This window comes from Lampetra planeri, chromosome 24 (assembly GCF_965212315.1).
Source record: "Lampetra planeri chromosome 24, kcLamPlan1.2.h2, whole genome shotgun sequence".
In the NCBI taxonomy this organism is placed as follows: Eukaryota; Metazoa; Chordata; class Hyperoartia; order Petromyzontiformes; family Petromyzontidae; genus Lampetra; species Lampetra planeri.
Genome location: NC_136130.1, coordinates 6,067,378 through 6,139,466, shown reverse-complemented (window position 1 = coordinate 6,139,466; position 72,089 = coordinate 6,067,378). Strand labels below are relative to the sequence as shown.

At 45.4% G+C, this 72,089-nt stretch overlaps 1 protein-coding gene across 1 annotated transcript; it reads right to left on the bottom strand.

Annotated features, from left to right (window-relative positions):
- Positions 1-23,742: 23,742 nt before the first annotated feature.
- Positions 23,743-52,331, bottom strand: LOC144726854 (G-protein coupled receptor 54-like). The gene is made up of 5 exons (XM_078605809.1): positions 52,112-52,331; positions 38,683-38,807; positions 28,569-28,704; positions 24,956-25,194; positions 23,743-24,093 (listed from the first exon to the last, which is right to left on the bottom strand). Exons 1-5 carry the CDS (start codon positions 52,329-52,331, stop codon positions 23,743-23,745), a joined length of 1,071 nt encoding a protein of 356 aa, XP_078461935.1.
- Positions 52,332-72,089: the final 19,758 nt, after the last annotated feature.

Genomic DNA, 72,089 nt, shown 5'->3' with positions numbered 1-72,089 from the left:
AAACATAATAAAATAATTCTCACGACGTTTCGGCCACAACGCAAGCAGCCGTCTTCAGGTGGAATGGCACGCCCCGGGCTTGGAGCGACTATTTATGCTGGGATGGAGGGGCGAAGAGCGGCTTGACAAAATAATTTACATATCAAGAGGAATTTAGCATATTTATGGGAAATGCAGATATGCGATTAGAACTACTTGTGAAATGCGTAGGAGGTTTGGGGAGGGGATTAAAGTCATTATGCCCATGCATTATACAGGATTAGCGGTATCAAAGGGAGGGAGTAAGGTTAGAATTAATAAAGGAAGGAATATTAATAATATGCTTATAGACTATACATTGTAATATTACAATATGTTTTATTCTACCCACCCAACTGTATACCACACTGCTATATATTCACTATACAATCACGATACTATATATTACCTTATACATTGTATTAAACATTACACTTTAATACTATTAATTATTGTACAATATGCTATACACTATACCATTGCCCGTCGCGTGAAAGGTACTAGTAGTACGAATCGCATATCTGCATTTCCCATAAATATGCTAAATTCCTCTTGATATGCACTCCGCATGGAATGGATTCTTTGCTCCGCTGCAAGCTTCCTACCACCACTCTCCCATTGACATATTTCGTTGCTTCCTCTTAGAAGATGAATCCCTGCAGTCACGAAAGCTTTAAATCGAAATATATCGACTTAACGAAAGATTTTGATAGCATACACAGAGACAGTCTTTGGAAGATCCTACCGACATAGGGCACCCCGCTAAAACTCATCGAGCTGATCAAGAGTTTATATGAAGAATTTGAATGTGCCATCCTGGTAAACAACACTACCTCAGACTGGTTCCCCATCACATCAGGGCTATGCCAAGGATGCATCCTTTCACCAATTCTCTTCCTGGTTGCTATTGAATGGGTTATGAGATGCACCACAAGAGACTTCCCAAGGGGAATCCAGTGGACCCATTCTCAGTGCTCTAAGATCCTGATTTCGCAGATGACATAGCTCTGCTCTCTTCTAAACAAACTCATATGCTGGAGAAAACAACTCGGTTGAGAAAGTTTGCTGACCAACTAGGCCTGCAAATAAATGTAGAAAAGACCCAAGAAATTAAAATCCACACAGCAACAACAACAAATGCAACAATCAAGGGAAACCCACTGGAACAGGTTGATAGTTGTACATACCTTGGCGCTGTAATAAGCAAAGAAAACTCCACCTCACAAGACATCAAATCCAGGTTAAACAAGGCAAGACATACCTTCTTCCAACTGAGAAACATTTGGAAGTCTGGCCAATACAGTTTAAAGACAAAAGTATTAATATATAACAGCAATGTAAAATAAGTGCTACTGTGCAATAGTGAAAGTTGGAGAACCACCAAGATAGACATGAACTCCCTATCAACCTTCCACAACTATCTGAGGAAAATCTGTCGCATCTTCTGGCCAAATAAGATTTCAAACCGGGACCTGTACATCAAGACTAATTCAAGATGCATAATGCGGGACATAACAGAGAGAAGACTCAGGTGGCTGGGACATGTGCTGCGAATGGAACCCTGGTCCATAGCGAAAACTGCCCTACGGTGGACACCACAAGGGAAAAAACCACGGCACAGGCTGAAGACCACCTGGCGACGCACCGTTCAAAACCAACTAAAGACCATTGGGTCCCTGTCTTGGGGTGAAGCAGAGAAAGCTGCTAAAGACTGTCCGCCATGGCGTGGGCTTGTTGCTGCCTTATGCTCCACAGGGAGCAAAGAGGAGTAAGGCAAGGCTGAGTCATGGAAGCAAGCTTAGTGTCACTCGAAAGCCATGCGAAAGAGATGGCATCTTTAAGTAGGTATAGATTGAACGCTACTGAAAATGTGCAGCAGGATGATGGCATTCCAGACAGCAGAAGCAGCCACGGAGAAATGACACCTGCTAGCTATGTATAGAGAGGAGGTTGTGAGTCACACTGTGGAGAGTTCTACTTAGTGTGTTTGAGATATAAGGTATGTTTGCGTGTCATTGCATATGTAATGCCTAGGACTCACATATCCATACATCCATCCATCAGTGTCATTTTCCAGGATCGATTGTCATTTAATGTATGCCCGCATTCACTATTTTCACAACTCGCTCGTAATTTTCCCTGCGCTAAGCCTCAGGATGAAATAATAACGTACAGTCCTTGGTTAATTTTTTATTTTATTGTATTTTATGCCATGTTAGCCACAGATGTGTTTGAATAGACAATATATGAAGATATCCTTATCAATTTACTATCATTTTGGAAATTATCTAACCATATTCTTAGGTTTTTTCGGTAAAGTCACGTAGGTAAAACATCAAAATTAATGAAAATAAAATAAAATAAAACAAAAAATCACGACGTTTCAGAGGCAACACAAGTCTCCGTCATCAGGTGGGACCGTCACAGCCGAATTAGCTGCATCACTTGATGTTTTACCTACGTGACTTTACCGAAAAAACCTAAGAATATGATTCCTTGCAGTCACGAAAGCTTCAAATCTATAATTATCTAACCATACGCTTTCATTCGGCTATACGAATGGGAGAGGGGGGCAGAACCAGTTTGCCACTCACATTATCCATGGCTGAAAATATATTTGAGGTCAATGGGTTCATAGCCCAGTGCGCTAACCATTGTGCCACCTCTGAAAGCAATGGATGATCAATTGCACATTCACAAACGCCTTGGGGAAGATGACGTGCAGTTTATATCGATTTGTGCATGCACCCAGATTACCCTGAGGTTGTCTATCACGAAGGAGGAAGTGTTCTTGTATTTAGCTCATTATTAACACTTGTCTTCTAACCGATACAAATATTGGTGCTATATATCGATGGCAATGGCTCATAAAATATAGGCTGCTTGAGCTGATGCTACCGTGGTGTAATGATTAGCACAGCGAACTCGCAATTCAGAGGTCACCGGTTCAATCCGATCTGCGGGTGGGGAAATTGTAATCGATGGGAAAGTTTCTTTAATCCCCTGCGCCTCTGTCCACCCATCAGCGTAAATGGATGCTCCACAGTTAGTCGATCGACAGGTCATGTGCAATGATAATAAAGTGTGGGTACTTCCATATCTTTCAAGACGTCCGGCCAGCACAGAAGAAGAGGCCAAATACCCTCCAGAGGGGCTTGCTAGAGCTCCCTCAAGTAGAGGCCTTTCCATCAGTGATGATGTAAGCAAGTAGTTACAGGGCTGCATCTTTACATTTTCCTGTATTGAGTATAAATAGATTAGACTTGTACAGTGCTCTTCATCCATGGATCGCAGAGCGCTGTGCACAATATCCATATAAAGTATGCATAAGAGCCTGTTAATTACATTATTTTTGTAATCATTAAAATAGTAAAAGGATGGCAAAAACATGGAGATAAAAATTAGGTGAAAGTCTTCTTGAATAAGAATGTTTTAAGTCGAGACTTAAAAATCTCATTTGAAGTCGAATCCCTGATGTCTTTTGGCAAAGCGGTCCAGAGTTGAGGGTCTACACAGGCAAAAGCCCGGTTCCCCATAGAGCGGAGCCTTCACCTGGGAGTGTAAAGGAGATCCGGATCCGCAGACCTCAGAGGTCGCGATGGAGCATAGGGGGCAAATCAATTAATGGAGGTAATACGGTGCTAAATCATTTAGGGCCTTCAAGGTAAGGAGATTCATTGTAAACACCACCCTATACCTCACAAGAAGCCAATGCAGAGAAAATAAAGCGGGGGTACTTTGATCGCCAAAAGGGGTGTGTGTAAAAATTCTGTAAAAGTTATCATCTATCATAGTTGAATCTCAAGTAGTTTAACAAGTACTGTAGTAGGATTTTGCGACCAATATCTCCATAGAAATGAAAGCAAAGTTGTGAATGTGTGTCTGTTAAATGTTTTAGCGTACTTCCCGACATGCAACAAACTGGAAATTTGCATTGTGGGTACTTTCCAGACTGTACGCCATGCAAAAAATATAAAAATACACTTTTGGGGGGGGGGGGGGGAGCTCAATAATGCATCTATTTTTTGCACGGCAAGTGAGCTGTGACGTCAAATCTGTCATGTGACCTGCGCATGTGGAAGCGTAATGCATTGTAGTGTAGTGGTTAGCGCACCGCACTACGAACCCGGCGACCCAAGTTTGATTCCCGCTCACGGCCATCACCGGTCCTGGGCCTCCCCTAGGTCGACTCAGCCTCAAACGAGTAACTGGTGTGGTGTGTGAACATCGCCACTGGGGAGACAAAAGGCGACCAGGCGTGGTGAATCCAAGTCCCGTGCGAAGCCGTGTAGTAAAGCTAGTCCATAATAAAGGTTTGTTGGGTTAGATCACGTAAATATAAAAGTGTCGTTAAATCTACCACCACCCCGACGCAGCCAGTTAGTAAAGTTTATTATGTAAACAAACGTGCAAAATAGTAACTACTTCAGCACAACGGTGTTGTTGGAAAGTAAACCCACAATACTCACAATTGGAGTACCGTAACGTTTCGCTTGTGATTACAGGCGGTTGGATGATGGCGGGTTTAACGACACACTTATATTCATGCGATCTAACCAAAAAGACCTTTATTATGAATCTCGAATATTTGCTCTTTATTGGCCATCCAAAATCATCATCATCAGTGAATATGAAAGTGGAACTTAGTGGGGTCAATACAAAAAGAGAGAAAAGTTGGAGACTCCAGCCTAGAATTTCTCAAACCACTGATGCACTCAAACGTATTTTGAAGCCATTTCTGATTGTGAACTGTTCTTTATTGTGGGTGGTGACATGGCCCAGCAGTAGCGCGTTCGCCGCCTGTTGTAGAGGTTCAGAGTGGTTCATGGTGGCTCGTGGTTCGATTTCCAACAGCTGCCCTGATTATTACTGCAGGTATATGAACCATAAAATTCACACTGCTTGCTTGACAGTGACACAATTCGCAAGAGTGGGCCATCGTGTGCTGGTGTCATGGTTCAAATTTGACTAAAAAAAGCCTGGAAGGACCCTCCTGAAAAAATTAATGAGACTCAGATAAGCTTTTCTGTCTAAACAATCGTAATAATCTTGATTTGAAGCTTTCGTGACTGCAGGAATCCATACTCTTTGGTTTTTTCGGTAAAGTCGCGAATGGTATAAAAATAATAATAGATCACGACGTTTCGATGACAACACAAGCAACCATCATCAGGTGTGAAACAAACACAGCAGGAGGACTGCTGGCGTATTATAGGAGAAAGAGCTGCTGCAACAATAGTTTAAATAGGATTTTGGTGGGCCCAACCCAAGGGTAAGTGGGCGGAGCTAGAGAAGGAATTTGTACATACATTTTGATTTGAAGCTGTAAATGTAAGAGATTAGCATGTCAATGTGAGACGGCCCAGCCATCGGAGGCATGCCAATGATAAGATTAGTATATCAGTGTCAGAGAGCCGGGAAACAGGAACAAAAATTCTAAGAGCAAGAGGTGCACATGATGAGAGGGAGACAGAGAGAGAGACAGACACAGGGAGTCGGAAATAACAGCTTACATAGGCAGGTAGGATGGAAACATCACGGTCAGTTAAGACTTTACTTGGTTAATAACTTCCTTCCAACGATTGCTCAGTTTGTACTCATCTTATCGGTTCAAGTTATGTCTGTGTTTATGGCTTCATGAACAAATCTCTGATGATAGCCGGTGGGTTTGCAGAACACCTTTGTCTTGGAAAAATCTATTTCGTGAGCCCACAGCGTTAAAACAATGATCAGCAACGGCAGATGTATTGGTCCTACCGTGTTTCAGATCTGCCTTGTGTTCGCGAGCACGGTCCGAGACATATAATTTCGTTTCCCCAATGTAACTGCTGCCGCAGCCACAACTTAGTTTGTAGACACCTGGGTATTGCATGTCAGAAATCACATCCTTTACAGATGGGATCAAATCACGTATTTTGTGTACTGTGTTGAAACGAACCTGGATCTTGTGTTTGTTTAAGATTCTGGAAATATTTTTGGTAACCCCTGCTATGTATGGCAAAGTGATGGTTTTGATTGGATCCTCAGATGGTTGTCTCTCCATAGCTGGGGAGACAGCTTTGCGGATTGTACGGTCAGAATATCCATTCATCCTGAGGGCTTGGTGTACGTGCTCTAGCTCACTGGCTAGGTGATGCTGGTCGGATATTCAACGGGCCCGATGTTGTAGTGTTTTGATGTGGGAATTATTCTTGGCTTGATGGTGGTGGGAGTCAGGCTTTAGATAGGCATCCGTGTGGGTGGCCTTCCTGTAGACAGTATGTTAACGATCCATCAGGTTTCTTCTCGATCAAAACATCTAAGAATGGTAGCTTGCCATCATTTTCCAACAATAACAAGTATACACAACAATGGTAAATACAAAACTAAACACGTCCAGCACATTGCACCATGAACACAGGCCTCATACAGTTCAACATGTGTTGCAGATGACTCTCCTTGACCACAACTGCACTTGAGCTGTAATGGCAAACATGAAGTAAAGCTGCCTGATAATTCCGTTAATTGGCAATCCAGCATCAGAGGGTGAAAAGTTTGCCTGGGCTTGAAAGAGCAGTGTATTTGTGTGAGTGCACTTACAAATAACACAAACTACTCCTTTCTGAAAATATGGCCATCTCTACACACCTGGAAATTTACGAAGGGGATGTTGATTAGTATTCTTTGAGAAAAGTTTTTGTATGAACACATACCGAAAAACAGTTTATCTGGGCTTGAAAGAGCAGTATACTTGTGTCAGTGCAATTACACATGAAACAAACTGCTCTTTGCTGAAAATAGGGCCATCTCTACACCTGAAATTTTACAAAGTGGATGTCTGATTATTGTTCTTTGAAAAGAGTTTTTGTATGAACACATACCGAAAAACAACGGCAAACGTATTATTTTAATTCACATTTTTCAAAAACATGGTTTCATAAGCAATGGTAATTATGTTTGTTTTTACCAAAGCGTGCGCATTTTAAAAATTAGGCTGCATACATGTTTTGCGGTTGTGCCCTACAGCTGTGTTTTCGGGTAGTACTTTTTGTTATTTGGCACGATGTCTGATGTTTCACTGCCCATGCTGGGAGCTTCTTCGGGAACTGAATGATATCACTGGTTTACAATTTTTTAGACGTCGTCTGCTTCAGCAATGAAATGTGCTGGTTATTATGGATTTTGATGTGCTGAATTCAAATGTGACAATTAAACAACCAACTGGCTACTGTTCCCAATATATTTCAGTTTATTGTGTAGATAGTAGAGTTTTACTCATAAATTGTAAACCTATGTCTTTTAATGTGTTATGGTTACTTTACATGATAACATGTCACCTGTCCTGTTCATGTAACACTTAAAAAATCAGCAAAAGGGTTATATTAAAAAAATGTATTATGAAACAAAAGGAAAAAAACTATTATGTATATATAAGTACATAGTTTAGTCCTTATTCAGTGTCTACTTGGCGCTTCTTGGCTTGTCTCTTGTATTCATTAAATGGAGCATCTCTTGTAACTGTCCAGCGTTAGTCTGCAAGCATTGATGGGCACCATTTGCCCTGATAGCGTTTCTCCATTATTGCAATGTCCTAGTGAAATCGCTCACCATGCTTGTCACTAATTGCTCCCCAGTTCAGTGGGAAAAAAATCTAGATGAGAGTGCAAAAAACTTTATCTTTAGTGACATGTTGCAACCAAGGCTTTTGTATGCATTGAGGAGGTTTTCCACCAATTCTCTGTAGTTGTTGTTTCCGATAAAATGTGTTGTCACTAACTGGAAGGCGTTCCATGCCGTCTTTTCCTTGCCACGCAGTGCACTGTCAAATGCATCATCTCGAAGAAGTTCACGAATCTGAGGACCTTCCTTTATCTTAGCTTCACTTAACCTTGGACATTTTCCACGGAGGTACTTGAAAGCTGCTTGTGTTTTGTCCGTGGCTTTGACAAAGTTATTCATCAGACCCAGCTTGATGTGTAAGGGTGGTAACAAATTTTCCTTGATTCAACAAGTGGTGGATGCTGAACACTTTTTTTCCTAGGCTCTAATGACTTTCGGAGTGCCCAATCTATCTTGATGTAGTGGGAATCTCTTGCACGATTATCCCATTCGCAGAGAAAACAGCAGTACTTTCTGTACCCAGTCTGCAGACCAGGCAAGAGAGCAACAACCTTCAAATCGCCACAAAGCTGCCTCCGATGTTGGTCATAGTTTATGCACCTCAAAAGTTGTTTCATGTTGTCATGCGTTTCTTTCATATGGACTGCATGACCAACTGGAATTGATGTCAAAACATTGCCATTATATATCAAAACTTTTTTAACACGAATCTTCGATTAATCAATTAACAGTCTCCACTCATCTGGATTATGAACGATGTTGAAGTTTGCCATCACACTATCGATGTTGTTGCAGGCTAGAAGATCACCTTCAATAAAGAAGAATTGGACAAGATAATGTTTACGGTCACAGAACATGGAAACCCTAACATCACCTGCCAGGAGATTCCACTGCTACAGTCTGGAGCCCAACAGCTCTGCCTTACTCTTGGGTAGTACCAAATCCCTGACAAGGTCTTTCAGCTCACTTTGTGTTATGAGGTGTGGTTCAGAGGAGGAGAATGGGAGAAAATCTGGGTCATGTGACCTTGATGGTTCAGGAGAGAAGTTTCATCTACTTCCTCGTCGGAGAAGGACTGCCGGGAACCGGCAGTCCTTCTCCGTGGGGTACTGGGCGTATAGCTGATGGAATGTTTGGATAATGCACGGTCCACTTTTTATTCTTTGATACACCTTTCCCAACTGGAGGCGCCATGCAGAAGTAACATTTGCTGATATGATCTGTTGGCTCTCTCCAAATCATTGGCACTGCAAAAGGCATAGATTTCCTTTTCCTGTTCAACCACTAGCGAAGATTTGTTGCACAAGTATTGCAGCATATGTGTGGGGCCCACATCTTGTCCTGATCTCCAAATTTGCAACCAGAATAAAGGTGATAGGCTTTCTTAACCATAGTGGTTATACTGCACTTTTGTGATGCAAAGTTCACTTCACCACAAACATAGCAGAAGTGATCCGCTTTGTTCACACAAGTATGAGGCATCTATGCTCACTTTGGCTAAACAGAAATGTGTCCCATTGCAAAAGCAAATACTGACAAATTAACCTTATGGTGGTACCCCGGGGTACTATAATACCCCGGCTCTCGCATAATGTCCGTGATGCAGTCATTTTTAGTCTGTTGATGGTCGGCGATGCGGCAATCGACTCATCTCGACGAGCTGTACACGATGCACTATTCAAAGTAGGATTGTTTTATGCTGTTTGGCGTTTCGACATCGTGGAGTAGCACTGATTTCGGATTGATTGGTACCCCACTCGCGGAGTTAAGTACACCCCTGGAAAAAAATATGTCCCAGAAATAAAATATTAATTGTCTCGGCCATTTTGTATGATTTGGTACCCCAGGGTACCGCCATAAGGATCAAATTCGAGAGCACGACACTGTATGATTTATAGGGCTGATATAGGGCAATTTGTTCAGCAGAGGGATGTAAGCCAATTTATGATTGCATGATCCACGACTTCTAGGAATAACATGATGCAATTCATATCATGTATGATGCAATACCAGGTTCAGATTGCATCATTCATTGTTTTACTCAAAAAGCAAGTACTGTCCAAACCCAGTCATAGATTTATTCAAGGATGCAGTCAAATATGTATTTTAGTAATTTCTGGTTTAAATTGAGATCCCGTCCTTTTATAACTCACTTATCCTCTGCCATTCCCAAGTCAAGAGTCATATTTCCTGACCCAGTAGCATATCTTGAAAACTAGAGCCAATCAACAATTTTAAGCACCATTCTCAGTGACCCAGAATTAGTAAAGTTGGACTACATTTATTTCGGAATAATTTTGGCTGTAGATGAGTGTATTCAGAAATCGGGCCAAAAAACAAGCAGCACAACCCAAACACAAATGAAAGAGCATTGCATTTTAATGAAATCGCAATTCCTAAAGGCAACACGTTTACATTTCAAAATACATGTGATACCTTGGCAGACAGAACAATATTCAGGTTTACGAATGTGTTGTTGTTCCAATACTGCATTGGCAGTGATGCACGAGAAACAAACACTTCCCTAAATTGAAAACAAAACATACATTCTCCTTAGCTATTTTTGACAACACTAAATGTAACATATCTAAAACTCAGAATGTAATCTGTCACATAAAAACAATGGTTTCTAATTGTTTAAACACTAAACCGACGTTTTTTTTCGTTAGGTGAAGGATCATTGCGATTCTTTGTTATTTTCGTAAGATTTTAATAACATCTGTAGGAGCAAAGATGCTGCCAGGTAGGCACAGCCACGAGACATGATCTTTAGTCCTAGCCACTGTGTCTTTTTCTTTCGAAACATAGACAAATAAATGTATCCTGCTTTGGACAGTGTCTTGAGATGCGGTTGCATTTAGATGCTAAAAATGAATCGCAAATAATGGTTGTCGTTAATGAAAAGAAGGCTTTAACTTTTTGCAATCTTCTTTTTTATTATTCATAGTGACCCCTTTTCAAATGTGTTTTTTTGCCCATCATTAACCCCACCAAAGTTTTCTCCTTAACACTGCAATGCCGACTTTGAGATGAAAGGTAGGCTTTTGGTAATCTTCTTCTCTTCTATATATATAAAAGTCCAAAGTTGTGTGTGGGTTTGTGGTGGGGTTTGTGTGTGGGTTTGTGTGTGGTCCCACACTTGGCTCTCCAACGGTGGGGTTTAAGTAAAACAAAAAATAGCCAGGTACCACGCCGTAAACAAAAAATAGCCAGGTACCACGCCGTAAGCCCCACGGTGAGCAAGCGCTATTCCTTTTTCACATCTGTCAACTATAAATTAGTTTAATTAGCGATTTAGTGCACTACCCTTTGATTTATTTATTTGTGACACGTGCACGACCATACCAACTTATGCGCCTTTGGTGGTGGGGACGGCCCATGCCAAGTCGCACGCCTTCGATGGGAGTGGGGAATTAAAATAGTCAGGTACCACACCGTAAGCCCCACCGTGAGCAAGTGCTATTCCTTTTTCACATCCGTCAACTTTAAATTAGTTTAATTAGCGATTAAGTGTGATTTCTGCGTGCTTTCTTATTTATTTATGATGCATGCACGATCATACCAACTCACGCGCCTTTGGTGGGAAGAACGGCCCATGCCAAGTCGCAGGCCTTCGGTGGGAGTGAGAGGGACATTTTCTTTCACGTAAAAAATCCTATAAAAATACATTAAATGCTCAGGTAAATTCTTCACTGTCTCATGTCCCCCCCACCCCGATGCGTGTAGTTATTACTACTATACAGTCGGTAGATGCTACCACTCTAGGCCGTAGATATTACTGCAGAGCGGCCGGGGACATCGTGCCGGCGGGGGCGGGGTCAGGGGTAGCAGCCCAGCCCCAGCCTGCCAAGGTGCCATCTCGGTCGGCTGGACAATCTAGGCGAGGCCCGAGGCTCAGCACAGGACTAGGCCTTACCACGCCACTCTGTCAGGTGAGTATTTTGTGCTATAGAGTCGATAAATACTGCATGTACTACTGTAGTGATAGCAGGTACCACCACAGTCGGTATGCACTGCTGTAATCATAGCAGGTACCACCACAGTCGGTATGCACTGCTGTAATCATAGCAGGTACCACCACAGTATGCATTGCTGCAGTGAAAGCAGGTACCACCACAGTATGCACTGCTGTAATCATAGCAGGTAACACCAAAGTCAGTACGCACTGCTGTTACATTTTTAAGAGTAGTTTTGAAATATTTTTAAGACCCGGGTAACGCCAGGTACTTCCCGCTAGTCATCTATATTTAAAAAAAAAGAATAATCATCTATCTGCAGCAATCTAATTGGTGCCCGGTCACCTCCTTAGGCTCGGAGCGTGGGAGTTCTTTGAATCCGTAAAGCCCGGATACATTTGCACAATAATTAATTATCCTGGCTTGGACACGATTGGCCCTTGGTCAGAAAAAAAATGTTCCTGCATCTATAATAGCGAGGCATGGCGACGAGAGGCCTCACTGAATATATATTTTGGGAACGGTAGTACGTTTACACTATTTATTATTATTGAGATACATAGTCTACATTAGGAAGGTACTTTTTTGTGAATATGCAGCCAAGTAGCTCGGTGGTAGAGTGAGCGGCTCGCGATAAAAATGTTGCGAGTTCGAATCCTGGTCAGGGCTTCAGGAAACTCTTCACTTCCTCTGGGGTTATTAAATTAGTACAACGTTGTGGGGAAGGTAACAGTGGTTGTCTTATGGATAGACTCTTCCCCGTCATCGGAAAACAATGTACACTGCTGGCTTAGGGCTGTAAACAGGTGATGAGCAATGCCTCAATGCTCATTTGAGCAGCAAATCTCATGTAATTTTTACTTAGAATTTTGGTCGTTAACTGCACATACCAATACTATATATGCTTGCTAAATATGGAAATTGCACTTTCACTGGTGAACGTATTCACGAAACAGCTTAAGATGTGCATCCCTGCTTAAGCAAATAATCCACTGGGTGAAGTCAAAATGGACAACATTGAAATGCTCCTTTACAGGCACAGTGATCTGCCTGTTTGTTAAGCATGTTAACACACCCAATTACCATCATGTCCCGGCATCTGAGTGTAATAGATGCAGCGAACGAGGAGAAACTGCAATCCTATTGCCAGACGTTTCTCTCTAAATCCATACTAGGCGTTGTTATGAATGAATTGGAAGTTGATTGCATTGTGCACATCTTTGCATGTCATAATGTAATCCCCAAGTGTATATGTTTTCACGGCAAAAATAACTTGGCCAAATGGCAGTGCGCCACTAAACCAGAGAGCTGCTGCGACTACCCTGGGCGAGAGGCCGACCGTGCGACGACGCCTCTTGCTCTGCCCACTGAACAAGGAAGGCCCCTTGCACTGTGTGAGACCTTGCAACGGGCAACCGACAAGCACTGACGTGCGCTCGCCACTCGGAAGGGCTTTTGACTTTGGTGGATGCACACACGAAAATGGGAAGGAAAGCAATAGAGTGCATCCTGCACCCATCGATTATTTTCATGAATTCAAATGCCCCTTCAGCTGCATGTGAGTGGCCCTAAGCAGGTGGACGGACACAAAGAAGACAGCAAAAAACAAATTCGACAGTTTTTTCCCCCATCTGTTAATAATAATAATATACAAGAATAAGAGTGAAAGTAATTTCGAACCATTTTTTTAAAACCATGTTGAGACAAATATAAAAGAGTAATATATTCACATTGAATGCAGGTGCAAAAACGGTAAGCAACGAAGCATTAAACATATCAATTGAAATTAGAATCATTAAGCATGCATCAGTCAATAGAATATATATGTCAAAGGGTTTGACTTTGCACACATGTACATTTCATTAAGTCCACCAACAATACATATTATTTACATTGACCAATACTCAAGATGTATTAACTGTCAACAAAGTTCATAAAGGGAAAGAGTATAAGCCCACAACACAACATTAATGATATTCTTAAAGCACATTGAGTTGATATAAACATTATTAAAACAAACAATGAGCCTCACTTAAATATGGTAATCTTCTACTCCGCAAATAGCATTAAATTCAAAAATAGGAAAAGAACATGTGGGGCATTGGTTCACTTCGCAGAGAGGGTCATGGCAATATTTAGCCTAAATAGGCAAAGAACATGTGGGGCATTGGTTCACTTCGCAGAGAGGGTCATGGCAATATTTAGCCTAAAAAAAGAATTAACGCTGCAAGAAGTATGGTATGCAGCACTTGCCACAGGCAGCCGATTTATTAACATTCTAAATTTGTGTAAAAAATATATATATTAAAAATGCTCTAATAGACTATTCACATCAGAATAAAAATCATAAAGCACAGCTTCCTGAATAAAATGTCACTTTATCGCTGTGTTATACACCTTGAATCTCAATGTCAGCCCTTACAGCCATATTTCAAACACATTCAAGGTATATCATCATTCAGTGCCACGCATTAAGTGCCATATACGACCAACCAGGTATGGCACATTCATTTTCATACGCATTTCACATCTAATGCTTGAAAGGTTACAGCCATTGGATACAATACTTCTTGCATTTAATATCAGTTATCAAGTCGATGCCAAATTCCATGCAACATTTTCATGGCCAGAAGAAAGCAGATCCAAGCTGTAACAGCCCATTTCTGCCTTGTGCTCTGACGCTTTAAGAGCTGCACAGCATTGTGGACAAGCCAAATGCTGCTTCTTGCCCCCAGCCTTCAATCAAATGAATATATTTACAAGGTTAAATGCGGGCTTGGGTGAGATTCAACAAGCTAAACGCTTTTACTTATTTAATACCATTACTTCAGGTCCGTGTCTTAATGTATCATCACCAAACTAGCTGGCTCAGCATGGGATGCTGCCACCACCACCCTCCGCACCTCAGCACTAGTACAGTACTCTCATTCTCAGCAGCAGAATAATGTGCACCATGCACATCATCACTAGTACACTACGATCCACCCAGCTTCCCTGGCTCCCTATCTTCGCAAACATCACCCCCCCCCCCCCCCCTACATATCCAGAGGCAATAACCCAGACAGTAACCCATAAAATTATTGAAAAAGTCCACAATGCCCCATTCCTGCTGCTCCACGAGGACCTCTTCGACTTCAACACAAATCTCATCTGGACACAAGAATGTGAGTCACTGGACCTGGCAAATAAGTACTTCGTTACTTCCCCCACACAACAACAGCCCCCCGATTACAACCTCCCCAGGAAGGAGTGGTCTACCCTCAACAAGTTCAGGACTGGTCACAGCCTATGCCTCGCGAACCTCCACCGATGGGGCATAAGAGCAAGGCCCCTATGTTCCTGTGGGGTGGAGAAAACCCACGCACCACATCCAAGAAGTCTTCGCAATCCACAAACTCAGCGGAGGCCTCAACTGACCCTCAATTCAGCAGGACAGGAAGTAACCGCTTGGCTTTGAGACTTTGCATTCGCTAAATAAATAAATAAATACCAGTCGTGGTGAATCCATTGCTGGATAAAGGCCTCCCAAAATCTGTCACTACCGCCTCTCAAAATCCTGAAATAGAATAATCCACTTGGCACCTGCACACGACTCATTTCATCACTCCATTTCCTCAGTCGATGTCCTCTCAGATACGTTCCATTCCTTCACTGCCACTCCATTATTTTTCTTGCCTGCCATGCTCTAATCGCTTCTAACGACTAGTCCTGCCCAAGCAAAATAATGTTTCTTAACAGTTTGAATGACGTCACTAACCTGCACATGTTATTTAAATTTAACTTCTCTAAATGTAATTACAAAGCAAGTTTTGTGCACTTTACAATGTTTTGTTCAATGTTTTATTTATTTATTACTAAACCACGTGTCACTTGGCATTATATGGTTTAACATCACACGACTCGAGATCTTGAAACCCATACTCTCAGCATGGATGTTATGAAGAGCGTGAGTCACATAGCCACCTCCATGAATTCACAATTTCAAATATATCAGCGCACTCCTTTGAACTATAGCAATGTAAACACTGGTAACATGGCCACCCACATGTAATATATATATTGTAGCCCTTGAAAATCCTCTTCGGACTCGTGGCCTTCCATTCAATGTAAAAGACGCTACAAACAGGCAGGTGTTAATATATGAAATCAAGCCAACTGCGAATGCTATGCAGTTTTTCATTAGCTGGGTGTTACACAATCCACAATAGACTTGACCGTTCACAGTACGGTACGTAGCCACCCACAATCAGAAGTTTTTTTTTATCTCATAAGGTGCATTTCTTTACTATTGTGTCATTGACTGATTATGCTTTATTTAACACAGTACCCCAATAGGCAAACACATATAAACGGCCTTTAATGCATATTAATATAACTTATATTTATGTATTCATATGATCCTATTTTACGTATATACTTCATATAAAATGTATGTGATTGTGTCGGGGGATGACGTGATTCAGGATCAGAATTTGTATTCATCCTGGAGAAATCCGATGAGCTATGAAGCTTTGTTTAACTAATGAACATATTGGCGGCACAACGGTGATGTGCAGTATCAAAAAAGCCAATTTTTCACAATTTATAATTTTCCAGCAATTCGGTACCCCAGTGAAAAGCAGATATATGATGGGGTGCATCAAAATCAGTCCTCGATGTCGAAGCAGTTCAAAGACGAGTGTCGAGTTCAAATTTGTATTTGAAGACTGTTTCATGAAGGCCGGTATGTTATGCTGCACTAGTGTATCGCAAATAAGTCCATATGTCCTGTAGGAGCAGTTCAGAGAGTTACAATAAACAAAACAAAAAACGGTATAGGCGTGCAAAGTATATGCAAGGTAAGCAAATCACTGAAAATAAATAAAATAGAAAAAGTATATAATTTAAAATTGCATTTTAAGACATAGTTTTACAATGGACTGACTGTGGCCATATTTTTTTATTTTGTTATTTAACTAAAAAATGTTTGGTTATGGAAACAAATAACACTTGCAGAATGTCAACCCTTGAGCTGACCACACATTTTTGAATCGGTACTCTTTAGCCATTAAATATCACTTCATCAATATCAAAACCTAGAGGCTGTGAGTGGTATCAGCTCGACTGTACGTGGACAAAATTATGGTTCTTGAACCACTGTATACATGATTAATTATATCTTTGCTCTGAACATTATATGCGTGGTGGGTTTTATTCAGATACTCCCATTTCCTCTCACACGCATTATAATGCACGAGGATCCTCTCCTGAAAAAACCTTGACACTCACTCAGCCAAACATTTCTCCCAGCAACAGTAAATACTAAATATTACTGAATTTTAAATTGACCATTTCCATTTCGAGTCTGGTGATATGGCATTTTGTGGTTTTATTTGTCAAGTAAAGAGCTTTGGAATGTCGTGGCATTCAAGTTCTCACTCAACACATTCTAATCCTCATCCTTGTCTACAACTTGAATTGTGAATGTCGTGCAGATGGCCAACAGATGTGATTTTGTGTATTTGTGGAACACATCACATGTAGCTTTACTTAAGATAGTGTCCATGACCCTCATTATCAATAGGTTAGCTATGCATCAAGTGTACATCTATGATAATATTATCCTTTATTTACCCAGGAAAGCTTCACCGAGTCTAAAGCCTTTGTCAAGAAGGTCCCACTACATTGGGATGTTTGGCCAAATCCATAAGTTAGAATTTGGCTTCATATGCAAGGGAACAGGGGTGCTGGGGAAAACCCCACCAATCACACAAGAAGCTAACAAGAAAAGCTCCACAAAAATATATTTGTAATATTCTATGGCTGCACTGCTATCTCTTGACTGTATCTTTGTTGTATATTAAGCCTGCTCACTCTGTGTCTTGAACAAGGTGAAAGTGATGGCGCGTGTCTTACAGAGTAGAGTGACAGAAGATTCAATAAGTGAATTGAGATTGGTCAGAGATGCGTCGAGACTTTGGAATAGTTTTATTATCTATCAATTCTACTCATTATTTTAACGAGGTCTATAAAATTGGGAAATGCTGTGAAAATAAAACCGCGACTGAATGTTCATGAATAGTTGCTTTGTGCTTAGTTATTTCAGCAGCAGATGATTACACCCTATCAGATGCGCTGTATGTGTTATGATATTTGCATTATGCTTTTATAAAATGTTCCACCACTACTCCATAAGAAAGTGTGTCACATTTAAATGGGAAAATTCACAAATATCAATTACACTGGTCAACAATAAAAAAGTTTTTTTCTGGCCAGGACTTTTGCAGCTGATTTAGACTAATTTCAGGGTGCTGATTCCAAATCTGATCTCAGATTTGCTCTATCACATCATTTTTATGCTACCGGCATACCCCATTTTCATTGATTTTACCCGAAATTAACTCTGTCACGTATGATTGCAAGTTGTTGCGAGTCAGTGACTCCTTTAGTGTTAAAATATGGTGCTGTATTTTTAGGATAGTGTGTTTATAATATCATTTTATGTAGATATCCACATTTATTTAATATTTTTCTTCTGCAGTTTTTATTGAAAATGCAATATTTGATATCTCAAAAACCTGATGTGATAGACAGAAACTGATGCCAGATTTGGAATCAGCATCCCAAAATTACCTTAAAACCGTTGGAATACCTTATGCCAGAAAAAGTGTGTTGACCAGTGTTATTGAGAGCAAATGCATCCCTGGCATTTATTTTAAATTACACTGTGTTTACAATTTAAACAAAAGAGATAAAAAGATGCTTCAACATATCCGAGGTATGCTCAATCTACTAGCACAAGTTTGAATATTTATCTCTATGAATTAAGGAAATTGCTCTGTAGAAAAGCAAGCTGGAAAATGCTTGTCATTTCTGTAACCCAATCATTTTTCGGAATTTTGATAGATTTTTTAATTAAATCACGTAATGGTTTTCCAAATCTTTGTTATTAGGAAGTCTTTCTACCACCTGACACAGCCAAACAAATATATTTTAATAGATAAAAAAACAGCAATGAATATTGTTTATAAAATCTATTTATGAAAATGTTCAGCTTCCCGTTCAGTTAAAGGACAATCCTCACAATACATTTAATACATTTTCTATTCAATACATTTTTGTTTTCTGGGTTCTATTGAGAATTCCGCTTAAAATATCCCGTGAGATTATTTTTAAAAAGCATGAAATATAAATGAATGCACATATGCACGCACAACAGAGAGGTCTATATTTGTGCACACACATATCTCTGCAGTGTAGGTCACAATGATATGTGACATGCCCCTGTCAACTGCCGAATTGCGTTTAAAATTCCCTGTACAAGGAATATTTTTCGCTGACGAGTGCAAGGCTAAAGTTAAGGTGTTCAGAAAGTGCGAGGACGAGAGGACCTGCAAACAGAGTATTCTCACTAAATGCTCGCATACGTGGGTAAGATTGGGTTTGGAATTTGCACTGTGATGCCAGCACATAATAACCTAATGGCAGTGAATGCATCTGGTAAATTTGACTAGTTTTCAAAATTGCTAATGATGGGAACGTGTTGAGTAGATACAAAGCTGGCAACTTCATAGAAACTGGCTCAACGACAGGTACACTGACCATACATCTCATCGCAATGTTCACATCATAAGTGAAAAAAATTACTTGACATCACTTTTGTCAAATCACTAATGGACGAAGACCTATCCACGCTGTGTCCGTTGTGGAGGTTGTTTGACCATTGTTGACCATGCCAATCAGTGGCGTATGAACACTTTACTTTGTGCGATCAGAGGCTAATGAGACTAGAATTCTTCAAATAAGGTTTTTTTCTCCCCTTTTGAATATAACAATTATTGAGGCATCATTCCATGATTGTTAACAATGATTTCCCTTTGATATAGCGTAATTTGCTCGGCGGTGTTTCAGAGTGCCTCACACGCAATGTGTTATCATTGAGGTATTTCCTGTGCTTAAACGTTTAGTAAAATAAGTCTGCTAATTTTATCCAAGCTGTTCCCGCTTGTTTGATAATGTCCAGTCATTCCATCTGGTATCGGAGCTTTCCTATTTTTTCATACGGTGTGTGAAGAGCAGTGGCTACCTCTTTATAACAGTATGAAGAGTGGTAGCTACTTTTATAACAGCAGAGATATTTGGACCACTCCCTCGTCACATGAACAAAATATGTGTTTCATAGTGTACGCGATATTTTTTGCTATTAATATCTGCATATCATTCCTCCTCGAGTTTGTATTCTATTCTCTTTCTATCATGTGTTGTGGTTCCACCTGAGTTTCCCTGGGGGGTACCATTTGTGATTTTCCCAATTATCAAGTGCATTGCTGCCGTTTCATGTTGTCAATGCTTGTTATAACATCCGTAATCGTGTTTCTGTTCGGTTCTCTTAATTTATTTACCCATTATTTTCATAACTGTTTTCACATAATCATTTGAATTAAGACCCATTTAAGGCAACAAAGTCAAATCCCCCACCGAATAACAATGTTCGTATGGTTATCACCACTTAAATATGAAAAACTCAACACCTTCAAGAACACTGCCTTAAAATTACACATTTGAAAGGGGGCATTTCGGGTAAATGGCCCTTTGAGTATTTTTTCACCTGTACCTGTCCACAATTGCCAATGCAGCAAGCATCACCAAATCATACCTTTGAATAATTAGATAGCTCACATTGCAATGGACAGTGCATTGAGAACGGGGTGCAAACTACTATCCAAAAAAACACAGAAGGAGATATTTGTAAAGGGATGGAAATGCCAAAACAATACATGTGTACGTTATTGAAATCCAAGCACAACAGAGAAAAATACTGGGTGTTCTGATCAAAATGTCAACCCACCACACCTGGAAACACTTCTGCAGCCTACGTTGGAGATGCTGGATTATTATTTGAAGGGTATCACATAATCTCGAGGTAGCTCAATTGCCTCCTGTATTGTTCACAAAAATTGGCAATTGTGATATAGTTCTTCGACATCGCAATTAACTTTAAAGGGCACGGTACTTTTGCACACCTTCTGGGCTCATTCAAAGATGGCCAGGTAGATGTACACGTTCTTAGGTAAAAAAATATGTATACTGGATTGTCAATGGAAAATGTGTATATATGAAGTGTGTATATTGCATTTTTTTATCACGACTTAATAATTGGTTGTATTTACATAGTGCTAGCTTTGCCATAGAAACCTTCTAGCAGATGTGGGTTTTTTTCTTGCAGCTTTTTAAAAAAACGTAAATATATATTGGTCTGGAAAGCCAATAGGCTGATTAAGATTATTTTTGTTCATATGTGGAAACGCAGAATGGAGTTCTGCTTGTAAAGATATGCTTCTGTCTCAAATGCTCTGCAGTAATGCATGATGAGTTTATGTATGGGATATATTTATAAAATTCCGGAATGTAAAATGTTTTTGAGAGGCTTTTCTGCGTAGCAACAATCAGCTTTATATGAAAAATAAGAATATATTTTACCCTTTCTGCCAACAAAACATGTGTTATGATGTTCAAACACCAAATAGAAACCTTTTGCAAGGAATCAAGTCCGCATTAACCACACGTACAGTATATGTGGTGAACATGCGAACAAACATGCTCTGATAATTATCAGAGCATGTTTGTATTGTCTATGAAACTGATTGGCCTACAACAGAGACATCCTTTTTTAAATCCTTTATATTAAGTTCACTTGCTTGCTTGCTTGCGCACTTACGACCGTGCAAATCTTTCGGTCGTTTTTTAACCCACTTCCCGTGATCCAATCGAGCTGACATTTTGCACACAGACTCGTTGTGCGTGACAATTTCTTTTCGTGAAATTTTTTTCAAAATTTTTACACTTTTTAGGTAAAAAAAATATATTTAATTACCAATTGCTTAATGGTGGCAGGCAATCATCTGACCCATAGGTGGCAGCCATCTCAAGCCAGAGGATGAGAGGACTCTAGCCGCCAGTTTCAAAGACCAATGTGGGCTGGGTTGTGGCCCATTGAACACGCATATAAAGGATTTATAGTGAAAAACTTTGTTTTTACGGGTTAATTTTTTATCACCTAGTCTCACCAGTGTCAGACCAGAGAACTCCAAAAGGTGAACATTACAAAGAAAAATGCACGTAACAGCACATTTATAACGCGGGGTGACCAGCTATATCATGGGGCTTTTGATACTTACAAAAAGGCCCCATTATAATCAGCCTTATTCAAACACTGATTGAAAATCAAGTTCATGATGATGCAGTAAAATATGAAAAGTGAAGTCACGTAGATAGAAAATTTTACTAATAAATCACGACGTTTCGATAGCAACACAGGCCATCGTCTTCAGGTGAAACAACACAGCAGGCAGACTGCTGAGGAGGAAATGTAGCGAGAATAGCTACTGCAACCAAAGGTTATATATTCGCTACATTTCTTGCTACATTTCCTCCTCAGCAGTCCGCCTCCTGTGTTGTTTCACCTGAAGACGATGACTTGTGTTGCTATCGAAACATCGTGATTCATTAGTTATTTATTCTATCGACGTGACTTTACCGAAAGAACCAAAGAGTATGAATTCCTGCAGTCACGAAAGCTTCAAATCAAGATATGAAAAGTGTACAAGCATTGGGGATGTATTGTACCCACGGAGTGAACAAACACTTAATGATTGGTTCGCACGTGGCTTTGTATAGATAAATAAGCCCCATATTTTGTCGCTAAATGAACCGCAGGCATCGTTTGGTCTGTATCATCGCACCCACTGATTGAACAAACGCCGATTGATTGGTACACACACGTGGCTCTGTATGGCTGGACGGAAGTGGTACATAAAATAATGGGGGCGGGCCGCGCGCGGACTCACCGCTCACACATCCTGCTGCTGTGCGGCCCGATTCCTAACAGGCCACGGACCGGTACCGGTCCACGGCCTGGGGTTTGGGGAACCCTGCGTTACAATATACATGTCCCGATTATGGACTGTGATTTGATTAAATTAATCACGTGCATCTTGTATTTTTTGTTCACATCTACTCACCCAATCCAAAATGCATTTATGCAAGGGGTATAAAAGACTCGTAAATTTGTATCCTATTTAAGAGCCAAATATACGTGAACATTTTTATCCGTTCTGTCGATTTTATGACATACTTCTTCTGGAATAAATGGAACTAAATACAATGAAAATTACATTAAAAACTGGTATTATTTGCGTTGTATGCGAATGCTGTTCTGTGTCTCTCTGTTTTGTCAAAATCGTTGCTCTGAGCTCGATTGCATAAGTCCGTCTTTTCCCTGTCCATGCACTGTTGCTGGCAATGTGAGCATCATAACACTTAGTGTTGCACTTATCGTTACAGAATATCTGGTCACATCCACAATTGTTTTTTCCGTGTGCATCGATGAACTGTGCATTATGCACCCATTACGTCCACAGGACGGTGACACTGCCATTCACCGCTGACAGGCTACCCTGATCATCGCTAGGGTGCATTAACTATAACCATACACAGTCTGCTTCACTGTGGACGTTCATTATCCCACTGACATGATTTAAGAAGGCCCATTGTGTGCCAGCGTAATGGTCCAAATTATAAAAATATCCGCAAACTACTCAATTGGGATAACACACAGCAACGTCCACCCCCCCCCCCCCACCAATTGTGTGAAAATTCTGCAGACTTTGTGATAGCCTTGCGCTAGAAGAATGGTACGAACACCAAATACACTAAAATTATAATTAAATACCAAGAATGTATGTTTGCATGTGCTTTGGGGCATGAGCGTACATGTGTACATGCTCGTGATCACCAGGACATATTTAATTAATTCTTAGTTTAGTTACCAAAGCATTACTCAATCTGTTAAAATTAAACGTTTATGAACATTGCAATTTTTGGTTTAATATAAAACCTAATAACTGGGAAATTACTACATTCAAGTGCAGCACGATAGCTCCCTGCCCTTTATTTTCTATGCGTGATCTCGAATTTTTTTCCCATCATCTCCGTTATTTTGGAGGCCCTTGACTTGTTTTAATTGGCCCCACGTATAAAGCATGCCAGCCAATTTCTAAGCCCTGTGTACCAGCATCGATATTGCTCGGCTGCCAGCGTCCCCAGAACCGTTGCAACAAAACATTTGCGCAACGTTCCGCGTTCACTGGGACCTTGTGCGTGCATGCACGTGCGTGTGCAAGGCCCACGCTCACGCCCCTCTGCGGTTCATGTTGTTCATCTCGGTGTAGGCAGCGTCGGGCGCCGGCGCGACGCGTGCCTTGAACAGGCACGGGAACGCCTTCTTGAAGGTCTTACGGAAACTGTCGCCCATGAAGCAGTAGACGAACGGATTGATGGACGAGTTGGCGTACGACATGCAGTTTGCCCACGTCTTGAGCTTGTACGTGGTGTAGCTGAAGGCGAAGTACGGGTAGAAGCTCTGGAAGAGGATGAAGAGCTGGATGGGCCCCCAGCAGAGCATGAAGACCAGCACGACCACCACAACCATACGAGTCACCTTTGCCCTCGTCGCCTCGTTCCGCTCTGTGAGCATCTGCAGCTGCACCGCCGCAGAAAAGAACCGAACCGCGTTGCCACTGAAACACAGCCGGACTGCCCACTAAGTTGTGTAAACTGGTGAGTGGTGAGGGGTCAGGTGAGTTGATGACTGGTGTCAGGTGAGTTGGTGAGTGTTAGGTGAGATGGTCAGAGGTGAGTGTGAGGTGAGTTGATGACTGGTGAGTGGTGAGGGTCAGGAGAGTAGTGAGTGGTGAATGATGATGGCCGAGCGAGTGTCATAGGTCACGCTTTCCACAAGTAAGAATGGAATATTTACTTGCATCAACAATTTAGATGGCTAATGTTTGCCAGAATAACATTTCAGACTTAACCTTAGGATATGTATGGTGTTATAATAATCTTGGGTATTACAACATGTAATGGGTGTTTTTGTCCTGTCTCTACTCCACATGAAACACATTAAATACGATGTGGGGTGGAGTGGCAGCGACCTGATTCCAAGCCAAGGTTATAAATATCAGTGAGCAAGGGTATGGCTCATCCTCGATGCCCACGGAAAGGGAGTTTCGCAACACTTGTGAGATCCACCAACCTGAGCCCCGACAGTGCTGCATTAGTTGTGCATCGCCACCACCACCTAATCCTGTACAGTAACATCCCAAGTTATGGTTCAAAACAACCCTCCTTCACCGATATGGCATGGTGAAGGCCGTTATTTAGCCACGTATTGACAAAGGGCTTTACGGTATTATTCCAGTCGGCATCTCGCACCCCGACCTGATGCATCATTCGTAACTACACTTGTTCAGAAATTGTCACCACTGAACCACTAAACGCAATTGCCCTTTGCTAACGCGAACGTCCCCTGTGTCCGCTGCTGCCTACCAGATGCCCTCAATCACCTGCACGTTGTCATCCTGAGGCTCCACCGCGGGACGTCCGATCTTCTTGATCATAATGCTGTAGCACACGGAGATGGTGACGAGTGGCAGCATGTAGACCAGCACGAAGCTGTACAGCACGAAGGCGTGCTCGTGGGGCACAGAGGGGAAGGCGTCAAAGCAGTACGTCTTGGGCCCGTACCACTCCTTCGTGTCCGTCTTGTGGTACAGGGCCATGGGCAGAGACATCACAAGCGAACCTGTCGAAGGACAGACAGCAGCAGGGCGTGGGTTGGGGAAGTGACCTGGCCAAGTGGTAGCGCCGCCGGCACCTCTTATTGCAGAGACCTTGAGTTCAGCCAATTCCAGCAACAATTTGCCAGAATTATCAACTTCCTGATGAAGCTGGTTGTTACTACAGTATTAGCAAAACGCCGTAGCCCATTTGTTAAATCTAACGAGTAGGGCCGTCCATGGGGTTGTGGGGCCTGCAGAAAATCGGAATGTGTGGGCCCTCTTACGCTGTCAAACTAAACCGTAAGTAATACATCTAACACCACGACGTCGAAGTATGCCCCCCCCCCCCAATGCGGGGCCCGGGGCGGTCGCCCTAATTCGCATTACCCTAGAGACGGCTCTGGTTGTTAGACTGCTCTCCAACACACCGGTGTGCTGAAGCAGTAATACATTGGCACGTTTTTTAATGTGACTATTAATTGGCTGTGTCAGGTGGAGGAGGGCTTACGATGCACATTTTACCTACATGATCAAAAATCAATTATGAATCAGTGATGGTAAGTTTTAAATACCAAATTACCCATCGGATTTATCACAGTTCTAGAGTGTTGCATTTCAACAATTGTAAACAATTATGTATATTTGGAGAAGTGATGTCACATTCACTGCTTTGTTTTTATGCAGCATTAAGATTCACGAGGATGAGTCTCTTACATGCTCGTGTCGAAAGTGATAGGTACATTGATTGACAATGCTCATCTCCAGTGGACAAAATTCCACATTGCTTTTTTATTGTGGAATTGTGGAAGAATGAAATAACAAGAAGACCAGCAGAGAATAACGACTCTGGTGGAGAAGATAGAGTAGAAAAATCTGCAATGAAGATGATTCTGGACATAATACTAAATTGGGCAATGCATATTATCTAAAGGAATGGATGAAATTCGGAGGTTTCCAGTTTATTTGTTTAACCAGGTGAGAACCCAAGAGGACCAGGATGAGTATAATTTTCGAGAGTAACCTGGGTCACTGAATTGACAATTGATAAGCAAATAATATGCAGTACAGCAATATAATATAAAGTAAAACTGCCCTTAGTGGAGGAGTTTAAGTATATCGGGGTCTCTTTCATAAGAGAGAGATGGGTCGGCGGATCGGTGCGGCGCCCGCAGTGTTGCGGACACTGGGCAATTCCATGGTCATGAAGCGGGAGCTGAGTTTTCGAACAAAGCTCGCGGTTTACAGGTCGATCTACGTTCCCACCCTCACCTATGGTCATGAGCTTGGGTAATGACCGAAAGGATGAGATCGCGGGTACAAGGGGCCGAAATGAGGTTTCTCCGCAGGGTTGCCGGACTCAATCTCCGTGATCGGGTGAATAGCTCGGTAATCCGGGAGAGCCTCAGAGGCGAGCTGCTGCTCCTCCGGATTGAGAGGAGCTAATTGAGGTGGTTCAGGCACCTGGTAAGGCTGCCCCTCCGGTGGACCCCCCCTGGAACTCTACCAGGCACGTCCCACTGGGCGAAGATCCCGGGGCCGGCCCAGGACGTGCTGGCAGGACTATGTCGCTCGGCTGGCCTGGGAATTCCCAAGGAAGAGCTAGAGTCTGTCGCCAGGGAAAAGGAGGTCTGGACTGCCCTACTCAACATGCTGCCGCCGCAAACCTCACCAGAACGAGCGGACTGATAAAGTTTAGGAAATAATGTACAGGAATGCAGCAAATACAAATCAGAGCACGTGAGGAAACAAACACTGACGATAAGGTAGAGAACCAGATGGACAGACTTAGCAAAAAAATATGTGGAAAAAAACCCACTGATGTTATCCAAAGCAATGTCACTGATGCAATACGTGAGTCAGCGGGAGGCAGTCAATCAAGCCTTACTTCGTTGTTGAAAGCACGGATCATAACTGTAGTAGAAAGGCATGATGATGATGAAGGTAGACTCTCTAGTGCACAATGATGAAACGATGCGGCCAAGCACCCCTTGAGACCACTGCATTTGTTTCCGAGCCAAAGTTCAGGTTCAAGGCCACTGTCATTCCTGTAGCAGAACGGTGACTCAGTGGGGAATTAATCTTAGCCTGGGATTTTTAATCAAGTAATACACAAACTGCATGATTTCAATGTAAAAAATGGCAATTGCAGGCCATGGATAAAACCAATTCCAAATGTGTTATGTTCATCCAAAAGAGCACAATTACAAATACGTACATTTAAATCTCTGCTGGTCACATGACAATGACGCAGTGTAAAGGATAGGAACATATAGTGGGAGCTATATGGGCTTATTGTCACTCATATCTTATATATGAATATGAATACCTATCACATGACACCTGCCGAAATAATACAAAAATGTGGGGCAATGATTAATATAAATGCCGTAATAGTTAACAATCATGAGACCATTCAACATTACTTATAATATGTATGTTGGAAGCTTTTTAAAATAAAATTCTCATGCAATTTTTACACTATGCCCATAAGGTCATCACTTATATATTATTTTACTATTGCAATCGCTATACTCTTTGGTTTTTTCGGTAAAGTCACATAGGTATAAAATAAAATAAATTACTGTGATTTAATTTATGTCATACCTACGTGACTTTACCGAAAGAACCAAAGAGTATGGATTCCTGCAGTCACGAAAGCTTCAAATCAATATTGCAATCACATCGGGTATTATTATTATTGGTAATTATATCCAGTATATATATCTTAATTCATCATATTTACAATTTTTAGCCACCGTGCATGTTTTGTATATATGACTCCTCTCTTCGCAATATTTTATTTCTGAATTGATATAATATTACACCAGGATATTACACCAGGATTGGCTGCTACAGAAAATATGAGATGCTTTAATGCTCATGAAGCCAATTCTTCCCTTTAATTTCAGCAACGTTATCGCTCATATGCTCTCTCTCGCACCACATCTGACTGAGCAATGAGTGCATTTACCTACACAATGGGTAGGGAGCATTTGTATAAATAATGATAACACAAATGGCATTTAAATAATCTTATTTCCTACTCCACCCCGATATTTATTCAGGTAAAATCATGAGGTGGCCAGGTGGCTTGGAGATTCTGACAGCTGAGCCGCCAACCACTGAGGACCCGAGTGTGAATTCTGGTATAATGATAGTACAATGGTTTCATGATTTAGCAAATTGGATTTTTAATCCAGAGGTCGCGAGTTCAATCTCCTGGTGCGGCAGTTTTAAGCAATTGGAACATTTCTTTAAAATCCATTCGACCACCCCTGTCCACCTGGCAGTACATAGGTTCCCTGTAGAGTGACTCTCCAGAGCTAGTGGAAGCCCTTCTGTGTGCAGCGGAGTGAGCAAAGCAATTGCAGGGCTGCACCTTCGAAAGCAATCTTACCGATCCAAATGCCGATGCTGACGCAGGCAGCCAAACAGGGGGTGCGGTGCTGGAGTGAGCGGATCGGGTACACAGTGACATAGCAACGATCCACGCTCATCGCTGTGAGGGTCATGCAGGTGGCTTGCACCGTCACCTGCGAACAGCATGGTCATTGCTTTATCACACTTTTGAGCATCTGTGTGGGATGATATTGCATGCAAAATAATGTCATGTCGATAGAAAAATAATAAAATAATAAAAAATCACGACGTTTCGATCGCAACACAAGCAATCGCCTTCAGGTGAAAAAATACAGCAGGCGGAATGCTGAGGCAGTCCGCCTGCTGAATTTTTGTGGGTCTTACGAATGTCAAGATTTAGTTGACCCCAAGTTGACCTGAGTCAGAACCTGGTAAGGCTGGAGAAGTGATGGAGTGTACGAGCCTTTTAAGACCATGCTATATCATTGATCCTCCATGAAACTTCGAAATTTATTTTAAATTGCCCCATTTTTTCCGATGTTTTAACATGTTTATAACATCAGCCAGGTGGTTAAATTTCGATTTAAAGCTTTCGTGACTGCAGGGATTCATCTTCTTGTTTCTTTCGGTAAAGTCACGTAGAAGGGAAGTAATAAAATAATAAAAATAAAACATCATAAAATAAAATAATTCTCACGACGTTTCGGCTACAACGCAATTAGCCGAAACGTCGTGAGAATTATTTTATTTTATTATGTTTTATTTTTATTATTTTATTACTTCCCTTCTACGTGACTTTACCGAAAGAACCAAGAAGATCAGCCAGGTGGCTAGTAGCCACAAACATCTGTCGGGGTAATAAACTCTGACTTGTAGACCAAAATTCCAGTCAAGTTAACTCTGGGGTCCAGCCATTCTATGATATTGGAATTGGGAAAAGGAGACTTTTCAGTGTCTGGAATAAAGTGGAAACATGTCCACATCCTCCGATTACCACTTTTAGCTTCGTACGGTGCAAAATAAGTTCAACATACATCAATTCATATGCTACAAATACAAGCAAACCTTTTAACCATTTAACCACCACAACTCACTCTAAAACAGCATTAGAAACAGCAGCAAGTCGACTACAGAATGCTTGCACGTTTATTTAAATTGTAGATATAACGAGTTACGGTGGAGCAATTGCGCAAGGAGTAAGCACGCTGCAACTATGAACCCGGTGACCTGAGTTTAATTCCCTGCCACGGCTAACATCAGTGGTGCGTAGTAACTGAACTGGTTCCTGGGTACTCCGTTCATCAACCCGCACTGACCGATGTGATGAAGTTTGGTCAAACAACACCCTCCGTGTCCCACAAGGTGCGGGGAGACATTCGAGCAACAGTGGATTGAAAGTGATCCCATTTGAACAAAATATATCTTATTCTTTTACTAGGAGTAGATGCTTGGCTTGGAAACGGCAGTCTGCATTAACCTTTATGGTGGCTGTACCTCGAGAATGCAGCAACTGTCGAACAAGCACCGATATATATGCAATAACCAATATCCGGCAAAACCGCACCGCGATGCAACCTCCATTAACACCACACATCTGCCTGTTCTTTGAAGATCAAGCGATCATGCACCCGGCTCTTCCAGCATTGCAGAATTTATAAAGGAAAATATCACACTCCGCAAGAGATTAATTTATATAGCACAATAATTGCAACGATTTCAGGTATCTGTGAACGACTTGAAAGGGAGAGGTATAAATGATTATGTCACGGGGTCAAGGAGGTGTCGTATGACCTTCCTCGACCTCTCTTTGAAGAAATCCAACATTGCTTCCTGCAACATTTTTTTTATATACCAACAAGACATGCAATGCTTATTCTGCCCTCGTAGTTGACTCCGGAGTGTGGCCAGGGACACAGATGCAGCACGTTCAACAAGTCAAACAATCGTCGCTCGTGGTTAGGATAACAATGCGAATGCAGCCCCTAATGAATGTGCCACTTTATTTATTTCACGATTCGTTCACTAAAGTCGATATCATCACATCACTCTCGCCAGTACATTTTTAACAAAGGTGCCTTCATTCTAAGGCTATTGCTCGCAGTTTGTATTGTACCTTAGCTGCGATGCTGCATTCCAACCTCTTCGCGAAACATTTTGTGGCCTCATTTATGGACCTTTTCTTATTGAGCACAATTCCAGATAGTCATTTTGGAAGACATATCTTAAATGTCCTTATCAATTTGTGTGTTTAGTTATATTCACAGTTTGCTGAAAACAGTTGCGCAGAGGCCCAAAGTGCAATGCGTCATTGAAGATGTACCAAGGTAAAAGCCGAGTCTTCAAATTGAGCAAGATTATAAGAACATGTTTATATGACCGTTTAAAAAAAGAAAACCTGAGCTTAACCTGTCAGCTGAAACATATACGTTGTATTTTATGCATTTCAAACATATGTAGTGGCGATACGCGCTGGGGTAGCGATCAGGTGCCAGTGCGTCGGGATTGGATGTGTGTGTGGTGACGCGCGCTGACGGTGAGGGATCAGGGGTCAGCGCGGGATCGTGTGTTGTGTGGTGCTGATTGGGTGGGTGCCGGTGACGCGCTGGTGTGGGAGTGATCGGGTGGCAGCGCGGCGTGATTGGGTGATGAGTGGAAACACGCGCTGGGGGAAAGCGGATCGTAGAGATAGCGCGTCGTGATTGGTTCACTAAGAAGCGAGGCTCGCATCGAGGTCCGCATCCGCTCCGTCTCCCGGGAGGAGCGACGGGGGACAAGGAAGACCAATCGGACCCACGGGATTGACCGCGAAGACAACCTTGACGACCCGGGCCAGCTGCCGTCGGGGGGTGAGGACGAAGAATGGCCCACGCTGCAAGATCCGCCGACGGTGCCGGAGGAGCGACGGGGGACCGAGGCCGTGCTCCGTGAGGCGCACTCTCGTCTGGCGGAGCTGCTGCTCGCCGCCGCGTCCATCCTGGCGGAAATCAGCTCGTCGGCTGGAGCGGAGACGGCGGCGGACATTCTACAGGGTCGCCCCGCAGATTCCCGCCAAAATGACTTGGCGATTCCCGCCATTTCATCGGCGTCGACTTTTGGCGGGAACGGCGACCGCCACGTGGCGGCGGTTCTCCAAGCGCGCCCTCTTACGTCATCAACGCGCGCTGCGGACCGCCATCAGTCATCCACCATTGGGGCCGCCATTTTACACACCGACGGAGCGGCGGGAAGGAACCACGACACGGAGGACGACTTCATTTTTCAACAGCGCCTCCCCGCATTGTCAGCCTTTAAGGCGGAAGGCGGGGACTGGGGCTAATTTCAGCGCAGGTTTTTGGCGCATCAGGAGATGTCTGCCTGGTCCGATGCTACGGCGCACTGCCTGCCATGTTGGACGACAACGTGCTCGCGGCCTTCATGTCTGCTCGGAGGTCGGACCGCTCCACGCTGAAGGCAGCGCTGGGTCTCATGGCCAAGGTCTACGGACCTCCCTTGGCGTGCCGCCATCATTTTTATGCGAGGCGGAAGGCGGACACGGAGACCGCGCTCGCCTATCGCACGGCGTTGCTGGCTCTCGCCGATGCTGCATTCCCTCGGATGGACGAGGAGGGCCAGGATGCGATGGTTTTGGAGCAGCTGCTTAAGTTGGCGCAGGACCTGGGGGTCCCCATCAACACGGCCGACGAGATCGACATTTCGTCCTTACGGGTCGCTACGAGTATACAAGCGCACGAGGTCCTTCAACGCAAACAGGGGATCGTCTGTAACGCTGCCGTGGCCTCAGCTCCGGGTCCGGTGATCACCGAACCCCAAGTCGTCGGTCCGCGAGAGGAGGCGTTCGCCGCGGAACAACCAGGGGACTGGAGGTCGGGGGGTCGGTCGCCTCTGCGATCGGCCCGCAAGCTGGAGCAACCGAGATCACCGACGACCCTCATCACGTGCTATAACTGCGGCCTCCGGGGCCACGTGGCGTCCGGTTGCCGCGCTCTCCGTCAGCGCGCCATAGGATCTCGGCTGGACGACGACCAAGGCCCCAAGGCATCTCTACAAACCCCGGCAAGTCGCGGCACCTCACACGCTCGGCCCACACACTCGACACGCATGGGCCGTTGCGGGGCGACGGAGGAGGGCCGGTTAGGGTTCGGGGATTCGGTTCGGCGAGGGGGTTTCGGCCGGGACTGGGGAGACATTAAATGGTCGGAGTTGGGGCACAGAATTGTGGCTGCTTCAGCGGGTTCATCCGTCGTCGCGGGTTCTATTCATGGGGTCGAGGTCAGGGTATTGGTGGACACGGGGGCGTCGGCGACTATTATATCGGACCTCATTTATAACATTCTCCCCGTACAATGCCGTCCGCTGCTCCCAGTGGATGTGCCATTTTTCGCCGCAAATGGGGGATCGTTGGGCATTATCGGTCAGATTAGGGCGTCCATTTGCATTGGAGATATCAAATTGTCGGGACCCGTTTTCGTTTCGTCTTCTTTGGCGGTTCCTTGTCTATTGGGCACTGATTTTTTGGCTAAGATGCCCATTAAAATTCTAATCGATCAGCGTTGCATTGAACTACCATCGGGTCGCCGTATTTCATTTTTGACGAACCCTACTGAGATTCGGACGGCGTGCGCCACGATACAAGCGTTGGCGACGCAGACCGTGCACGTGCCCCCGGGTTCACAGATGCTAATTCCCCTCCGGTTGCGGAAACCATGGGTGGAGGGGACTTTGGAACAAGGCATGCTTTTGGGTCCTTCTAACAGGGCTGTCGGGGGGGTCGATTTGTCGGTGGCTCACACTTTGGTTCGGGTGGACAAGGATCCGTTTGTAATGGTTTTAAATGCTGGGTCGCGGCCAGCCGTCATTCAGCAGGGTACCGTGCTGGCTCACGCGGCGCGGGTTCCTGCGGAGGAGCGGCTGGTTGCGCACGTTGATCCGAGCCCCACGCAAAACATTGAACCAAGAGAGGACCTTGAATGGGTCCATTCGCTGTGCGCGGGCTCGGACGATTTGTCAGGTGTGCAGTTGGGTGCGCTGCGCGAGTTACTCATGGAATTCTCTGATGTGTTCAGTAAACATAAATATGACATTGGGTGTACGGATTTGTTGTGCCACCACATTGGCACGGGCGATGCGGCGCCGGTCAGGCTAAATCCCTTCCGACTGAGTCCTGCGGAGAAGGTACATGTTCAGTCGGCCGTTAACGATATGCTTGAAGCCGACATTATTTTGCCTTCCTCCAGTCCTTGGGGAGCACCTATTGTGCTGGTTAAGAAGCAAGACGGGTCCTTGCGATTTTGCGTAGATTTCCGTCGCCTGAATAAGATCTCTGTGGCTGACGCGTATCCGCTCCCCAGGATGGACGAGTCCCTCGATGCATTGTCTGGTGCGCGATATTTTTCGACTCTTGATTTATTATCGGGATTCTGGCAGTTGCCACTCGACGAAGAGTCTAAACCTAAGACAGCATTTCAGACTCCAGGGGGCTTGTTCCAGTTTAACCGGTTACCCATGGGACTTCACTCCTCTCCAGCGACGTTTCAGCGTCTTATGGAGTTGGTTTTGTCGGGCTTGCAATGGGAGACGTGCTTGATTTACCTTGACGATGTCATTGTTTTCAGTAGAACATTTGAGGAACACCTCCAGCGATTGAGAGGGGTGTTCTTGCGAATGCGATCGGCTAAATTGAAATTTAAACCGGCCAAATGCCACCTTTTTCGTAAGTCCGTTAGATACTTGGGTCACATTGTCGACTCTTCGGGGATCTCTACCGATCCCGCGAAGACGGACTGTGTCAGTTCATGGCCGACACCCACGTCAGTTGCAGACGTGCGCAGTTTCATCGGTTTTGCTTCGTATTACCGCCGATTCGTTGAGCACTTCGCCACTATTGCAAAACCCTTGCACGCTCTAACGGCGAAAGGTGTGAAGTTCCGATGGGGACCGGAGGAGGAGGCCGCGTTCTGCTCCCTCCGGGACGCCTTGGTGGGTGCCCCACCCTTGCGTTATCCGGATTTTGCGAGTCCCTTCTTGCTAGATACGGATGCTAGCAACACGGGCATTGGGGGGGTACTGTCCCAGGTCGTTGGGGGAGTCGAAAGGGTGGTCGCTTATGGTAGCAGGGTGTTGTCTCCAGCGGAGCAGCGCTACTGCGTCACCCGTCGTGAACTGCTCGCCATTGTATTTTTTGTACAACAGTTCAGACCGTATCTCTATGGTCGTCACTTTACGGTCCGGACGGATCACGCGGCGCTACAGTATTCGTTGAGGGTCGCCCAGCCCTCGGGCCAATTGTCACGGTGGTTGGAAGTCCTCCAAGACTATCAGTTCACGACCACGTACCGTAAGGGGTTGCGACACACAAATGCCGATGCCCTGTCGCGATTGTTGCCTTGTCAGAAATGTGCGTGTCTATCGGGATCGGCGCGCTGTAAACCGCCGGTTGGGGAAGATAGGGGGGCATTGGTTACGACCGCGGACACACCAATCGGGGATGTTCCCGCTACCTCTCAGGATCGGGACTCGCTGCTCTCACTGTCGCTGAGTGAGTGGGGCCGCCTCCAAATGGCGGACAGCTCCCTGCTAGCGTTGCGCCGCAGGGTGGGAGGTCCTAACGAGGACCAGGAGCGAACTGGCTCCTATGTACTTAAACAGGGCATGTTGATGAGATGGGACAGTTTGTCCCGGCGGCATGCACTGGTGGTGCCTTCTGCTGTGAGGGGGAAAGTTGTTTTGGCCGCACACGAACGCCTCTTGCATTTGGGGGTAAACAAAACGCTTGCCCTGCTTCAGCGTGATTATTATTGGCCGGGAATGGGGGGTGACGTGGTAAATATTCTGAAGGGATGCGTTGAGTGTGCCAGGCGGAAACCACCGCCCGTGGCAGCTAATCCACCGCTGCAATCCATTCAAGTCTCGCGCACTAACGAGCTTGTTGCGCTCAATATTCTGGGGCCCTTTCCAGTCACGCCTAGGGGTAATAAGTACCTGTTGGTGGGGGTCGAATATTTTACCCGGTGGCCTATGGCGTGGCCACTCGCCAACCAGTCGGCGGCGGCTGTGACGGACGCCTTTGTCCAGGGCTACGTCCTGGACAAGGGGGCTCCCGAACGCCTGCTGACCGACCAAGGGAAAATTTTTTCAAGTAAATTGCTGCAAGAGGTGTGCGATCTGTTGGGCACTAAGAAGGTGCGTACTTCCCCGTACCACCCGCAGACGGACGGGATGGTGGAGAGACTCCACAAGACCTTGACTTCTATGCTGTGCCAGCGGGTGTGTGAGGCACATGTTGATTGGGACCTGCAGGTCCCGGGGGTCCTCGCCGCGTATAGAATGGCCCCCCATGCAGCCACGGGGTTTTCCCCATTCTATCTGATGTACGGTCGGGAAGCCGACCCGCCAATGGAAACGCAGCTTGGCCTGTCCGCACCACGACCTAATTCTAAATTGGCAGAACATATTAAATTTAATATTCATAAGCTGACAGAGGCAAGGGAGGCCACACGGCTTAATTCGCGGGCTCGCCAAATTGCTAACGAGCGGTTGCGTGCACGAAAGGTGTCCGTGCACGACTGGAGACCGGGTGACAGGGCCTGGCTGCATTGCCCTCAGGCGCCTTTGGCTACGTCGCCTAAGTTGTTGAAGCCATGGCGGGGACCCATGGGGAAAGCGACGGTGGTACGTCCACCCCTCCCGACTGAAACCGTTCTCGCCTCCATATGGCCTCCCCTTGTGTCGTGAGGGCCGAGCATGTGACGTGACCGACGACCCAAAGGGGAAAATGTCCTTGCCTGATCCTCACATGCTTCCGCCTGATCTCCTCCCAGGTCTCTCGGAACTGACAGCTGCCGACCACCGGCGGCCGGATCTTCGCGGCGGGGCCGGTCCTTTCAGGCCTGGCCCGCGCCGTCTAGAGCAACCGGAACCACCGGACGGTCGTCAGCGTCCCGTCCCATATGACGGACCGGCCAGACGGACTCGCGCCAAGGCGCGCTACTTTTCATGACCTACCATGTGAGGAGTCGAGGAAGTTGGAGCGCCTCGTCGCTGCGGTAGTCACGGGGACGCCGGGCGCGTTCATTTTCTGGAAATCACTTTTATTATGTTGTTCGTCGGGCTGTATATAGCTTTTTATAAGGCGTTGTGTGTTATTGTTGACTTTTCTTGTGTTAATTGTCAAATTGTACATAGGTTGCTGTTGTGTTGTTGTTGTGTTACGGGGCACACTGGGGGGGTGGGGGTTTTGTTGTGTTAACGGTGTGTGAGGTTGTTGGTTAGCAGCCGGGACGGCTGCGAGCTATGTGGGGGGGGGTGATGTAGTGGCGATACGCGCTGGGGTAGCGATCAGGTGCCAGCGCGTCGGGATTGGATGTGTGTGTGGTGACGCGCGCTGACGGTGAGGGATCAGGGGTCAGCGCGGGATCGTGTGTTGTGTGGTGCTGATTGGCTGGGTGCCGGTGACGCGCTGGTGTGGGAGTGATCGGGTGGCAGCGCGGCGTGATTGGGTGATGAGTGGAAACACGCGCTGGGGGAAAGCGGATCGTAGAGATAGCGCGTCGTGATTGGTTCACTAAGGAGCGAGGCTCGCATCGAGGTCCGCATCCGCTCCGTCTCCCGGGAGGAGGGACTATATAAGGTGATGCGCACAGGCGCACGGGGAGAGTGTAACCAGCGAAGACTGATGACGGAGAGGAAGAGACAGGGCCCTGCGGTACCCAGTCCCGCTGTCCTGTGAGGACCCGGACTCGGTGTAACCCAGAGGCGGAGTGTAGGGGGAGCATGCAGTGTCAGCATGCGGAGTGTGTAGCCAGAGAGCTAGAGTCTACATGAGACGAGTGATGTGTGTAGCCAGAGAGCTAGAGTCTACACGAGACGAGTGACGTGTGTAGCCAGAGAGCTAGAGTCTACACGAGACGAGTGGAGTGTGTAGCCAGAGGCATAGGGTCTACACGAGACGAGTGATGTGTGTAGCCAGAGGCCTAGAGTCTACACGAGTTAAGTACAGAGTGTAGCCAGAGAGAGAGAGTCTACACGAGTTAAGTAAAGTGGGTCGTCGGAAGAATAGAGACCACACGTTGTATTGTGACAAGTCAAGATTTAATAAAAAGTGTGTTACCCGTCAAGAAGTTTCCTGCCGTCATTTCCGATACTTCACATACATTACCGAATGCATACACACATTTCTGCTTAAACAAGATTGTAAGCGCAACAAAAGTGGAAATTTCCAGCCTCAGGCATTAGCTGTCTCAGCACGACGTAATTTACCCACAGGGGGATTCACACAGCAGAGGTAATGCAGCTTTCATCAAGGGACAATCCTTGGGTCTCTCTACACTGCACATGGCTACTGCTCGCACAAGCACCAGTAGCCTATCTCATTTATACTGAAAAAAAAATGTTATGCACGGATATCAGCTTGTAATCATCATTGAGAAAAATTAATTTATTCAGCCAAAATAGTCACATTAATTACTATTTTTAAAATGTTGTGTACTATATAACAACAAGATGAATATATATTTTAATAACAATGCATTCGAAACGTGTTTTTTTATGTTAACATTTGATGATATTTTTATATCCCGGATATAGATTTTTTGAAAGTTAGGCACACACAAACACCGACATGAGAAACCATTCTGAAACCCATGTAAACACACGTGATAATTACAATGACAGTAGAAGCTGAATCTCAGCACACCGCGTGCCAGCAAGCCCAAGTGTGCTTAGTATCAGAAGTTGTTGCTTGGTTTCCTTCACGAGAGTAATGCACAGATGTGTTGCTCGAATCAGAATTGTGTTCATAGAGATAAAGGTGCGGCCCTGCAATTTATTTCTCACGCCACTGCCGGCTGGAATGACCTCGGCTAGAGTATATGGCCTACTCTTCCACACGGATTTAAACGTCTTGGAAGAGGTTGGAGTACCGTCACCACACTTCATCCCACCACATGTGACATGCCAGTTGACTGTGGTGGCAGAGTTATTTCATAAACGTACCCGTTGTGACCTGCGGATTGTGCATATATAAGGTGTGCTAATGTCCAACATCTATTGTAACAATTGTCATAATCAAACTCTTACACACAGACAGAGAGACCTGAGCATGCAAGTGCATATCCATACAAATACTCGAGAATGATGAAGACAACTCAGCCAACCTGTTGAAGATAGTTGACAAATTTGCACATGAAGTCACCAAACACCCAGCTTGGCAGTGGGTAAAGTGTGGCCGTGAATGGAACGCAGCAGACCAGAAAAATGATGTCCGTGCCAGCCAGGTTTACTAAAGCAAGAGAGAGAGAGAAACAATGAAAATAATATTACATTGTGTGTCACAACAACCCATGTGCAATTAGTTGTGGTAAATACTTAGAAATGACAGATGGAATCAGAGCATCTATAATTGTCGTTGCAGACGCTGCAAAATGACACACCCAATGCATTTTCATGAGACACAGACGAGATATACGGTACAGCGCTTACACATGTATATGTGCAGCTCGTGGTCAATCCACTGGGTCTCTACACTGCACATGGCAACTGCCCACAAAAAAAAACCATCAGTAGCCTGTTATTTATACAGAAACATTTATAAAGTGACGACAAAGCCCAAGAAACAGGGATACACTTCTCATCATTCCTCAGCCAGAATATTAACAAACATTACAATTATAATATTCCGTGCTATAGCAAAACAAGATAAATAGGTATGTAAATGACAATGTATGAGAACATTTTTTTTTAATGATAACATTTAAACTCACGTGTGCGTACCATTTTATATCGCGGATACATATTGAAAGTTAAGCCGTGTAGGCTAAGGGTTGTTTTGGCCACTAATCTGCTCAGTGAGTGTTGGTGAAGGTAGGGAGATGTTGACTAGTACTATATACGGCCTCGACATTCGTGAGGGGTTTTCTCTTGAAAATCTGCGCAAAAAATTCAAATTCAAGAATGAATATTCTACGTTTGTATTTGTGTTTAGGTTTCTCGTGTCCGACTGAACATATGGGAGAAAATTAAAATGTTTCCTAACATTAATCCTGCAATGTACACATGAATAGCATCCGTACGCTTAATTCAATAGTGCAATAATGCACGTAGATAACAACACAATAAAATGTAATAATTAAAATTAAAACATCAATAAATTATGCTGCAAATTTGGTATTTACCGCATAAACAAACGCAATGCTCATTCGAATGTTAATGACATGCCATCAAGGCGTCCGTATGGCTCATCCATCCCGCACGCACCAAGGCGTCCACTCGTTGAGGACGAGTCATAGGGACGATTCGATGCATGCGATGATGTCTGCACATCTGCGGTTTGCATGAGCGTGTCGAGTGTGAGATACACAATGTAGGGTTATTGAACTTCTTACGCACCGTATGTAGCCAACCGTGCTAAATGGAGGTGTGGGGGAAGGACAACAAACCAAACACAAAAAGCAGTTCTCAAGAAATTCGTTTTCAAGTGGCTTCCTCATATCAGAAGGAAGAGCGTTTTCGACGGCCGCGGAAGCGCATCGGAAAACGCACGAGGCAATAACCGTCTTCATTTGTTCGATGGTTAGCCAAATGCTGCTGCGAGGATGACCGGAGTTTGTGTGATGCTTTATGCTCCTTGACGAGATCAGCAATGTATCGTGGTTTACTTGTGGCAAGCACCTTGTGTGTAACGAGTGCGACCTTAACACATTCCTGCGGAGGGAGCTGGTAGGAACGTTGGGTTGCTCGGTCAATGGCCAGGGTCAACGGCGGCGTGGTGTATTCCGCAAATATGCCCGACAGTGAGGGCGGGCACAAGCCAGCGTGAGTAGGTTAAACGTTGAGTTTTATAAGGGCACCGCGGGGTGACCAGCCCCTCCCCACCCAGCCCCACCCCTCCCACCCCCCACCCAGCCCCACCCTCCCCACCCAGCCCCTCCCCACCTTCCCCACCCAGCCCCTCCCCACCCTCCCCACTCAGCCCCTCTCCACCCTCCCCTCCCCACCCAGCCCCACCCTCCCCACCCAGCCCCTCCCTGCACGAAGGACGGACACAATACTCCCCTGGGGGCTGGTGTAACCAGGAGGTTCCTACCAGTATAATGTATTCGTTCGGCAACTAGAAGCCAATGCAGCTCAGCGAGCACTAGACGGACACGGTCAGATCAACAGTGGCTTGGTTGTGCACACACGAACGCCACAAATAATCACTTCGCAAGTGCCCCCCCCCCCCACGATGGCATGTCGCCAAATAGGGAATAGTCGAGGGGGAAAGGCGCGAAACTTGAACTGGTATGCAAATATAAAATCGCAAATCACATTTCGCAAAAAGAAAAATCCGCGAATGAAGAGGGTTTCATTGGATTCTTCTGCACTGCCATCTGCTGCCCTGAATCCCCACGACATCTGTCTTAGTATTGTAAACGCTGGTCACCCTTACAAGCATTATCCAGGCTTCAACCTTATCATCCTCTTGAGATATGATGGGATCGGGTGCATTCCGCGTGACCTGCTCACAGGCAAGGATTATGCTTATCCACAGCAACCGTTAATGGACTTCACATTGTTGATTCACGCTCTGAGTGTCACATTGCTCAAATGAGCCCACATCTTTTCTTTTCTCTATAGAAAGCGTCTAAACCTCTGGACAGAAGAGTACAAAAGCACCTCCTTAGCTACACGGAGGGCTGATTGTAGAGCTCACATCATGCTTTTCAACTAATCTTGAACGAGCTCATACTGTGCCTGCCTGCCGATCCTTAACATGGTAACTCTCTTAATGACGATTCAATATATCCACGGTATAAAATAATGTTGCCATTGGAGACTTTGCCTAGCGAAAACTCGATACACTGGTTGTGTTTTTTGGAACTGCAGTATATATCACGACAATTTACATACACACACACATTCACTTATTTATCCAGGCCACCCACATTTAGTTGTAGGGAATTTTTTCAGGAGGGTCCTGCATTTGGTTTTTATTTGAAGATTTTTTTTCAGCCAAATTATGCGTGTTTATACGTCTGGGATGAAACCGGAACACCACGAGCGTGAGCGGGCAACACTCTTTCTCCGTAGAGATGGAAATATATGGTGTTTAGTCCACTTGCTGTATTGCCTTCTGCTGAGTCAGCTCCTCGACTCCCATGGGAACGGAGTTTTGCAACATTTGTGCGGTGATTCACCAATCCCCTACATCTGTAGTGCTGGATTACAGGCGTGCGTGGCCATCACCGCGACCAATTGTGCTAAAAAAAATAGCCCAATTTTGCAGCCCTGGTCCAGAACCAGTGTTCGAAATTCCACCTTCCCATGACAGGTGCTATAACGATCACTGTTGCCCAGAGGTGGGACAAAGTCATTGTTATACAAGTCCAAGTCGAGTCGCAAGTCATCAAATTCATGACTCGAGTCTGACTCGAGTCCAAGTCACATGACTCGAGTCCACATCTCATAGGTGGGACAAAGTCATTGTTATGCAAGTCCAAGTCGAGTCGCAAGTCATCAAATTCATGACTCGAGTCTGACTCGAGTCCAAGTCACATGACTCGAGTCCACACCTCTGCTGTTGCCTCTCAACTTCAAAATGGCCCTTGTGGAATCGATCATAATGGTACGAGGGGCTAATTCGACGTGTTTGAACTCATAACAATTGTGAGCGGAGGAGGGCCCTGGGCTTGCATGAATATTGCATCGTCTAGTAACAATGTCCTTTTGGATTCCGACGGCCACCACAATTTGCGATCATCGAATCTTTCCTTTGAACACATTTACACATCCAACACCAGACGACCTCGGCAAGAACGCACGAATACACGTGGGGTTATTGAGGGAAAGGTGCAGGTCACATTTGCTGGCGGCGGTCTCAAATTGCTGCAAAGCATTCGGGATGCTGCATTTAAATAAACCCAGACGTGCGATATAAATGAGAGTCGTGTGAGTTCAGTGCTGTATACTAATTGTCGTCTGTACCATGGAGGCATGATAATGACTAAAAAACGTGACCTCGTAGGCTATTTATGCCACCACCGACATGTAAACAAGCTCGTGCTTATTCCACCAGGGTGTGGCGGTGTTGCCCCCACTGCTCCATCAACTGAGCAACCTGCGCTCAATTCCAGGCCACGGCTGACATCGGTGGAGAGTCATATCCGAAGCAATTCCAGGTGTCCCTCCTTAACCAACACGCGCTGACCAGCATGATGAAGTATGGCGGATTGACAAATGGGCTGTACATGTACCGACGCTGCGGGGTTGGTGGATCACGGATACGTTGACCCATAAAATGCGCGAGTGACGGCAGTACAGCAAGCTGGTTTATGGTACTTGTTATTGCCCGGTGAGCGTGGTTTTCTCCAAACACTTCGATTTATTTGCGCCAGAGGCGGATAAAGATTGTTTTGTTTAAATAGGGCACTACGTTAACAACAGGTTTTTTTTATTTGGGTAAACATAAATTAAATACGGTCTCGAGGAGGGGGCGTGGGGGGAAGGGGTACGATCGCCTGGCCTCATCGCCCCCTACCGCCCTTGGGTCCGCCAACTGATTTGCACTTGGGTTAAAATCGGTTAATTTTTAAGTGTTTTTGGTCTCCGACGGAAATAATCGGCAAGCACATTTTTTGCATCCCTAAATAATTAGTGAAAGCAGTGTTACATTTACACAAGGCCGTAGCCATGGAGTCAACATTGGGGAGGACCAAATCTTCCAGGGGGTCTAGGGGTCCCCCCCCCCAGAAAAAAAAAATCTAAATTTGAAAACGAATTTCCTGCCTAAAATATGAAAAAAATTACTAACACATGGGATGCACTTTTTTATTTATTTTTTACAATAATGTCTAATAGTATATTTTATTACATTGCTTTTTTACCTTTTCTTGTTTCATTGGATGTGTAGTGGTGGTATTGACGTGCGCCGACTGTGACAGTGATGGATCACGGGGCGGCGCGGGGTGCGGGGTTGGGCACGCGTTGTGGGCATGGTGTGGACGCGCGCGCCGGGAGTGACAGATGACGGGGCGGCGCGGCGTGAGTGGTGAGGCACGATGAGATGGGGGAAAAGAGGATCGTAGCCAGCGCCCGGCGATTGGTCGAATAAGTGGGTGCTCGCAGCGACGTCCGCAGGTGGGGTATAAAGGGGGACGCGCGAGAGCACTCGGGGAGAGTTACCCAGTTGAAGACCCGAAGACGGAGCTGAAGACTTAGTCGCTAAGTGGATGTTGGTCATCCGAGTAGCTCAGTGGCGTTAGTCGCCGAGTAGCTAAGTGGATGTTAGTCATCCGAATAGCTCAGTGGCGTTAGTCGCCGAGTAGCTAAGTGGATGTTAGTCATCCGAGTAGCTCAGTGGCGTTAGTCGCCGAGTAGCTAAGTGGATGTTGGTCATCCGAGTAGCTCAGTGGGCGTTAGTCGCCAAGTGGCTAAGTGGGTGGTTGTCACCCGAGTACTAAGTGGATGTTGGTCATCCGAGTAGCCCAGTGGCGTTAGTCGCCGAGTAGCTAAGTGGATGTTGGTCATCCGAGTAGCTCAGTGGGCGTTAGTCGCCAAGTAGCTAAGTGGGTGTTTGTCACCCGAGTACTAAGTGGATGTTGGTCATCCGAGTAGCTCAGTGGGCGTTAGTCGCCAAGTAGCTAAGTGGGTGTTTGTCACCCGAGATACAAGTAGGTGTTAGTCACCTGTAACCAAGTTTGATAAAATAAAGAGTGTGTTACCCGTGAAGTCGTCTCCCGCCGAGTTACTACATTACAACTGGCGTCAGAAGTAAACCTGTCTTCAAGAAGTATGGACACAAGGAAGACTACCCGTACCCACGAGCGAGGTCGGGATGACGACGGCGTACCGGGGACACCGACCTCGGGAGTAGAGGACGAGGAGTTGCCGCCGATGCAGCACTTCGCGGTGATGGCCGACGCTCCGCTTGCCTCCGACACCGGCCTCCAGGACGCGCACGCCCGCTTGGCGGAGTTGCTACTCGCCGCCGCCGCTGTCTTGGCCGACATCTCCGTTCCGGCGAGCGGAAAAAACGGCTGCGGGGGTCGTGGAGGAAGCGACGGTGGAGGATTCCCGCCAAAGGGCGCTTCGCGCCAAAAGCCTGGAAGTTGCCGCCGTTTTTGGGGGGCCGCCACCGATTGGCGGGAAAGACGGACGCCACGTGGCCGGACACCTCCGCGCAGCGCAGCCCACGTCATCGGCGCGCGCCGGAGCCCTCCATTTTGCGCCTGACAACCGAGCCGACATTTTACACAACTCCAGCGGAGCGCGGGAAAATCTCTCCGACGTCGACGACGATCGGGTCCTCCAGCAAAGATTGCCCGCGCTGTCGGCGTTCAAGGCGGATGGGGGCGACTGGGGAGCCTTCCAACGAAGGTTCCTCGCTCATCAGGAGATGTCGGGGTGGTCCGACACCACTGCCCTGCGTGCGTTGCCAGCGATGCTTGACGACGACGCGCTTGCAGCCTTCACATCTGCTGCAAGGTCGTCCCGCTCTACGCTCCAGGCCGCACTACACCTGATGGCGAAGGTGTTCGGGCCGCCCTCCACGTGCCGCCACCAGTTCTACGATCGGCGGAAGGTGGCTGGGGAAACGACGCTAGCCTACCGCACGGCACTGCTCGCCTTGGCGGACGCGGCTTTTCCCCGCATGGATAAGGAGGGGAAGGACGCCATGGTGACGGAGCAGCTGCTGGTGTTGGCCCACGAGTTGGGGGTCCCCATCAACGTGGCAGACGAGATGGAGATCTGCTCCCTGGCGATCGCCACGAGCATTCACGCGTACGAGGTCCTCAAACGCAAGCCGGGGGTCGTCTGCAAATGGCCGGGGAATGCGGCACTGGCCGCCACGATCGCCGAACCTCAGCCAGCTGCGGTGCAGGAGCGGGGCTTCGCTGCATCGTGTCCGGGGGAGTGGAGAACGGGAGGTCGTTCGCCCACACGTTCGCCCCGCAAGCTGGAGCAACCGAAACCTACGACGTCCGTCGTCTGCTACAACTGCGGCCTTCGGGGTCACGTCGCAGCCGGGTGCCGGGCCCCGCGTCCGCGCGCCGCAGGACCACGTCGGGACGACGACCAGGGCCACAAGTCATCCCAACAAAACCCGGCAAGTCGCGGCACCTCACACGTTCGGTCCACAAACACGGCACATTCGGGTCGCCGCTTCGCGGTGGGGGGTTCGCGGCTGGGTGCCGGGGGTTCAATTCGGCGAGGGGGGTCCGTACGCGGCCCGCAAGCAGTCGAGTGGTCCGAATTGGCCCACAGGATCGTGGCTGCGTCAGCCGGGTCGTCCGTGGTAACGGGGTTCATTGACGGGGTTGAGGTCCGGGTGCTTGTTGACACGGGTGCATCGGCCACCATCATCTCGGACCTTATTTATAACATTCTTCCCGTCCAAAGTAGACCCCTTCTGCCAGTAGACGTGCCATTTTATGCGGCGAATGGGGGATCCCTGGGGATCATCGGCCAGATTCGGGCGACTATTTGCATTGGGGACATTAAATTAGCGGGCCCTATTTTTGTATCATCATCGCTGGCCGTTCCCTGTTTGCTAGGTACGGACTTTTTGTCAAAAATGCCCATCAAAATTCTTATTGATCAGGCCTGCATAGAGCTTCCGTCAGGTCGGCGGGTTGCCTTCTTGTCGAGCCCTATCAAAGTGCGCACGGTTTGTGCGACGGTGCAGGCGCTGGCGACTCACACTGTACGGGTACCCCCGGGATCGCAAATGTTAGTACCCCTTCGGTTCAGGAAGCCACTCGAGGTGGGTGCGGAGGCACAGGGGGTGCTGTTGGGGCCGTCAAACAGAGCCAGTAAGGGCCTCGACTTAGCGGTTGCTCAAACCGTGGTGAGAGGGGACAGTGAGCCGTTCGTAATGGTCCTGAATACGGGGTCGCGGCCGGCCGTAATTGCGCAGGGAACGGTGCTGGCTCACGCCGCGCCGCTGCCCGTTGAGGAACGGCTCGTGGCTCAAGCAGATTTTACTGTCGAGTCGCATCCTCAAAGTGATGAGGGGACTGAGTGGTTGGACTTGCTGTGTGCGGGTTCTGCTAACTTGTCCGGGGTGCAATTGGGAGCATTGAGGGGTTTGCTCATCGAGTTTGCTGACGTATTCAGCAAACATAAGTACGATATCGGCTGCACTGACCTGTTGCGCCACCACATAGCTACAGGGGACGCGGCCCCTATTCGTCAGAATCCCTTCCGGCTCAGCCCGGCCGAGAAGGAACATGTGCAATCGGCGGTTAATGATATGTTGGCGGCCGATATCATTTCGCCCTCTTCTAGTCCGTGGGGTGCTCCTATTGTCCTAGTAAAGAAACAGGATGGGTCCTTGCGGTTTTGTGTCGATTTCCGCCGCTTAAACAAAATCTCGATGGCGGATGCGTATCCGCTCCCCAGGATGGATGAGTCGCTGGATGCCTTGGCGGGAGCGCAGTTTTTTTCCACACTCGATCTGCTTTCTGGATTTTGGCAATTGCCACTCGATAACGAGTCTAAACCTAAAACTGCTTTCCGGACACCTGGGGGCCTTTTTGAATTCAACCGTTTGCCCATGGGCTTACATTCCGCTCCCGCCACGTTCCAGAGACTCATGGAATTGGTTTTGTCGGGCCTCCAATGGGATACCTGTTTGATTTATCTTGACGATATTATCGTCTTTAGTCGGACTTTCGAGGAGCACCTCCAGCGACTGAGAGCGGTGTTCCTCAGGATGCGTTCCGCTAAGCTTAAATTTAAACCGGCTAAATGTTTTCTGCTTCGGGAATCGGTCAGGTATTTGGGCCATATCGTGAGTCGTTCAGGGATCTCGACGGACCCTGCTAAGACGCATTGCGTCAGCTCATGGCCAACGCCAACCTCGGTCACGGAGGTTCGTAGTTTCATTGGTTTTGCCTCCTATTACCGTCGTTTTGTCAAGCAATTTGCCACCATAGCCAAGCCCCTGCACGCTTTGACGGCTAAGGGTGTGAGGTTTCACTGGGGGGCAGAGGAGGAGGATGCGTTCTGCTCCCTCCGTGACGCTTTGGTGCAGGCTCCCCCCTTGTGTTACCCCGATTTCACACAACCGTTTTTGCTTGACACGGACGCCAGCAATACGGGTATCGGGGGGGTGCTCTCACAGTTGGTCGGGGGGGTTGAACGGGTGGTCGCCTACGGTAGTAGGGTTCTTTCCCCCGCGGAACAACGCTATTGCGTAACTCGTCGTGAATTGTTAGCCATTGTGTTTTTTACACAGCAATTCAGGCCGTATCTTTACGGCCGTCATTTTACGGTCCGGACGGACCATGCGGCTCTACAATACGCTATGCGCGTGGCGCAGCCATCGGGCCAATTGTCCCGATGGTTGGAGGTCCTTCAAGACTACCAATTCACGACGATTTACCGCAAGGGGTTGCGGCACTCAAACGCGGACGCCTTGTCGCGGTTGCCGCCGTGCACGGACTGCACATGTTTGTTGGGATCAGCGCGGTGCAAACCCCCGGTCGCCGGCACCCCGGGAGTTGCGCTCGCCGCCACTGACACCCCGGGAGAGGACGCCCCCACGGGGAGGGATTCGCTGTTGTCGTTGCCCCTCATTGAGTGGGGCCGCCTCCAGATGTCCGACAGCTCCCTACTTACGCTGCGTCGGAAAGTTGGCGCTCCCGAACAAGGGGAGGCGCGGGTCGGTTCCTGGGTGTGCAGACAGGGCCTGTTGATGAGGTGGGACAACATGTCCCGGCGTCACGTGCTCGTTGTGCCTGTTGCTATGCGGGGTAGGGTTGTTCTGGCAGCTCATGAACGGCTCATGCATCTGGGTTTTCACAAAACGCTCGCCCTAATCCAGCGAGACTATTATTGGCCGGGGATGGGTAACGACGTGGCGAATATTCTTAAGGGATGCGTAGGGTGCGCCAAAAGGAAACCGCCACCATTGGCAGCTAATCCACCGCTGCAATCCATTCAGGTTTCGCGTATAAACGAATTGGTAGCGTTGGACATCTTGGGGCCCTTTCCGGTTACACCAAGGGGAAATAGGTTCCTGCTGGTTGGCGTGGAATACTTCACCCGATGGCCTATGGCATGGCCGCTCGCCAACCAGTCGGCTGCGGCGGTGGCGGACGCCTTTGTCCAGGGTTATGTGTTGGACAAGGGCGCCCCCGAACGCTTGCTGACGGATCAAGGGAAGAATTTTTCGAGCGTTTTGTTGCGCGAGGTGTGCGACCTGTTGGGTACAAAGAAAGTGCGTACTTCCCCCTACCACCCGCAGACTGACGGGATGGTTGAGCGTCTGAACAGAACGATTACGTCTATGTTGTGCCAACAGGTCTGCGACGATCAGGTTGATTGGGACTTACAGGTGCCGGGGGTACTCGCGGCCTATCGAATGGCCCCTCATGCGGCGACAGGGTTTTCCCCATTTTTTCTTATGTATGGGCGGGAGGCCGATCCGGCCATGGACGTCCAACTGGGGATTTCCCAGCCACGTGCAAAATCTAAATTGGCAGACCACATCAAATTTAATATCGCCAAATTGACTGAAGCGCGGGAGGGGGCAAGGTTGAATTCGCGGTCGCGGCAAATGGCAAACGAGAAATTGCATGAGCGGAGGGTGCATACGCATGATTGGAAACCAGGCGATAAGGCCTGGCTGCATTGTCCACATGCACCGTTGGCTACGTCCCCCAAGTTGTTGAGACCTTGGAGGAGACCGGTGGAAATTGTGCGGGTTGCACGGCCCCAGAGTATACAGATTAAATGGGGGAAACGCCGTTGGTATGTGCACCCCTCCCGACTGAAGCCCTATGCGGCACCGTGTGACCCCGTTCTGTGCCGTGACGACCGGGCGTGTGATGTGACCGTCGACTCGGGGAGGGAGGTGTCGCAGGCTGATCCTCACGTGTCTCCACCTGACCCACCCCCAGGTGCCTCGGGCTTGACGGCTGCTGACCGTCGAGAGCCTGAACCCCGGGGCACGCACGAGTCCTCGATGCCTGGCCGATGTCTTCCTGAACCGCCGGCACCACCGGACGTTCAACCGCGTCTGGTGCCGTACGACGGACCGGCAAGGCGGACTCGGGCTAGGTCTCAACAATTTTCATGAGGACGGTTTTTTTGTGCTCTACACCGAGCTCGCCCGGTGTTCCCCTCTGCCGGGGTAATGTCCCGTTGTAGGGACGCTCGGAAGAAAAGGGGACACTGCACGAGTCGAAAGAAAAAAAAAAAATTTCCATTTATTTTTTTTGTATACACATTGCTATTGTCACTCGCCGGTTTGTATATATTGTTCTATTGTCGCGGTGGCATTGGTTGAGGGTTGCGGATGGTGGTGTTCGCGTCGTGTTGTGTTGTTAGCTTAGTTGTTGTTCTTGTTGTTGTGTTGTGTTACGGGGCACACAGGGAGGGTTTGTATATTTTTGTAGCAGCCGGGGCGGCTGCGAGCTATGTGGTAGGGGGTGATGTAGTGGTGGTATTGACGTGCGCCGACTGTGACAGTGATGGATCACGGGGCGGCGCGGGGTGCGGGGTTGGGCACGCGTTGTGGGCGTGGTGTGGACGCGCGCGCCGGGAGTGACAGATGACGGGGCGGCGCGGCGTGAGTGGTGAGGCACGATGAGATGGGGGAAAAGAGGATCGTAGCCAGCGCCCGGCGATTGGTCGAATAAGTGGGTGCTCGCAGCGACGTCCGCAGGTGGGGTATAAAGGGGGACGCGCGAGAGCACTCGGGGAGAGTTACCCAGTTGAAGACCCGAAGACGGAGCTGAAGACTTAGTCGCTAAGTGGATGTTGGTCATCCGAGTAGCTCAGTGGCGTTAGTCGCCGAGTAGCTAAGTGGATGTTAGTCATCCGAATAGCTCAGTGGCGTTAGTCGCCGAGTAGCTAAGTGGATGTTAGTCATCCGAGTAGCTCAGTGGCGTTAGTCGCCGAGTAGCTAAGTGGATGTTGGTCATCCGAGTAGCTCAGTGGGCGTTAGTCGCCAAGTGGCTAAGTGGGTGGTTGTCACCCGAGTACTAAGTGGATGTTGGTCATCCGAGTAGCCCAGTGGCGTTAGTCGCCGAGTAGCTAAGTGGATGTTGGTCATCCGAGTAGCTCAGTGGGCGTTAGTCGCCAAGTAGCTAAGTGGGTGTTTGTCACCCGAGTACTAAGTGGATGTTGGTCATCCGAGTAGCTCAGTGGGCGTTAGTCGCCAAGTAGCTAAGTGGGTGTTTGTCACCCGAGATACAAGTAGGTGTTAGTCACCTGTAACCAAGTTTGATAAAATAAAGAGTGTGTTACCCGTGAAGTCGTCTCCCGCCGAGTTACTACATTACAGATGTAATGGCAGAGATTAGGGATTAATAAAGTACAACCATAACCACAATAATATAAACAGAAATATATGCATTGTTATATGAAGACAAGTCCAGATATTGTGGCAAAGGTTTAGCAAATTGTTGTTTTTATTTACATAGCATAGCAATTTTTTTTCAATATATTGGGGGGGACATTTTGAGCATATTAAATATTGGGGATGTCCCCCCCCCAATATATATTATAATAACGTCCTTGCATTTACATCATGGGACCTCCTTTGTCAGTACCAAAATATGAGAATAGAGAAGGCGTTGTACGCCTTTTGGCGTCTTCTGGTCTAACACAGTTTTAAGACGAAGAAAGCTGTCTCTGGTGTGGTATTGTGGTTAATGCAGACATGATTCCTTGTAAAAGGTTTCAGTTTGGTGTTTTAACATCTTAACACCTGTTTTGTTGTCAGAAAAAAGGGGAAAACCTATTCTCAGTGTTACATTTTTTTACAGAGAGTTTCCAACAATTAATCATTCAATTACATTGTAGTCTTTTATGTTGAAATACCTTTTTACGTGCTGGGGTGGAGCGGTGGCGCAGTAGACTACGGTTCGATATACGAAAGTGATGAATGATATATGAACCTGTCCTGGGCGTCTCTCTCCTTCACCAACCCGAACTGAGCAGCGTGGTGAAGTATGATCCAACTACCCCACGTTCGACGCGGCACAGGGAGGCCTTCACTGCTGGGTGAAGGCCACCCGACGCTTGTCGATTTTGAGAGCTGTTGGACCATACTTTACAATGCTGGTCAGTGCGGGTGGATGAAGGGTTGGGAGCGCACATAACCTGTTCAACCCGTTCATATAGCACTCGTCACGGATGCGAGGCACGGCCGGGACTCTAACACAAATTCGCGAGTTCATGGCCGAGTGCGCTACCCACTGAGCCACCTCTCTCTCCTCCTCAGGATTGCTGAATGGATGAGCATTGTCATAAAAAAGACAAAAATCCCCCGTATAGCCTTAACAGACTGTTACTGTAAGCGAGTACCTATGAAGGCCGGCACGGCACACGAGTGGGTGGGTGACCAACACCAAGCCCGGCTGCCATTGTATCCCCTGTCGCGATGTTTACACATCGCATCAGGTACTCAGTTGAGGCTGAGTCGACCTAGGGGAGACCGAGGACCGATTTAGATAATCGTCACTGTGTTGGTCATAAGCAGGAATCGAACTCGGGTCGTCGGGTTCGTAGCACAGCGCGCTAACCATGCTATACGACAACGGTCGCTGACACATGTATGGTGCACATGCTAGGCGTTCGCGTGCGCATACCCACCTATGAAGAAGTTGGTGACTGTGCGCATCTGTCGGTTCTTCGTGATGACGAAAATCACCAAAGAATTGCCCACCAGTCCCACGAGCATGATGAGAGCGAAAAGAAGAGGTACAAGCCACGCGTCCGTCATGAAGGGCATTTCTCCACCCCGTGTGACGTTCATGAGGATGCCACGAAGCCGAGACGCATTCACAGCGCTCACGTTAAACGCGGGACCCATATCACAATGGGGCTCTTGATTTCCAATTCCTGTACAGCAACAACGACACCAACAACTCTACCGCCAAGTGTTTTTAACTTGAAATCGAAAGGTGCTTTGTTTATTTAGTGCGTTGTTAAATACTCAAACACTGCTGGCTCCGAAACGCGCCGGTGAGCACCCACATGCGCACGCATGCACGCTGTATAAGCATAGTTTTAGAAGCAACCTTGCACGACAGATTACAGTGATCGAATTTAGTTATGTAGACTTCTAAGCAGCTGTATCCATCAGCATCGATACGCGCTGTTGTCTAACGCGATGTCCGTCTATAGCCGTTCACAGGAGCGGCGCTGTCCGTTTCAGCACCACCATGTCCGGGCATTCCGCGAGCTGGAGCTGCACCGCACAGCTGACTGCACGCGCAAAGAAGCCACTGTGGAGAGGGGAACGCCTTCATCACAATCACTCCCCTCCTCCCCACCTCCCCCCGGATCCTTACTCCTCCCCATCACCTCCTTCTACGCCCACGCGAGAGATTAGTTTCATCACGTACAACTAAACGGTGCTGAAGAAAGAAGGTTTGAGGAACGATGTAGAGGGATATATTGTTTCATTCGTCATTGCATAGATTGATGCCAGTTAATAGCTCATCTCTTCTGTAATGGGCGGTCAATAATAATCAGTGGCGAGGCGTGGTTGGTATGGGCCCCGGGGTAGGCAATTAAAAAGGGACCGCCCCCCTCCTGTCTCTAATTTCCGTTCCTTTCCGTAGCCCGAAACTTGGGCCCTCTCAGGGTCCCATGGGCAGCCAAATAAATTCTTTGCACCGCTTACACGCCACCGATAACAAATAGTGCACAAATTCACGTTCGTCAAATGTATTCTTGCTATGCACTACATGTATGCAAACGTTCGACGTTTCCACCTGTTTATTAAAAGTGATGTGCAGTGTTCGTTTCAGTGGGTGAGTCCTGAGCCCTGCGGTGGAAATTTGACACATCTCTATGACACATCTAATAACAGATTTCCCAACAAGATGCTACTCCGTTTATTGAATATCAAGGGATATTAATGGGATTCAGTTGACCCTGGCCAGAAAGAAATTGAAAAGCAGCGATATCCCTGCTTTTTCGAGTTCTGTAGATACATGTACACAATCCTAAACGCCGCAATTAATTTGGCAAAAATCTATTTCAAATACAAAGGTCCTCGAATGATTTTCCAATATCACATTATTGTAACCAGTCCATGTACGATATTAACCTTTAATGTGTTTCACCCCATATTTCACATTTTTTAATCCGAGTTTTGATCGTGTATTTTTTCCATATGGATGAGATGTATTGTCGTTTTTTTCTTGACCTTAAGAAAAATAAAACGTTTATTCAGAGTGCAGAACAATTGCATTATATAGTGAGGAGTAGTACATCTAAAACTATTATTTTGAATGAGTTCTGATGTTATTTGTGGAACGGGGTCAATATGGAGTCTAAATATAAAAATCGAGTCGACTGGCATGACAGTTGCTAGACTCCTGGAATATGCTGTTCTGGTCAACACACTTTGATGCGTGCTTAACAGCACCCTGTGCTACAGTGATTATACCATGAATATAAAAGTCTCTATAAATAATTATAGATTGTGATTTCAGTCTGCATGATTATTAAACCACCATCATTATCACGTAACACCATGGTGATCTTAATTATGTTGTCATGAATTACAGATAAAACATTTTTTGTCAGAAGTTTGTCTTGTACAGCAGAAAATAACCCTATGTAACACAATTTTTGCTCCTGGGTAGTAAGTGTTATTTCCTAATTTCTTACACCTACAAAGTATAGAAAATGGCTGTTATTCCCCACAAACTTTGCTTTTGTGACCAGGACATTGATATTTTGAAATTTACCTATTTTTAATGAGAAAACAGGCGAATTTGTGTGTTTTCGTTCACAATGTACATGCATTTATACTAAAGTAATACAAAATTACTACAAAAGATTTAGAAGTGAGTAGTTTTTCGAAATTTACGATTATACTGTAAATCACTTTCACGAATCAGCCCCCAAATGTAGTCTCCAAATCAAGTTCTTGTTATACTGTCCTTGGTAGTGGCGTTCAAAGTCCAGTATATCCTGGTGGAAGCACTCGCCTTGCTCCTCCGAGTAGGCTCCCATTTTCTCCTTGAATTTATCAAGATGAGCATCAAGGATGTGGACATTGAGGGACATCATACAGCCCATTGTGCCATAGTTCTTCACCAGAGTTTCAACCAGCTCCACGTAACTTTCGACCTTGTGGTTGCCCAGGAAACCACGAACCACTGCGACAAAGATGTTCCAAGCCGCTTTTTCCTTACTATTTAGCTTCTTGGGGAATTCATTGCACTCCTGGATCTTCTTTATCTGTGGTCCGACGAAGACACCGGCTTTGACCTTTGCCTCAGACAGGTTACGGAATAAATCTTGAAGGTACTTGAAGGCTGCCGACTCCTTATCTACAGTTCTGACAAAATGTTTCATAAGGCCCAATTTGATGTGCAGTGGTGGCATCAGCACCTTCCGGGGTCCACCAGTGGCTCCCACTTTACGTTGTTCCTCCCCACAGAGAACTCGGTCTGCTGTGGCCAGTCCTGCCTGTGGTAGTGCGCCTTGTTGTCCCTGCTGTCTCAAAGGCAAAGATAGCAGGAAAACTTGGTAAAACCGCCTTGGAGACCCATCAGGAATGCCACCATTTTGAAGACCCCGATAACCTCCCAGCCGTACTCATCATACTTCAAGGCGCCCAGCAAGGTCTTGATGCTGTTGTAATCCTGTTTGAGGTGCACCGAGTGAGCCAGGGGAAGAGACGGGTACTTGTTACCATTATGGAGCAGCACGGCTTTGAGGCTCCTGGATGAGTTGTCAATGAAGAGGCGTCACTAATTCTGGTTACAGGCGATTCCAATTGCATTGAAGAGACTGGTCACATTGTGGCAGAAGCAGAGCCCATCTTTACGGGTGAAGAAACTGCAAAAAGGTTGGTGACGCTTCCTCTGATCTGCGACTTTTACACTTTCATCGAACAAGTTCCACTGCTTGAGCCTAGACGTCAAAAGTTCGGCATTGGACTTGGTGAGACCAAGATCAAGTCGTTGAGGTCTTTTTGGTTGGGGTAGTATGGTTTTCTCTCCTCAGCTCCACCTCTGAAATTGTCATCTGGATCTACAACGTCTTCCTCGCTCTCTGACTTGCTGATCTCTTCTAAAGACGGCTGCTCTCTCTCCGGAGGAGTGGGTATGGGGAGCTCATTGCAGTGTGGCACCGGGGCGATGGATGAAGGAAGGTCCGGATACGTGATAGCAGGATAATTCTTGCCAGTCCGACGTTTGGAAGGGTCCACCATGCAGAAGTAGCAGTTGCTTGAGTGGTCAATGGGTTCTCGCCAAATTATTGGTATAGCGAACTTCAATGCTCTCTTTTCCCCTCTGTAATATCCAACAAAATACATTTATTTCACCCATGATTAATGTGTAAGATATCCTCGCTACATTTTTCATATTTGATATATTTTTTCAATAACATTGAAAATTGTTAATCATTTCAAATTATAAATGTTTACAATTCAAAAAATTGTAACAGATTTTATAACATAAAATTCCGAGCAACAATTGTCCATCTTACCTTCCAGAGTTGTTTTGCATTGCTTGCAGGTGAAATGAGTTGCCCAGGGTTTGTCTTGATCCTCAACAGACATGCCGAAATATGCCTTGCACATCTAAAGATAAAATAATAAATTAAATTAAATAATAGAATACGACGTTTCGATTGCAACACAAGCAATCATCATCAGGTATAATGAAATAGCGACATAAAATCTAACCAGAAAACTATAGACAGACATATTAGCAGACAGATATCACCAAGATACATAGCGAGAGCAACACAGGTAACAGAGAGGGGTGATCGTCTCTGTGTGGTGGCCTTAAATAGACAGAGGGGGGCGGAGGCAGAGAGAGGGAGGAGGGTTAGAGAAAAAATTAGCATATCAATGAGTGGTCAACAGACGTGGTGCTGCGAATGCGATGGCACGGCAAGCAAGCCTGAAAATCAGGAGAAGGACACACTAAAATTAAATAACCTAGTAAAATATCGAAATGTAATGTAATACAACACAGAGGGTCGGTCAACACACAATTAACGCATAGCCTGGTTGATTACGTATTTCAAAGATTGCTAAGTTAGAATTTAAGTGTGAACAATATAAAGAGAGGACACAGGCAGAGAAAACAAGTCGCCAGAGAGAGAGAAAAAAAGATAAGCTTAAAACTTCCCCGTAGAAGTGGTTCAATCTTAATTTTAGAACTTTCGTGACTGCAGGAATTATTATTTGTTTCTTTCGGTTAAGTCACGTCTAAAGATAAAATAATAAATTAAATTAAATAATGTCGCTATTTCATTATAATTTAATTTAAATTAAATAATAGAATACGACGTTTCGATTGCAACACAAGCAATCATCATCAGGTATAATGAAATAGCGACATTATTTAATTTAATTTATTATTTTATCTTTAGACGTGACTTAACCGAAAGAAACAAATAATAATTCCTGCAGTCACGAAAGTTCTAAAATTAAGATTGAACCACTTCTACGGGGAAGTTTTAAGCTTATCTTTTTTCTCTCTCTCTGGCGACTTGTTTTCTCTGCCTGTGTCCTCTCTTTAGATTGTTCACACTTAAATTCTAACTTAGCAATCTTTGAAATACGTAATCAACCAGGCTATGCGTTAATTGTGTGTTGACCGACCCTCTGTGTTGTATTACATTACATTTCGATATTTTACTAGGTTATTTAATTTTAGTGTGTCCTTCTCCTGATTTTCAGGCTTGCTTGCCGTGCCATCGCATTCGCAGCACCACGTCTGTTGACCACTCATTGATATGCTAATTTTTTCTCTAACCCTCCTCCCTCTCTCTGCCTCCGCCCCCCCCCTCTGTCTATTTAAGGCCACCACACAGAGACGATCACCCCTCTCTGTTACCTGTGTTGCTCTCGCTATGTATCTTGGTGATATCTGTCTGCTAATATGTCTGTCTATAGTTTTCTGGTTAGATTTTATGTCGCTATTTCATTATACCTGATGATGATTGCTTGTGTTGCAATCGAAACGTCGTATTCTATTATTTAATTTAATTTATTATTTTATCTTTAGACGTGACTTAACCGAAAGAAACAAATAATAATTCCTGCAGTCACGAAAGTTCTAAAATTAAGATTATGCCTTGCACAACTTAGCAGATGCTTTCACAGAGTACTTTTCGCTCTTGTCTTGATGAATTGGCCGCAGACATAGCAGGGTGCTTGCAGCCTCTTGATGCCATCTCAGAAAAATGCAGATATGTATCCACTTAGGCAGCGGGAACTGAACTGGTGGGCTTAAGGCCCCTGTATTTATATTACTATTTATATTACTGTAAAGTTCTAGAATGTTCTAGAAGTTACTCAAGTTTACTCAGCACTGAATCTATCTGGAATGTTCTTGAAAATAGGTAAATTTCAAAATATCACTGTCCTGGTCACAAAAGCAAATTTTGTGGGGTTTTATAGCCATTTTCTGTACTTTTGAGGCATAAGCAATTAGGAAATAACACTACTCAGTGTCATAAGTGTGGCCGTTGGGATGTGTAAACATATACAAGTATATTTTTTGCATATAAAGTATGTATATTTGTAATTTGTTACTTATATTCTCCATAATTACACTAATTATACTAATATATAAACACCCAGCTCTGTCATTCTGTGACTCTGTGATTCTGTGATTAACGCGGCACGGATTGGTTGAAGTGCATCACGTGACCGCGAGCAAGAGACGGGTGAGTGAAAGTGAGGAGACAAGTGAGTGAGAGTGAGACATAGCCGTGCTCTGTCCACTGCTGGCCTAAGGGAGAACCACGCTTTCTCCACTGCTGCCATGAGGGAGCCAGACGCGCTCTCTCCACTGCTGCCCTGAGGGAGAGCCGTGCTGTCTCCACTGCTGCCGTGAGGGTGCCAGACGCGCTCTCTCCGCTGCTGCCCCGAGGGAGAGCCGTGCTCCGTCCGCTGCTGCCCTGAGGGAGTGCCGCGCTCTCTCCACTGCTGCCCTGAGGCAGAGCCGTGCTCGGTCCGCTGCTGCCCTGAGGGAGACGGGTGAGTGACAGTGAGGCAGAGCCGTGCTCCGTCCACTGCTGCCCTGAGGGACACCCGTGCTCTCCACTGCTGGCCTGAGGGAGAGCCGTGCTGTCGCCACTGCTGCCTTGAGGATGCCAGACACGCTCTCTCCACTGCTGCCCTGAGGGACAGCCGTGCTCTGTCCACTGCTGCCCTGAGGGAGAGCCGCGCTATCTCCACTGCTGCCGTGAGGGAGCCAGACGCGCTCTCTCCGCTGCTGCCCTGAGGGAGAGCCGTGCTCCGTCCGCTGCTGCCCTGAGGGAGTGCCGCGCTCTCTCCACTGCTGGCCTGGGGGAGAGCCGTGCTCCATCCGCTGCTGCCCTGAGGCAGAGCCGTGCTCCGTCCACTGCTGCCCTGAGGGAGCCCCATGCTCTCCACTGATGTCCGCCTGAGGCTCGCACTCCCGGGGTGCGCTCCGTCGCTTTAAGATGTTCTGTGTTCATATTTTGTTTGTTGCGGTTGCACCCGACTCAAGAGCCGCATGGCTCACAAGGCTATACCTAATCAATGAAACTTGAAACCTTAAGAGATTCCAAATAATCCTAACAGTTCTTTCACTGATTAATAGGTGATAGTTCTTAGAAGTTAATGTCAATATCACAACTACAATTTACATACATTTCCATTCATTCACATTAAAGTGACATCGCGGGATCGTCAAAAAAGGTATGTAGAGTGAAAGTTTTAAGTGAAAGCCACGTAAAGCCGCTCTTATTCGACTTATTAAAAGTCCTCAAGTACAGCGAAGTTGTTCACGTTGTTTTTAGTTTTTTAATCGTAATTCACTATCAGCCGTACATCTGATCGTCTCTCCAGCCATTAGGTTAAAAAGTAGTTGAAGGTGAGTTCTTTAAAAATTAAATCTGACAAACAATGCACACGGTTCTAATTACATTAGTACTGTAGTTTTTGGAGTGCTCAAATCCACTGCTGGATGAAGGCCCACCACACGCTGTGCGAGTGGATCGTAAGAATTTATTTGACCAGTCTGTTGGGGTCGCCGCACGCTGTGGTTGTTGGGGGGCGCCGCAGGCTGCGATTGTTCAGAGCCGCCTCAGGCTGGGGTTTGTTCGGGGCCGCCGCAGGCTGTGGTTGTTGGGGAGCGCCATAGGCGCCCCCCAACAACCACAGCCTAGTTATGATATAGTTTGCATCGAACGACGACTCATATCTAATAGAGGGTCCTTGTCTATACTGTACGTATACATCTGGCAGATCACCAGCTTGGTTTAAGAAATCCTGGCTCTGCTGATGAGACCTTAAATGTCGAAACTGGTCCGGAGCTTGCGTGTATCAAACCAATGGTTCTGAAAAAAAAAACTCCAAGAAGGCTCTGTTGCTGTTGGACACACATTGGAGGGAGGCGTTATTTGTCTGCTGATTTATTTTACATGGCATGGGTGGCCACTAGGCCTCGGCAAGGTAAGGTAAACGTGAAAAGGTAAAAACGAGCCTACCTTTACCTTACCTTTTACCTTACCACAATACAATCACTCTATCCTACCCTTTAGCAGGTAAGGTAAAAGGTAAAAAGCAACGAGCCTACCTTTACCCTACCTTTTACCCTTACCCCATACAAATTACCCGATTACAGGGTAATTACTGGGGTACTACTACACATGAAAAAGGTTTATAACGGTAAATGCTAGGTAGAGCGCTTTATTCATATAGAATACTCTCTATTATTCCAATTTTACACGCTTTTTTTAACTCACTCTGTCTGTTGTTGTTGTCGTTGTTGTGTCCTCAAATCTTTTTTTTTTCAAATATTGTAACTCAATTTTAACGCACTTCCCAATGTGGTATCGACTGCAAACTTGGTATACTTATGTCATACTGATGACAACACTATGTTCTATCATAAAAAATAGAAAACATTTTAAAACATTACTTGTTTATATGTTATGTTTCGGCTTGGGTCTAATTGTCCACAGTCAACTGACGTTGGCTGTAATTGGCCACAGTCCCACACGTTATGGCAAGCTTCGGGGCCACTTCCTGGAGTCGTGGAGTTTTGCCACTACTCGTACATTTAATAAAAGCGTGTTTTTAAAAAGTTTTTTTTATATTACTTGTTAAATGGAGGCCACGGACTGCGCCATGGAGCTTTTAGCGGTGAACAAGGTACTGTAGTTACCGGGTAAAACTTCGCGCTACCTTTACCCTACCGGGTAATTCTTCCGAGTTACCTTTACCCTACCCTTTACCTTACCACTTGGCATGTCGACACCTTTATCCTTTACCCTTTTACCCGGTAAAAAGGGTAAATTACCTCACCTTGCCGAGGCCTAGTGGCCACAACGCAGCTCCAGAGTTGCATGCAGCTCCCGGGCAGTTCAAGTGTGGCTTTATGAAATCACAGCTTGATTTCTAACGTTTCAATGAAAAAAAATATGATGCATGGGAAAATAAATCTGCGGAAATGGCAGTAGCCATGGCCACTTACCCCTCACAGCAGAACCAGACATGTGGTACCTCCCGTGGTGCTGCCACTGTCGACGTGCAGTTTGCCAGGCAAGGCAAGTAAAAAAAATCTATGTAAAGTAATGAATATCATGTGTGCATTGTAGAATGCATTCTCAGCAGACATTGTTGATTCCTTCTGATGACTATATAACACATAACAAAATACAATTCTCAACATTTTGAATGAGCCTTTTTTTACACGAACAAAGACAAGATAAAACGCGTGATCATAATATTGGTCGTAAAATCTTACGTATAAACTAATTGATTTGGCTTGATAATCAGTACTGTTGCCTTTCCATGAATTTACAAGTCATTCAACGCAAACACTGGCCGCCAACAATTCCAATTAAATGATAAGGTGAACAAAACATCGATAGTATAGTACCAATGCATTCGCTCAACAAGCAGCTTCCATGGGGGTCTTAATTTTCCATTTGTTGGCAATGCCGACCACAACAAATTTATCGCATGAAGACTACAACAGGCTAAATGGCTGCGTTGGGGATTTCAAAACACACCACGTTGTTACACAAAAAAAACACAAGATCTATTGAGAATAAGAATGCATTTGGTTTTGAAATAAACCGAACATTTTTATTCCGCATGAAAAAAATTTAACTGTACACTTAGCAATCATCTCAGAACGATTCCGCATTCAAATAAATAATAGGCAATTGCGAATATATAAATACGCTTTAAAAATATCACTAATATATACCCCGAAATTAAATTCAACAACAAAGCCTCTCCGTTTTGGATAATAGACTGTCCATACGAGATCATCTCTCCACACACACATATATATCATACGAACCGACATACGCGCACTCCTGTTTACCATACACATCATATCACTTTAATCATACCTGGGGGCCAATTCCATTTTCTCCAGTTTCCTGCCACTGCTGTTTGTGCAGCGATGATGGAGATTTCAACCAAGAGCCCCAGCGAAATGCTGATTCCGTTGCCGCTCGCAAGTGCAATGACAGAAAACATTGCCTGCCACCGTGGCATCTCAGCAAACCGTTGAACAGCCATGAACTCGGCAAACCGAAGGTGAGAAGCGTCCCTTTTGTAGGAGCATACCACTCATAAAATATCTTCATCAAAAATAATTCTGCAAAATGTATTTTTTAATCGTAATATAGATACTGCAATCATTACATACTGTTCATCCCGCAGACACCGACCTCCAAGACCTGCCTTGCAGTTGCAGACCATGCAGCACTTGCATCTCTATAACAACTGACACACTTCATCAGAACACCCCAAAGGCATTGTTTGGCATATCATGAGTGTGTATGCTTTCACCAATCCGCATTGTACAATGTGGTGAAGTATGATCCCACGAGGCATCTGAAGCGAAGCAAGATTTGAGCCTGGATATTCCTCAGACTGGTGACCGCCATGCACACACCACAGGTGTGGTGGGCGTTGTGAGCAGCAGAGGACAGTGCAGACACATCCATTGCTGTTCTGTATTACCCCCACCCCACACACACACCAAATCACACGACCAGTATGGTGAAGAATGGTCAAATATCCAGCAATATAGTAAATGTCTTTTGAGAAAAAAAACGTGCTATGTATTCAGACATATATAGTATACTCATTTATATATAGGTTTGCACACAAATCAACGACGGTAATGTATTGCATCACCTTCAAATACTGTCATCTATTGCATTGGGCAGCGGGGGCTGGTAAACACCTTGGCGACAGATTTTCTCGATGTTTACCATTTGCTTACCAAGGTGGCTGTTTAAAGCAGTTGCTCGTCACTGCAACAGTGGTGGTCATGAACCCCCAAGGACGTGCCTGTGAACGGCGTTACACCGGTATCAGGTAGGAAGGGAGCTTGGCAAATTGTTGTGAGCATATTAATGCATACGATTCAAGCAAACAGGTTACTGACATCAATGCCGTAATTATAATATATATTGGGGGGGACACATCCTCCCCAAAATTCAAATATGCTCAAAATGTCCCCGCCCAATATATTGCTATAATTATTTTTGTAATGCTCTGCAAATTAAAACAACAATTGCTGAACCTTAGCTATGTAAATCAATGCACAGGTTTCTGTTTATATGATTGTGGTTATGGTTGTACTTTATTAATCCCTAATCTCTGCCATTACATATAATGAAACAAGAAATGGTAAAAAAAATAAAAACAGAGCAATGTAGTACAATACACCATTATACATTATTGTAAAAAATAAATAAAAAGTCCATCCCACGTGTTAGTGAATGTTTTTAATATTTTAGGCAGGAAATGAGTTTTCAAATGTAGATATTTTTTCTGGGTTGGAACCCCCAGACACCCTGGAAGATTTGGTCTCCCCCAGTGTTGACTCCATGGCTACAGCCTTGACTGACATGCTAATCCTTACCCAAAGGATGTGCATTCAAAACAACCGCGTTACTTTCTATGCATCTGTAATAAATGACTTCGTCAGGCACTGCTGGTCTCCGTTGGTCTTTTATTTAGTTACTTTCTCCGCACCCCGCTGGTCCTGACTGCGGACCAGCGTCTCCTCGCGTGCGCCCCGCACGCGCTCCCTCGTCAGCTTCTCTCCTCGCGCGTGCCCCGCACGCGCTACCTCGTCAACTCCTCCGCTCTTCCTCACACCCCGCTGGTCCTGACAGCGGACCAGCGTCTCCTCGCGCGTGCTCCCACGCGCTCTTCCAATAGCTCCTCCACTCCCTCACTCCGCACACCGCTGGCCGACGGCGTGCTGAAGGTCCTTCGGCCACGTGGTCGATGGCGCGGATCCCGTCCGGCCACCCAACGTGGCTCAGTCTCTTTACTCCCGCAACTGACCCCGATCCCTTCCGGGCTCCCCCTTATATCCTGTTTCCCACGTGATTTTGACTCCTCCCCTTCCGGATTGTCAGATCCGGCCTTCCCATACTGGCTCTGCTCCCCAATACCCCGGGCCGTGTGATTGGGCCAGAGCCCAGCAGCAAACCCCATTTACGCTCGCATTACACATCCTATGCCTCAATTAAATATTTTAAAAAAATTAAGGATACATAGCACGTTTGCTTTCTCAGGAAAATAGACGGTAAATACGAAATTATTTAAGGGTGAAGCTTCAACGGTAAAGGTGTAGCCCTGCAATTTCTCGCTCACGCCACTGCTGCTGGAAGGATCTCAAATAGAAGGGAGCTCTATAGAGCCCCTCTAGATGCCATCTTGGCTATCTCTGCCATGCTGTATAGACATCTCGGAAGAGGTTGGAGTACCTACACTTTACACCACCGCACGTAGCCAGGTAGCTTTTGAAAAATAAGTGAATACCTCAGTGGGCTTTACCTGAAAATAAAAAAGATGTTTCAATATATTTATAAGTGATTTGATTACCTTTCCCATACTTTGCACTCCAATTGTGGTTTTGTATTGTTTGTTCTTCTAACGTTCTGACGCGCCTCCAGTGTACATTTATACTGGAGGAAGCTGATCAGATTCCTCCAGTATAAATAGTCTGATTCTGATTCTGACTGCGGTGTACTCATTTATACTGCCGAGTGGACAAATTCCGTGGGGGGGGGGGGGGGGCAGGGGGGGGGTTAATGAACTTTCACCATTGTTTCAACTGCCGTGCCAGGGAATAAACTGGCAATTGCTGCATTGCAAGTCCAGCGTGCTACCCATGACAACACGGCGGCTTAAGTGACTGCAAATAGACTAATCGATACCTCCAACAATTGTAACAATATGCGCAGCCGAACACAGTTTTCGTTTGTGCGGCGGTGTTGTGGTCCTTCGCGTGCAACTGTCAAAGCAGTTATTCAAATTTTCGTTTATGACGCCATACGTTATTATGCGTTATTACATTTTGTTTGAGGGATGCTGCCGTGGTGCCAACGATTAGCACACTAGAAAACCTCCACGCGTCTGTCCATCCGCCAGAATACATGGGGACATTATATGTGGTGGCTTGAGGTGTGGGTGCTCCCAACTCTTCAGAGATATATGGCCAGCGTTGAAGAGTCTGATAAATTACTACCCAGAGCAGGGGGTCGACAACCTGCGGCTCTGGAGCGGCTCTTTAAGGACTGCTTCGTGATGTTATTTAATAAGGACCAATGTCTCGTTTTCACATGCATCGCGGCTCTTGAAATATTGATGGGTTTTATTTTTACCGAATTCAAAAACTTGGCTCTTCTTGTTATTTTGGTTGCCGACCCCCTGATCTCGAGGGGCTCTTTTGAGCTCTCTCTTGTGGATGCTCGTCTTCTCCGCAGTGGCATGAGAAAGTAGTTGAAGGGCTGCGCCTTTTACTTTTTCTAAAATCATGTTCGAGTTAATTTAAATATGTGCCAGTGACTGCGACATGAAAGTTATGGGCAGCGAAGCAGGTGTGTGTTTTTTAATGAGTTGTTTGGGCAGATGCGGTCCAAGTATTTTCACGTAATTATGTTAATAAAATTGGTGTCCTGCTGCTTGTCTTTTGTAAACAAAATCACGTGTGTTTGTCAATCAGCGTAACGTTGGATATTTTGTAAATACCTCAATTTATTTGCTTGATAGTACTGTATTTTAGGCATCAAACACGTTTGCATCGCTCTACGTCAAAGGCAATGTGGAAAACATTCATATTGGGATGAAGTTGTTTTTATTACGATTGCAAGAGAATGCACACGTATAAAATGTAAATTAATTACAATAACATTGCAATTAATTACAATAACATTGCAATTAATTCTTCATGAAAGCCACATTGTCACAATATCGGGTTTAATTTTTCACATCGAGATATATGCATGGTCAAAAGAAGACCTTACCATTTACGTTTCCATCAACAACTGTTATGTAATTTCATCGCAGGCACATGGAGTGTAAAATGCAAGTGTGTAGGCAATAATTAATGATTCATCTGAGAAATGTGGTCTTCTTGGTAATGTTCAATGCTTATTCTCATTCTCAAAGGTTACTGTGGATACTCTTGGTTGTGAACTTTGTAGGCACTCGCATTGCCTGAATGCTGTCACTTTAAGCTTAGCTCATTATAGCTACTGGACTTGAAATGAATAGCAATGAATGCAACCCATTCGAGAAAATGCTGAATTGACATAATTAACATAAACAGCATGTTGGAAATCGTTAATTAGTTTTATTATTTACAAAGATATGTCCTACATGTAGTGCTTAAAGTTGGGGTACAATTTATCAAGCGTTCAAATGTTTAATATAGACAGCTCGTCTCAGTAAGAATAATGAGAGAAAGAAAAGTTAGTCCTCTTGGACATGTCACGAGAAAACAAAAGACTGAATATAATGTTTTTAGTAGGATAGGTGCAAAAAGACGGGGAAGACAGCGAATTAAGTACACAAGCAATTTGAACAATCGGATCCAACTGGGAGTATCTTATGCTAAGTTTTCCCACCTGGTGACGGACGCTTGTGTTGCGCCCGAAACGTCGTGATTTATTTTATACCTACGTGATAATTACCGAAAGAACCAAAGAGTATGGATTCCTGCAGTCACGATAGCTTCAAATCAAGATTATGCTAAGTTGTTGAGTAAATATCAAGAGCATAGCCCAATTTGAGGACATTTTTTAATGTGCTTTGTAACCGTCATCATCATCGTTACCACTTACATTTCTAACAATAAAATATTGCCTGATTGAAAAAATATATATATAAAGCTAGAAGGGATGATAGCCTATGGACGAGGCTGTGACAGAATGGCAGGCAAAGGAGAGAGAGCGTACCCAAGAGGATGACCATCGCAGAAGATGGAGCGATGAGATCAGTTGATGTGCAGAAGTGAGAGGGACGATAGCAATACTGTGCCGTGAGAGATGGTAACAGCATGGGATGCCTTCATCCAGCAGCGTATCGACAATGGCTGTTCATAACGATCGTGGTTATTAAAGCTATGAAGCTCAAGTCGGTGTTAAGTCGAGAGGGAATTATTTGCCTATTTCTTCAAATATTGTAAAACTGTTCATTCATATGCAAATTCTTAGGTTTTTTTTTCTGACGGAGACTTGTGTTGCCTCCGAAACGTCGTGATTTTTGTTTTTATTTTATTTTATTTTCATTAATTTTGATGTTTTACCTACGTGACTTTACCGAAAAAACCTAAGAATATGATTCCTTGCAGTCACGAAAGCTTCAAATCTAGAATCATATGCAAATGTGTGAATGGAATTTTAAAGGGAATACTCTTGGTGTTTTAATTGTTATTATAACAATATGTGAGATATGGAAATAACATGATTCATAAACGTTGGGTTGGGAACATTTTAACACACTTTAATAAGTATTAATGTGGACATAATACAATGAAATGTAAATATGTTCATATCGCTGGTTTGGGTAAAGTGTGGCAAAGAAACAGATATACAAAACGCAAAGGGCACATATCTGTTCATATTCAACCCCTCATGTTATGGTTTCTTTACTTCATATCTACAGAATGTACATTTGCTATTCTACAACTTAGATCACAATTATAAAAAATAATAATTAAGCCATTATCAATCCACCAATGGATGAAGGTCTCCTTCCATGCGATGTGGGTCATGGGGTTTATTTGACCATACTTCACCATGATGGTCAGTGCATGAGATTGGTGGAGTGGAGGGGGTGCAGGATGCACTGATTCATTAAATGTAATCCTATTAGGTTTCACAGAGCTGCAACACTTCTGCTATCTATTTCAGGTCAACAAGTATCGTCATCAGCCATGCCCTATCCACTGCTGGAATGAAGGCCTCTGCACTCCATCACCATGCCTCAGTCCTACAATGCCATAAGCCATCTTGTTTCCACACGTGATTTAATCCCGTCACTCCATCTCTGCTCTCGTTGTCCCGTTTGCTGTGTGTCCTCCTTTTCGTCCCCTTATTTGTAAAATTCTTCGATGATTATTTAATATATTTGATACATAATTAACATTGAATATATTGATTGTTATTTATGTATTTTAGAGATTTCTAAAGCAAACCGCAGAGACGTTTCAAAGCGATGTACGGTAGAACAAAACAACTTTCAATGAACGTCACAAAGACACGTAAGCAAGAAATAACACAGTGTAAAATATCAATGATACGGAATATTAATGGTACCTTCTTCAACATGCTCAACATACATGCCAATCTCATCGCTCCCTAATTATACAGGATGGTTAATTGTACCGAGAATAGTAACAACTACTGCTTAGTCAACAAAGTGATTGATTGCTCAAATGAGCATTGAGGCGATGTTTACAGCCTTGAGCCAGTGGTAGAGTACCGTACGGTGCTTCAGCCTGGCCCAGAAAATCATGCACAACACCGCTAGATGCACAATTTTAAACAACGCGATTCACATCATAACCGGAATACTGGAACCGACGCCAGTCTCCTGGTTCCCTCTTCTGGTGAATATTCTGTCACCAAATGTCCGCAGAGACATGCAACCTGCAAAGACGTTGACACGAATTTTTGCAAACGAGTACCACAACCATCATCATCATCATCAACCAAGACCTCAACAATGTACATCGCTGCCAACTCAAGTCCCGATCCTCCTTCTGGGTTCATGCTGTCACCATTCTAGAATCTCACCTAGATCCGGAAGGAAAATTCTCTGGAACATACAACCCCATATAAGAGCCAAACATCGCACCTCCTGGGTTTGACATTTCCCAAAGACACTGGTGTAAACATCAACCACATCAGAACATCAACAATCTGATGCGCATGCCTCCTTTATATAAATATAAAACGTTAAAGCAAGCCACAGTAGTGCGACTGTGGCCATGCAACCCAACCTATGGACCATGCAGTAATCCACTTTAGTCTGCACTCCTTCAATTGTGTAATAGCAAAATAAAATCAAACACTCCCCTGAAGCCCTCTTGCGACTAGCAGACATTCGCATTTAGCTCCTGAATAAATTGCCAAACTCGAGAATAAAATGGAATGGCTTATTAAGCTCTATTTTTTAAATTGGAATTACATTGATTAAAATTAATAAGTTTTCAGTATATATGTAATATATTTAATATCAATTATATAAATAGCGTGCATGAATCACAACACTGGTCAACAAAAAAAAATCTCTGGCCTGGACTTTTGCAGCTGTTTTAGACTCATTTCAGGGTGCTGATTCCAAATCTGATCTCAGATTTGCTCTATCACATCTCATTTTATGCTATCGGGATACCCCATTTTCATTGATTTTATCCGAAATTAACTCTGTCACTTATGATTGCAAGTTGTTGCGAGTCAGTGACTGCTTTAGTGTTAAAATATGGTGCTGTATTTTTAGGATAGTGTGTTTATAATATAATTTTATGTAGATATCCACATTTATTTAATATTTTTCTTCTGCAGGGCGTGATTTAACAATGGCTATAACATCCAAAAGAAGGAAATGCAGTAATGACCCAGATATCTTGTGCTACATCTGTGGCAGCTTCACTTTGCAGGATCAAAGGCGCAACTTCAATACATTTGTCAAGAAGGTTTATCTTGCCTACTTTAAAGTACGACTTGGAGACCAAGACAAAAATTGGGCTCCTCACAAAGTGTGTAAAATCTGTATTGAAACTTTGCGATCATGGTCTAAAGGAAAGAATGCTAAGCTGAAGTTTGGTGTGCCAATGGTTTGGAGAGAACCTACAAACCATTTGGATAACTGCTACTTCTGCCTTGTCAATGTAAAATGTTTCAATAAGAAAAACAAACAACACTTACAATACCCAGATATCCCATCTGCCAGACGACCAGTTGAGCACTGTGAGGAAATACCTGTGCCTGTATTTACTGATCTACCAGATATTGATGTTGAATCCCTCAGTTTACCTGCTTCTACAGATGATGATGATGATGATGCTCAGATCGAATATACGCCATCTGATGCAGATTCTGATAAAATGTCTCTGTTTAGTCAGCCTGAATTGAATGATCTTGTAAGAGATTTGTATTTGCCAAAGCAGTCTGCTGAATTGTTGGCTTCCAGGCTGCAAGAGAAAGGACTACTCAGACCTGGCACTAGTGTATCCTTTTATCGTAACAGAGAAGCAGCACTGCAAAAGTACTTCCATTCAGATGGTCAGCTTGTTTATTGTAATGATGTTGAAGGGCTTCTTCTCAATATGGGACTGCCCGCATATGATTCAAGTGAATGGAGACTTTTTATTTACAGTAGTAAAAGGAGTTTGAAATGTGTGTTACTTCACTACAAAAATATATATGGTTCAAAACCAATAGGACACTCTGTAAAAATAATTGAAGAGTATGCCAACATCAAGTTTGTTCTGGATAGATTGGAATACCATGTTAATGGATGGCTAATTTGTGTTGATTTGAAAATGGTTAATTTTCTGCTGGGTCAGCAAGGAGGTCACACCAAATACCCTTGTTTCCTGTGCTACTGGGACATTAGGGCTACATTAGAACACTGGGTTAAAAAGAAATGGCCACCAAGAATCAGTTTGATGCCTGGTGACAAGAACATCAAGAATGAGTATCTGGTTGATAGGAATAAAATTGTATTTCCCCCACTGCACATAATACTTGGGTTTATGAAGCAATTCGTCAAAGCTCTTGATCACACTGGAGACTGCTTCAGCTATATATGTTCAACCTTTTCAAGTCTCAGTGCCGAGAAGAAAAAGGCAGGAATATTTGATGGCCCTCAAATAAGAATAATCATCAGGGATTCACACTTTGTTACAACAATGATTGCGGCCGAGGCTAGAGCTTGGAATGCATTATCTGATGTGGTGCATAATTTCCTTGGGAACAGGAAAGAGGACAACTATCGAGAGTACTAATAGGGATTTTCCCCTTTTTTCTGGCAACAAAACTGACACCTTTTGCAAGGAATCATGCTTACATTAACCACAATACTTGCAGTCAAATGCAAACAAAAATCAATACTCTGATAATTTATGCATTGTCTTAGAAACTGATTGGTCCACACCAGAGACAGCTTTCTTTAGAGCCTAGTCTCATATGGTGTTCGACCAGATGACGCCAAAAGGCGCACAGTTCAAAGACAACGCACTACCAGAGTAATGAGAGCTCGGGGTGAGCAGCTACATCATGGGACCTCCTTTGCCAGTACCAAAATAAACTAGTAGGGTTTTCCCCTTTTTCTGGCAACAAAACTGACACCTTTTGCAAGGTATCATATTTACATTAACCACAGTATTGTTTATTGTTTGCATTTGACTGCAAGTATTGTGGGGGTCGAGTACCTCACACGGTGGCCTATGGCATGGCCGCAAGCGGACCATTCGGCAGGATCGATCGTGGAGGCCTTCCTGCAGGGTTACGTTTTTGACAAAGGTGCCCCGGAGCACCTGCTTACGGACCAGGGTAAGAATTTTTCATCCCGCCTATTTAAGGAAGTGTGTGACGCATTGGGTACAAGGAAAATTCAGACATCCCCATACCACCCGCAAACCGACGGGATGGTCAAGCGTCTTCATCGAACATTGACGTCTATGTTGTGCCAACAGGTTAATTCGACTCAGACAGACTGGGATCTCGATATCCCGGCGGCCTTGGCTGCTTATAGATTAGCCCCACACGCTTCAACAGGGTATTCACCCTTCTATTTGATGTATGGTTGTGAACCAGAAGCCCCGGCCTTGGTCAGGCTGGGGGTGAAATCTAAAGGAAAGTCACCAACGGTGCCTGTCGCCATGCGTGAGGCATTGGATCGGTTGAAAGAGGCCAGGGAGGCCTCGCTGGGAAATACGGAACGAAGGCAGGCGGCTAATGAGTGTCTGCACGGTACACAGCCTCTACGTGAACCATGGCAGGTGGGGGACAAGGCCTGGTTACATTGTCCGATGGTGCCAATAGGCACATCACCGAAATTCCATCGGCCCTGGCAGGGGCCCGTTGAGATTGTGGAAGTTCGTCGGGATCAGAGTGTGAGGATTCGATACGGTCGCCGATTATGGCATATTCACCCGTCGCGCTTAAAGAGATATGTGGTGCCTTATGATGCGTCATCTCCTATCCCGGAACGGCCTGTATTGGATGTGTCCGACGAGCGCACTGTGCGGCGACGGAAGGACGCACCTCAGCAGTCTACCCCCCGTGTGTCTGCAGGATCGCCATTTTTGAGTCAGGGGACACACCGGGACACACG

Excerpts from the sequence above, each read along its gene's own strand:
- LOC144726854 (XM_078605809.1), bottom strand. The coding sequence starts at position 52,331 with ATGGGTCCCGCGTTTAACGTGAGCGCTGTGAATGCGTCTCGGCTTCGT. Across the intron at positions 38,808-52,111 it reads AGTCACCAACTTCTTCATAG|TAAACCTGGCTGGCACGGAC; the intron begins GTGGGTATGCGC and ends CTCTTGCTTTAG. Across the intron at positions 25,195-28,568 it reads CAGCATCGGCATTTGGATCG|GTTCGCTTGTGATGTCTCTG; the intron begins GTAAGATTGCTT and ends GTCCTTCGACAG.